General features: G+C 33.1%; 1 pseudogene; it reads left to right on the top strand.

The window, feature by feature from the left end:
- The first annotated feature begins 13,430 nt into the window (after nt 1-13,430).
- Nucleotides 13,431-67,225, top strand: LOC107844370 (annotated as a pseudogene).
- The last annotated feature ends 4,864 nt before the right edge of the window (nt 67,226-72,089 follow it).

Raw genomic sequence — 72,089 nt, 5'->3', positions numbered from 1 at the left:
AAATTACCTTTATGCTTTACTTCTAATAATTTATGATTTTATAGTTTTGATTGCTCATGCCAAGGTGAGTCGCCTACACTTAGCATATATTTTTTGACAGTTTGTATGAATAGTGCATTATTGTTTTACTTATGCATTCACCCCTATATGCTCAGTATATTCCAAAAGTACTGATTCACAAATATGTCTATGTGCTACATTGTTTAATAATGTAGGTACCAGTTGTAGCATGCACATTATAATCAGACAATTAAAGATTCTAGCTAGTAGATGATGAGTCCTCCTACTTCGGAGACTTCAGTTAGATGTTATTCATGTACTTTACTTTCTTACATATATGTATTGATTAGTGGTAGTTGAATTTATGGCCCATCTATCTATAGTCAGTATAGTAGAGGCTTCACAGATCAGTCAGAGCCAGTCATGTAATTTCAATCCCGCTCTTCAATTTTATTGGAATAAAAAAATATATCAGTATTGTATTTTTCCCAGATTTTATCATGATTATATTTTCATATAGTAAACTCAGTTATTTATACATATTTAAATTAGTTTCTTAATAGTATGCCAGTTCATGGGTTATCTTGGAATCACTTATAGTCCTAAGCACCATGTGATGTCCAGGGAGGTAGTCTCGGGACATTACACTTTCCTAGTTTCCACCCTAGTGGGTAAGTCAGTTGTTTCTAAATGAGTTTATAAGAAGTGTCCTATCATTGTCCTGTATAAGAGCATACTAGAAGACCTAATATAGATGGAAATAATAGATTTTGATGTTATTTTAGGCATGGATTGGATCCATTCATGCTATGCATTAATAGATTATATCACCCATGTGGTGAAGTTTTAGTTTCCTGATAAGGCAGTTTTTGAGTGGGAAGGTAGTTCTGAGTCTCCCAAGAGTTATTTTATATCTTATCTTAAGGCCAAAAAGTTGATATCCAAGGGGTGCATTTATCATTTAGTCTGAGTCAAAGACACTATGTCTGAAGCTCCAACAGTTCAGTCAGTCCGTGTAGTCAATGAGTTTCTCGAGGTTTTTCCTAAAGATCTACCAGGGGTACCTCTTGTTCGAGAAATAGAATTTAATATTGATCTTCTTCCTGATACTCATCCCATCTCTATCCCTCCATATTGTATGGCTCCATCTAAGCTTAAAGACTTAAAAGAGCATCTTAAAGACCTCTTAAATAAAGGTTTTATAAGGCCCAATGTTTCTCCATAGGGTGCTCCAATCTTGTTCATGCATAAGAAAGATGGCTCTCTCCGAATGTGCGTCGACTACCACCAGTTGAACAAAGTCTCAATCAAGAACAAATATCCTCTTCCTAGGATTGATGATTTATTCGAACAGCTTTAAGGTGCAATTTATTTCTCTAAGATAGACCTCAGATCTGGCTAACATCAACTTAGAGTAAGGGAGTGTGATATTCCAAAAATAGCTTTCAAAACCTACTATGGTCACTTTGAATTCCTAGTCATGTACTTCGAGCAAATGAATGCCCCAGCAGCCTTCATGGACTTGATGAACAGAGTGTTCAAATAATACTTGGACATATTTGTCATATTCTTCATCGATGATATTTTTTTCTATTCTCGTAGTAAGAATGACCATGTCGACCATCTTTAAATTGTGTTGAAAACTCTTAGAGATCATTAGTTGTTTGCCAAATTTAGTAAGTGTCAATTTTGGCCAAGGTCAGTAGCTTTTCTTGGCCATATTATTTCTGGTGACAGCATTAGAGTTGATTCTCAAAAGACAGAAGCAATGAGAAACATGCCTAGACCCATCTCTCCATCAAACATTAGGAGTTTCTTAGGTCTAGCTGGCTATTACCGATGATTTATTGAAAGGTTTTCATCTATTGTATCTCCTATGTATAGATTGACTAAAATGAAAGTTAAGTTTCAATGCTCAGATTCCTGTGTGAAGAGTTTTCAAGAGTTGAAGAATAGACTACTTCAGCCCCACCATTGGCGCTACCTGATGGTACAGGTGGATTTGTTATTTATTGTGATACTTCTAGAGTTGGTCTGGGTTGTGTTTTGATGCAGAAAGGTATGGTTATAGCCTATGACTCTATACATCTTAAACCTCATGAAAATAATTATCCAACCCATGATCTTGGGTTATCTGCTGTCGTGTTTTCCTTAAAAATTTAGAGGCACTATCTTAATGGGGTGCAGTTGACGTATGCACAGAACATAAAAGTTTGCAGTAGGTGTTTTCGCAGAGAGAGTTAAATCTCTATCAGAGAAGGTGGTCAAAATTATTAAAGGACTATGATATGAGTATTTTGTATCACCCGGGTAAGGCCAATATAATGGCGGATGCCCTTAGTTGACTTTCTATGGGTAGTGTTGCTCATGTTGAGAATGACAAAAAGAAGTTTGTTCAGGAGGTTCATCAATCGGCTAGATTTGGTGTTCGGTTAGTTAAATCAGCTGAAGGTAGTGTATGAGTTTGGAATAGTCCAGAATATTCTTTGGTTGCCAAAGTGAAGGAGAAATAAGATAAAGGTTCCAGTTTGGTTAGGTTGAAGAAGTCAGTTAGAGATCAAAAGTTAGAAATTTTCTCCCAAGAGGGATATGGTGTGTTGCGATACTAGGGTAGACTGTGTGTACCATGTGTTGAAGGTTTGAAGCAGCGGATTTTGCCAAAAGCGCATGGTGCACATTACTCTATTCACCTAGGAGCCATTAAGATGTACCGTGATTTGTGGGAAATCTATTGATGGAGTAGCATGAAGAGGGATATTGCTGAGTTTGTAGACAAGTGTGCTAATTGTCAACAGGTTAAGGTTTAGCACCAAAATCCTAGTGGCACCTTGAAGGAGTTTACATCCCCACTTGGAAGTGGGAAGAGGTGAACAAGGATTTTCTGATAGAGTTGCCTTATTCATGTCGTTAGCATGATTTGATTTGGGTTATTATGGACAAAATGACCAAGTCAGCTTATTTCCTGCCAGTTCATACTTCCTATTTAGCTGAGGATTATGCTAAGCTATATATTAGAGAGTTAGTCAGATTACATGGAGTTTCTTTATCTATTATTTCAGACAGGGGTACTCAGTTTACCTCTCACTTTTAGAAAGCCTTTCAGAAGGGTCTTGGTACCCAAGTTCATCTCAATTTATGTTTTCACCCTCAAACAGATGGTCAGGTAGAGTGGATAATTTAGACCCTAAAGAATATATTGAGGGATTATGTTCTTGACTTTAAAGAAATTTGGGATGACCACTTGTCTTTGATCGAGTTTCCCTAAAATAACAATTACCATTCCAGCATTTAGATGGCCCTATTTGAGGATCTTTATGGGAAGAGATGTAGATTACCTATCAGTTGGTTTGAGTGGGTGAGTCCACTTTGATAGGGCCAGATGTGGTGTTTGAAGCCATGGAGAAAATTTAGCTAATTCCAGAAAGGTTGAAAATAGCCCAGAGTTGACATAAATCACATGCAGATATGAGAAGGAGAGACCTTGAGTTTGAGGTTGGTGATTTAGTTTATTTGAAGATTTTGCCCATGAAGGGGGTGAAGAGATTTGGAAAAAAGGGGAAGCTTAGTCCCCGATATGTTGGCCCTTACAGAATATTGAGTCGTGTTAGAAAAGTAGCGTGTGAGCTTGAGTTGCCTGCAGACTTTTCATCTGTTCACCCAGTGTTTCATGTCTCCTTGCTAAAGAAGTGTATCAGTGATTCAAATGTTATAGTCCGACTAGAAAACATGGATATTCAGGATAGACTTTTATACGAAGAAGTCCCAATTGAGATTCTTGATCACCGGATTCATAGATTAAGGAACAAAGAAGTTACCTTGGTTAAAGTTCTTTGGCAAAATCAGTTCGTTGATCGAGCCACATGGGAAGTAGAAGATAATATGCGAACAAAGTACCCTTATCTTTTCTCCGCAAGTTCAGACTCAGCTTAAGGTAACATTTTTTCTTAATTATCTCTTGTCATTCTCTGTTCCAACATTATGTAATGATTCTCATATTATTTCATGCATTCACAAATCAATTTAGTTATGTAATCATGTTTCTAGACATGCATGGTCAGTATATGATCTCATCTTTCCCCAGTATTCTCAACCTAACCAATCTCATTCGAGGATAAATAATTCCCAGGGGGAGATAATGTAACACCCTGCATCTTCAGGCTAAACATTGAACCATCGATCTTACGTATATAAACTATAATCCCATGATTTACTTTTGAATTCATGTGTCATGATCTTAATTTTAGTATGTGAAGTGCTTTCGAGGTGAAAAATGTTCATAGGAATCACTTAGAACAAAGTTGAACTAAGAGCCTTTGATTCGTCCAAAGTTTGGTATTCGATTCTACAACGGTCTACTTCGAACATATATAACTCTTTATTTATGTAGAATTTTTCATCTCAAGACAAACCAAATGGTAGATGATTTATTTAGATTTCCAACAATACCAATTTCGTCTTAATCTGATACCCGAGTGAAAAGTTATGGCATTTTTGGGGAAAGACAGTAAGGGGTCGCGATAGCCCCATGACGCGATGGCTATTCAACCTGACTAGGGGTCGCATCGTGAGGGATGCCTAACCCAACTAGGGGTCGCGCCAAAATGGTGATTTCCATGGGAAAAAAAGGCCAAGGGGAAGTTTAGTCCTTTCACTCAACCCCAGCTGTCCAAACATGAATTATAACACCCAAAAGGGCATTATTTGCCCACTTTTCATCATAAAAAACTCATGTAAACCCTCCCTTTTCCCCAGGAACAAGATTCAAGTCCTTCAAGAAAGTCAATGATCTAAGTCTCTAAGTCCAAGAACTTCAAGAAGAAGCCTTCAAGAACACCTTTAAGAGTTCAAAGTAAAGTTTTTGCATCAATTAGGCCTAATAAGGTATGTGGGGTTATGAACAAGGATACTCTTTTCATCCTTTTTCCCTAAACTAGTTTTAAAATTTAAATTTACATGATTTGCAATCTAGGGTTCATACCCAAATATCATTGTTTGAAGTTTATGATGTCACCAAGTGATTTAAGTGTTGAATTGCATAACTATTTTCACCTATTTATGCGTGTAATTTAATTTCTTATGTTGAGAAATAAATTTCATTATCTTGACTAGAATTGTTAAAGTATTTCAAGATTATTATTACTGAGCATAAAGTTTGTTATGAATTGACATGAGTTTAAAGCATGGGTCTTTGATCCCTAAGTTTAAGTCTTGTGATTTCAAGAAGACTATGTTTCAAGAAATCTTTAATAAGCATGTATTCAAACTTTTAAGCAAGAATTGATCTTTTGATCCTTAGCTAAGGCATGGAATCCACACATTTTAGTTTTGATTGTAGTTTAAAATAAATAGATGCATAACTAGTTTTCATTATAAACTCTTATACTATTTTTAAGGTGAATTTCCTACAAAATAAGCATATAAGTAAGGGAATAGTATTTAGCAACGAGTTGGGTATGTGTCCCAGTTCTCATGCCCCAGAACTATGAGCCAACGTAGGTTCAGATTATTCCCATTTATATGGATACAGATACAAATTATGATCACTTAGCTCAGGTCCTACTTCAAGGCAAGAGTATGACAGCTCTCCCGAACATGGGGAACCAAATATTGGACATCATGATAGATCACATGGTGTATGTCGGTTAGAAGAACCTCTCTAAGACAGAATAAAAAAAAATTTTAGAACTAAGTGTTGTGGTTCACAAAGTTTATTATTATGTTTTACTAATGTTTATGATTTCACAACTTTGTTTATTCAAGCTCAAGGTGAGCTATTTACATTTAGCATGTAGTATTTGAAAAATCTATAAGTACATTAAGTTATTGCTTCACTTATGCATTCACCCCAAATGCTCAGTACATTCCAAAAGTGTTGATCCACATAAACATCTATGAGCTATATTGTCTTATAATGTAGGTTCTGGTTCTCATTCCAGCAGTGTGATTGACTGCGAGCATCTTCACCTACATCCCGACAGTTGGTGAGTTCTTATAGTTCGAGGACCTCCTTATTTAGATTTCCAGCTTTATGAAGTACTTTAATTAGTTGTTTTTAGTTTAGTTCGATTCAGCTGGGGGTCTGTCCTAGTGGCTCTCTAGTTAGTAGTAGTAGAGGCTTTTTTGACTATTTATCTAGTTATAGATTTAAAGTGTTGATTGACCAGATTTTCTAGGTTAAATACTTTCAGTTCAGACAGTAATTCAGCATTTTGGTATTTCATATGTATAGTTCATCTTTATTATGATTTTCAAAATTTATAGAAGGTTTAAAGGGTTAGCTTGGGACTACTCGTAGTCTCGAACACCGTGTGACACTTGGGGTACCTTTCCGGGGCGTTACAAGTGTAGTCACTAAAAATGTGAATTAGTGACTTGAAAATGTTTAAATATAGTGTTTTCTAATTTGAATTAGTTACTTGAAAATGATTAAGAATAGTGTTTTGAGATGTTAATTAGTTACTTCAAAATTGTTATGTGTAGTCACTTGAGATGTAAATTAGAGACTTTAAAATAGTTAAGTGTAGTTACTTGAAAGGTGAACTTGTGTTTTGAAAATAGTTAAGTGTAGTCACTTGAAATGTGAATTAGTGACTTGAAATGGTTTAGTGTTTAACTTAAAATGTGAATTCATGACTTGAAAATGGTTAGTGTATTGGCTTGAATTATGAATTAGAGAGTTGAAAATGGTTAATGTAGTCACTTGAAATATCAAAATAGTGACTTGAAAATCGTTAAGTGTAGTCACTAGAAATGTGAATTAGTGACTTCAAAATGGTTAAATAATGTTTTCAAATTTTAATTAGTTACTTGGAAATGATTAAAAATAGTGTTTTGAAATGTAAACGATTTACATCAAAATGGTTATGTGTAGTTTACTTGAAAAGTGAATTAGAGACTTGAAAATGTATAAGAGTAGTTACTTGAAAGATGAACTTGTATTTTGAAAATAGTTAAGTGTAGTCACTTGAAATGTGAATTAGTAACTTGAAATGGTTTAGTGTTGTCACTTAAAATGTGAATTCATGACTTGAAAATGGTTAAGTGTATTGACTTAAATTATGAATTAGTAACTTGAAAATGGTTTTGTGTAGTCACTTGAATGTGAATCAGAGAATTGAAAATGGTTAAGTGTAATCACTTGAAATATGAATTTGTGACTTGAAAATGGTTAAGTGGAGTCACTTGAAAACTGAATTAGAGACTTGAAAATGGTAAAGTATGATGTTTTCAAATGTGAATTAGTGACTTGGAAATGGTTTAGTGTAGTCACTTGAAATGAATATTTGTGACTTGAAAATGGTTTAGTGTAGTTACTTGAAATGTCAATTAGTTATTGAAAATGATTAAGTATAGTCACTTGAAATGTGTACTAGTGAATTGAATGAGATCAAGTTTAGTCATTTGAAATGTGAATTAGTGACTTGAAAATAATTTAGTGTTGTCACTTAAAATGTAAATTCATAACTTAAAAATGGTTAAGTGTATTAACTTGAATTAGGAATTTGTGACTTAAAAATGGTTAAGTGTAGTCACTTGAAAAGTTAATTAGAGACTTGAAAATGGTTAAGTATGATGTTTGGTTAAATGTAGTCACGTGAAAAGTTAATTAGAGACTTGAAAATGGTTAAGTATGATGTTTTCAAATGTGAATTAGTAACTTGAAAATGGTTTAGTGTAGTCACTTGAATTGAGTACTAGTAACTTGTAAATGGTTTAGTGTATTTACTTGAAATGAGTATTAGTGACTTGAAAATGGTTAAGTGTAGTTACTTGAAATGTGAATAAGTTACCTGAAAATGGTTCAATGTAGTCACTTGAATTGTGTACTAGTGACTTGAAAACGATCAAGTATAGTCACTTGAAATATGAATTAGTGACTTCAAAATGGTTTAGTGTTGTCACTTAAAATATGAATTCATGACTTGAAAATGGTTAAGTATGGTGTTTTCAAATGTGGATTAGTGACTTGAAAATGGTTAAGTGCAGTCACTTGAAATGTGTGCTAGTGACTTGAAAATGATCAATTGTAGTCACTTGAAATGTGGATTAATGACTTGAAAATGGTTTAGTGTAGTAACCTGACAATGTGAACTTGTGTTTTGGAAACAGTTAAGTGTAGTCACTTGAAATGTGAATTAGTGACTTGAAAATAGTTAAGGGTAGTTACTTGAAATGTGTACTGATGACTTTAAATTAGATGTGTGTGTTTTTTACGACAAATCTTCCTTTTATATAATATTCTAAAATGGTTATTTTCTTATATTCATTTTGTAACGACTATCAATAGTTCTATTCATTCTCCAAGAATTCTTCGTCTATGTCATGGTGATGCACCTTGGGCCACGAAAGATCTAAGCCCACTTGGTGATTATCACACTGTAGTGTATTCAGATTCTATGGATGAGGATGGGCATGAGGATGACGAGTTGTAGCTTCATACTCTTTTTTATGTTTTGATAATTTGTAGTTTATTTTTGGAACATTGATAAATTTTGTGTGTTAATAATTTGATTTTAATGTTTGTATTTTGATTATGGTTGATTAGATGTTAAATTTGGTTTTGATGTTAAATTTGATTGGTAGGTTGTATCGTATAGCAGATTTGATATAGAATGTAGCATGTATGCTGTAATTTTTTTACAAAAATACTAGAAAAATCAACCGCATGTGGTTTATTTTAAGAGAAATAACCAGAAAAATCAATCATTGTGGTCGATTTTAGGAAAAATAACTAGAAAAACCAATTAAAAGTGGTCATTTTTTAAAAATTACCAGAAAATCGACCACATGTGGTCGGTCGTCTAGAAATTTCTATAAAAGCGACCACATGTGGTTGCTTTTTTATAATTAGTTAATTATTTTTGAAAAATCATTTTGGTAAGAAAATAAATAATTAAATATACAAAAGCGGCCACATGTGGTCGCCTTTTACAAAATGTAATTATTTATTAAATAAAAGCGACCACATGTGATCACTTTAGATAGAGTTAATTAATTTCTTATAAAAGCAACCATATGTGGTTTTTAATTAATTAATTATTTTTTTAAAATGATTTTATTAAAAAAATAATTAAATATAAAAAATGACCACATGAGGTCGGTTTAGATAAAGTTAATTAATTAATATATAAAAAAGCGACCACATTTTCTTAAAATTAATTAATCAAATGTATATATATCCAAAAGCGACCAAGAGTGGTCGCTTTTATAAATTTAATTAATTAAATAAATAAATCTTTTACTAAAATTAATTGTGTAATATATATAAATAAGCGACCATATGTGGTCGTTTTTGTATATTTATTTAATTAATTAATTTTAACAAAAGCGACTACATATGGTCGCTTATTATAAATTTAATTAATTAATATTCATACAAAAGTGATCATCTGTGGTCGTTTTTGTTAAAATTAATTAATTAGTATATATTTAAAAGCAATCACAAGTGGTCTCTTTTATTAAAATTAATTAATTAAATAAATTTAAGAAAGAAATCACATGTGGTCGATTTTGCAAAAATATTAATTAATGATATATATATATATATATATATATATATATATATATATATATATATATATATATATATATAAGTGACCACTTATGGTCACTTTTATTTTTAAAAATTAGAAAAAATTAATAAGTTTTTTTAAAAAAATTAAAATTGAATTATAAATTTTATTTTATTTTATTTTTGAAAAAGCGATCACATGTGGTCACTTTTGAAAAAGCAACCACTGTTTTTGAGACCACAACTTTTGATCGCTTTTTTGATTGCAAAAATAGGAAAAGCAACCACATGTGGTCACTTTATGTGGTCGCTTTTCCTTTTTTTCTTGTAGTGAAAGTACATGTCATGATAAACTTAAAGTTTACTAGTATAAAATTTCATAAATTGACATGAATGATTGCGATATTTCGAGATGTACATATTGAGTATTGGACATGTACTAAAGAACTAGAAGATTCTTCAAGAATTCTTGTTTCTTGTTCTTATAATAAGTTAGTTGGTCCAACTAATGTTGGGATTTGTGTTGATAGCCAATTTGACCCCCCAAAACTACTTTTAGGCTGCTATTTTAGCAAAATATAAATTTTTAAATGTTAGTATTTCTTACACATTTTTTCTTGCTTCAAACAAATTTTGGACATGTCACAGTCATAATTTAGAAAAAATGCACAAATTATCTTATTACTTTTTAGTATCACTCTACAATTTATTAATTCAATACGACATTTTACATAATTTTATATTTATTAAATTATTTTCTTTCGTAAATATGCGCACTCACATTTTGCAAATATATCGTCTATTAATACTATTATTATTATCGACGGTTTTTTATAAAAAATTTACATAACATTAATTTGTTTTAATAGGAACATCTTATTTTATTTATTTCATTAATTAAAATAGCAGCTAATTTAAACTGATTTTCCTAATTTATTCAAATTCTAGCTATTTGTGTTTAATCAATGTTAATTTTAGCCAAATTGATAACATTTTTAATCTCAAATTAAATTCTTGAAGTCTTTTTAGATGGTTTTAATCTCAGCCGTTGATCTTAATTGATCCAATAACTGAGATCAATTTTTCTCTCCTTTCCTTTTAATGGAAAATCCAAACCCTAGCCCTAATTGGCAAAATAAAAATATGTGCCTCATTTCTCTCTCTATCTCCCCTTCTCTCTACACTCTCTCTGCCCACATCCATGGCTGCCGCTGGCCAACTCAGCGCCGGTGAGCCCCATTCCCTTGCTCTTCTCCTCTCTCTACTTCCTCTCTAAAATATTATGCCATTTGCACCTTTAAGCCACCAGTGCCGCTCACAGCCCAAACCCTTTTTTCTTTGTTGCTCGCCGGACCCCCTCTCTTTTTTTGTCCCTTTCTCCATTGAAAAACAACAATGCCAACAACGACAACCTTCACCGTCAAAGAAGACCATCGACCAGCCCAAGTCGTGCCACCTTCATCACCATCAATAGTGATGCTCCAAACCGCCGCTAAGCCCCCTCCATTCTCTATCTTTGTCATTCGTTATCGCCGGCCGCTCTAACCGAAACAACAGCCGGACAGCACTACCGCCATCGAAGTCTCTCCACGCCGATCCCCTCCTCTTCAGCCTCTTCTTCCCTCTGCACCTTCTTCCATTAGTCTCCACCAACGATGATAAAATAGCCCGACCAGTGCCTTTTTTTCCCATCAGCAACTCAACACCATCACTATCACTGACCCTGTCATCATTGCAAATTGATGGGTTCTCTAAAATCCATTCAGGTCTGTTGTCGTGTTCATTCTTATGTTTGACTTCTACTGCTTGTTTCTTCTTCCTTTTAACATGTTTTGCCATTCAAAATTAATCAAATTTGATTTAAAACTTCTGATTTGATTTCTTCTTATCTAGACTTTGTTAACATCTTAGATTATTACGTGTGATAAACCCTAATTTCTAATAATTCTGGCGCATATACTCAAGTCTTGTTATTTATTCATAATTCCTACATATTTAGATGGATTGTTGACATATTGATGTGAATTGTATTGTTGTTGAAGAGATAATTACATGACTGATTGATTATTTACACTACCTTACATCGATACTTTATTACATTTTTCTCTCATATTTTGTTGATGAGATTTCATGTCGTAAATGGGGTTTGTTATGAGTGGTTACCATAATTTGTGAAAAAAGCTTCCATTAATCGAAGATGCTCTTATTTGGTAGGATGTTAATTGATTCAGTTTCCTTGTTATTGAGAAAACTTTTTATTTTCTTTTCGAGTCATTTTTTAGTAAGTGTTACTTGAATATCTATGACTTGTATGTGATTGAGAATATGTTTATTGATTAATTTACTGTATTTAATAGCCTCATGGTTGCATAATTATGGCAGAAATTTTTCGTGACAGAATGGTGACTCTGCTGGGGATCTTAGGTTCTAACCATTATGAGTTTGTGTTTTATGTGGGATTCTTTCATTTTGGTTGTTTATTTTTTGTAATTAATTTATCTCTTTCCTTTTTATTGTTTATATCATGATTCATTTATTCATGTTAGTCCCATCTCCTTCTCTATTTTTATGTGTTATTCATCTTTCTTCATGCTTACTTTTCTTTCATTAGTTAATATATTTTTTTTTCTAAAGCATGCTATTGTGTATTGTTGTATGCTATGTGTTACTACTTTTATATAATTGGAATTCCGCTCATACTTTCCTCCACTTGGAAAGCTCTTTTGTTTTCTTTTTACGAACAGTTGCGTGGTTGCACGGATGTTCTTTCCTAAAAACACCTTTTGGGAAATGCCTTGTGGATCGGTCGATCAGCAGTGCATTGACAGCCACAAGCTTTCCCACTCTCGAGTTATCCACTCGAGGGAACCATGTCATAAACCCACTCGTGCCTTTTAGGTCCTGGCAACATATTTCTTTTATTAAGGAATATGCATCCCATTCAACGTAGGATGCCATGGCATTCTTGACACGTTGAATGTTAGTCTCATTCAAAGTCCAAAGAGGTTCACAACCTAAAAAGGACTCATAATTATTTGTTATGTGTTGCGTTCCTATATATGTATTGACATCTTGCTTATCTTGTTGTTTCCGTTCTTGCCTTAGTCACTCCTTACTTTTAGTGTTCCACACCTTATAACTCGTTAACCTTAAAATTTGTATCATGTTAGGACCCTACAATACACCCTTAGGGCCTATTCAATACTTTCTCTTTATCTATTCTCCTGACTCATCCGTTAGTCTGTTAATTCCCCTAGGTTCAACTTTTGCTTTGATAAAAGGTTTTAGTCTTATTCGCAATCTCTTAGTGCAACTTATCATTTCAGGATATATTCTTCCTAATGCTTATAACATTTACATACTAGTGTCTTACCACGATTCTCGGACATTAAAATATCATTATATTCATGTCGTACTTTAGCTTACACAATGTCTAAGTTACATAGAGCTCTCATAACGTCTATTCACTCTGAATGATTATAACTTACTATTTTCAAATGAAGTAGAACATTCATTCTAAAGTCCCGTGCTTACTCTTTATTTCTAATCATAAATACTTTCTTCTAAGGTTGACTTAAGTCGAACATCAGAAATGGCCAGTCAAGCAATGTTTATCAATCTTGTCAATAGCAATGATGAGCATGAGAATTTAAGACTGCGTTAAAACAAAGTTATGTTGAACATTAGAAGGATGGAAGGAAGAATTGAGAGGATTAGGGGAATAATAATTGATCTCCGAGGTTCAGCTGAGATGTCACTAGATTTTCCAAAGCCACTATCCGAAGCTAACTTCATTGCTCCCACCTACACTATGTCATCTTCTATATCAATGACCTCAACCATACCTGATTGTGGGGTATAAGTATCTTTAAGTTAGTATTCAGTTGCACTTCTGAAAGCACTTAATGGGTTGACAACCATGGGCAAAGAGAAGGAAACAAAAGGACAAATTACTAAGCATAAGGCGGGGTCATCTCAACAACCTGAGATAAATAAATCGTCCAAAGCTAAAGAAGAAGACAAGGATAGAATTGAGTACTTGAACTTTCCATTATATGATAGGTCAGGAAAGCCTCATTCTCATTTGGAGGCATACCTTGACGAACTGGCAGTTATAGGACAAAGCGATGGTCTCAAAAAGAAGATCTTCGCCAGTTCACTTACTAGTCCTGTATTGATGTGCTACGCCGAAAAAGATACAAGCAAGTGGATCTCTTGGGATAATTTGGAAATTGACTTTATTAGGCAATTCGACAATAATCTTAAGAGGAAGCTCACGATCGAGACTGATTTGGTTGAGTCACAGTTCATATACAAGGGGAAGACGATCCTCGACGAGACATCCAAACCTCCAAAGCTTGAAGTAAGCATACCCCAACCTCAACTAATATGGTACCAAGATCTAAAAATTATGCTATCATCCAATTACGTCCAAGCCTATTATCCTCAATCCTTCATAAAATGTCCTCCACAAATAATTTGGTACCCACCTTCATTTATTACTCCAACATTAAACTACCTTCCTATGTCTTACCAAAAACCACCAACAAATCAATAATCCACCAAACATCAACATGAGCTCCAAAAAAATCCACCAAAATAATACACTCTTCTGGGCAAACTCATAGAACATTTGTATGAACGACTCAAAGAGGTAGGCTACATCACGCCCATTGCTGTCATACCTTGTGATCCTAAGTGTCAATGTTATCGTCCTGACCAAATTTGCACCTATCACTCTGGGATGAGAGGACATCCTACTAAGTTATGCTTTTCTTTGAAGAACATGATCCAAAAATTGATCGACACCAAAATGATAAACGTGATGGGGACAACTTCTGAAGATTGATTTCTCAAGATTGACTGGCACTCTTTGACATTGGTGAAGAAGATCATATTGATTCTCCGCTCCAGACTTCCATACATTTGAAATTCCTTCAAGTTTTATAATTTGCAATTTCCTTTTATGTTTTCCTTGCTTATGTAATTTAAACTACGATCGACATAATTCCCCTATGGATACGTAGGCCCTCATTTAATGAGTTTGGTCTTACCATAATAAGACTTTCTTTTCCCCTGCTTTATCATTTTTCTGTACGGAGTTGGATGAATCAACAATATGATGGAATCAATAAATCTAATATAAAACAAAAGTTGACCTTATTCATCTCCCTAGCTTACTATCTTCTTTACAATTGCAATTACAAATTCGACATTATGTTCTATCACTATCCTATTTCGTGTGTTAGGATCCTAAATCTTTACGCATAGAACGCTTATTATGGCTAAATCTTCATCCTAGAATGCCTTTGTTTTATATTTATTATATGTTAAACTTATATGTGTTGTGTGATAACTTTCGTTTGGGATTTTTTATTTTGTTTAAAGGTTGTCTATCATTTGAACATTGATCTCAATTAAATCTGCAATATGAAAAATATGGTCAATATCCAAAAAGACTTCAGACCCTTTTCTTCTCACCCAAAACAAAGCATTGTGCCTCTTTACTCTTGCCTTACGCACACACCCTCTCAATAATTTCCTTCTGCCTATGAGAGAGTTGATTCTGATGCACGTCATCAAAGGCTTCATGACCTAGAGAAAATGTTGGACGAGAAACTGCATTCTAAATTCATTTACAACTTAAGGTATGAGAAGCTATGTCTACTTCCAACATTTGATTTACCTCCAAGATACATAGTTCCAAAGTTTAACATATTTGATGGGCGTGGAGATCCAATCATACATCTAACGGACTACAGTGGAAAACTAGTTGGCATAGGACATAATGAAGCTCTTCTGATGTGATTATTTGTTCAAAGCCTAACAGGAATGGGGACTCTTCACACCCTACCTTCAAAACAACCCCAAAAAGAGTTTGTTACGTCGAATCCCGCTTTCTGTGAGGAAAATGGGGTGCAACAATTAGATCTCCTAAATTTTGGAAAGTATAAAAAAGCGAATATGAGCCTGTTCACCTATCATGTGATATTCTAAAAAGATGCATCAATAAGATGATCACATGTACATTTATTGCCAACCTATAGTTTGACATTTATGAAGTTGCTTGCTCAATAAAATTGAGTTAAGAACATAATTTTTAGATTATGTAATTATGATAATTCATCTTGATAATGCTAGTTTGACATTTAATGCCTGATATAGCATTTTCGGTCAATTTGTTAGCAAGGTATAGTTCTATTCCTACTAGGATACATTGGAATGAGATCAAACACATACTACGGTACCTAAAATAGCGTATTGATATGTACTTATTTTATTCTAAAGATTGCAATTCCAATATCGTTGGTTATACTCATGAGGATATTTATCTGACCCACATAAAGCTTGATCTCAAATAGGCTATGTGTTCATATGTGGGATCACTGTCATATCTTGGAGATCTACAAAGCATTCCATCGTAGTAACTTCATCAAATAATGCTGAGATAATAGTTATTCATGAAGCTAGCCGAGAGTATGCGTGGTTGAGGTCCATGATACATCTCATTAGAGAAAAATATGGTTTGAAATATGACAAAGTACCCATAATTTTATATAAAGATAATACAGCATGCATAGCACAACTTAAGGGATTATTCATAAAAGGAGATAAAAAAATGCACATTTCACCAAATTTTTTTTATATATATGAGCTCCAAAAGAATGGTGATATTAGCGTGCAATAGATTCGTTCAAGTGAGAATGTGGTTGATTTATTCACTAAGTCTCTTCTAACTGCAACTTTTAAGAAGATGGTGCACAAGATCGAGATGCAAAGGTTCAAGGATGTTCTCATTAGGGGAGTTAATACGTATTGTACTTTTTTTTTCTTACAAAATTTTATCCCACTGAATTTTCCTTGTAAGTTTTTTAATGAGGCAACCTATATACGTATTATTAGAAATGTGTACTCTTTTTCATTCACTAAGTTTTTTATCATTGAATTTTTTCTAGTAAGATTTTAATGATACACATTATCTATCAATTAGACATTCAAGGGGGAGTTATAAATGTATCACTATATAGAAAAGTTAGAAACTCTAATTTTGGGGACAAAGTTAGCTTTACCTTATAAATAAAGAGATTTTCATTCATTATTATTGTAACACCCCAAATCTGGTGCTTGGAATTCTACACGATGCACATAACCCTGAAGGACCACAAGCTAACCCATGACTGATATCTGTAACTGAGCACTGAATATTATATTATATAAATGCAAAAATAAAGACTGAAAGGCAATAAAGTTCAAAATTGAGACATAATATTTGATAAAGTATAACATCTGGGTGGGGTATGAAATACCCAAAACAACTAAAATAACTGTCTAATCATGATAGTCTGATAAACCTCTAACTATTTGAATAAAAAGTTGATGGGATATATCCCCAACTAACTCCAACTACTGAAATAAACTAAGTACTGAAATAATAAAATAATGCTCATGTCCACGAAGTATGAGGACTCATTACTGACTCTGACTGCTGAGTACTAGAATGCTACTGATGCTCTAGAGCTCATGCTTCGGAACCTATGGTGTAAAGTAAAACACCATAGCACAGATGTGCCAGTATGATTGAATGTACTAGTATGATTGTGAGGTAGGCTGAATGCAAAGGGTACATATACATGAACTATACTAACTGACTGTATAACATGAATGTGAGAATACATGCATGAATAAGAGACTATAACTAAATTCGTGATAACATGATTACTGAATCTGAGTACTGATAACATGAGATACTAATAACTTTATAGCTAAAATATCTGATACTGAGCGACTGTATCTGACAGTCTAGGTTCTGATGGAACTAGCTGAGTTCCATACTGTTCTGAGTTGACTGTATCTAATAGGCCTAAAATCTGAAGAACTATCTGAGTTCTATTACTGAGACTGAGACTAAAACTGTAACTGTGGGAAGTAGTCATCTAACCGACATGCCCCTAATACGCCATTATGACTGAGTTGGGGTCCAATCTCAAACCCTAATTAGAAGGGTGTCAATACCGCGCCACTGGTAAGGACAAACTGTAAGTAACCCTCATATAACAGGTTACTTTAATAAGAATGGTTGGACCCTCATATAACAGGTTAAGCCACCTCATCAACCCTCATATAATAGGTTATGTTGTCTCAACCTATGCTGGCTACGTAGTTTTGGAGCGCAAAGATTGCTTCTAAGAGTCACACCCTCTAATAACAGGTAAGTTCCCATCCTTGGGCTCACTCGATGCTAACTCTTACTCCCATCTAAATAGACACTGAACATGATTAACTGAACTGAACTGGACTGAGTTCATGGAGTTCCGTTGACTGACGGAATACTACTAAGATTACTAAATTACCGAGCTTTCTAAGATTTACTAGGATTACTGAGTTTACTGAATTTTCATAAGTCACATAATTGACTGAATTCTACTGAACATGGCTTGACTGAGGATATTATGAAAACATGACATTGGATCTAGGTATACAGCTAAATTGTCGGGTACAAGTACCCCCAGGACTTGATAGAAGGAAACTGACAAGACGTGGCATTCTTGAATACATGACCAATATCAATAATCCATAATACAATAAGTTGGGGATTTCATGAAGTACATAGTTATCACAAACTTATACATGAATAGGATTTCATGTAAACATAGTATAATTTCATAAGGCTAATTCATGAGCAATCCAACAATCATTTACAAGGCACATTTATAGAATGGGAGTTCTTTGAACATAAGGGTAAAACATGAATCCATCACTTAAGTCACAATTGAACTATATTACATGATTTCTAGTCTTCAAGGTATTTTATCAAACACCTTACATGCACCACTTAGGGCATAGGTATAATCATCAATTAACACATTATAAACTACTTAATTCATGGATTTAAACTCATATGCTAACGTAATTTCATAAAAACACATGAAGATTCCAACTTAGGAATCATAAAACAACAACAACCATATGAATATAATCAACACATAGCATGTATATCATAATTCATAGTTTAAAACTTAATTCTTGGGCTTCATGGACAAAAGGAATCCATGAATGAACACTATGCATACCTGAGAAAGGAAACTTTGAAGGTTCTTGGAGTTCTTGGAGGGATTTCTTGAGATTGACCTTGATTCTCAAGGGCTAGGGTTTTGTTTTCTTGAGAGAGAATGTTCTTGATATTGGGGAAAAAGTGAATAATAAGTAGCTAAGGATGTTTTTAGGGATTAAATCCCACATCTAGGTGGAATAAAATCATGGGAAAAACCCCATTTAACCCTAAACGCGTCTTTTAATTTTTGTCACTGGAAATTGCTAACTGGGAAATAGGCTGACGGCGCGATGCGATAGAATCGTGTTTCTACATTGTTTGTGAACTGGAAGTGCACCGCGATGTGGTAAAATTGCGTTGGTACACTAAAAATTAACAACTCTGAAATTGAGCCTTAGTGTGATGCACCATAATCACGGAGGCTCATTAAATTTTAATGATTTCCATTTTGGCATGCTCTGTGACGCGTTGATGGCTTAGGTGATACACTGTCTCACTAAAAAGGCTCTAACTCTTAGCCCGGGTGTAGGATTTGGGTGAATTTGGTGTCGATGGAAATCTTATTGAATTTCTCACACAACAAAGAGTGAGAAAATCCTGAAAATTCCACATGTATAATAGTGGATTCATCATTAAAGCATGTCTTTGACATTTTCAGGACGAATTTAAGCTAGGTAGAAGTACGGGTTATTACAATATCTCCCCCTTGGGAAAATTCATCCTCGAATGAAACTGACTGAGATGGGAGAAATGAAGGACTGAAGTACATGATGAACATGAACAATTAAACATAATTTCATGACTGATATAACTTATAAGCTGAATGTATTATGATGAATATGCAAATCTGATGCATAAATAACGGATTTATGACTGCATGACTGAATTACTAAGAAGATAAGTTTCTCATCAAACTGAACATGCATATCTGATGCATGAATAAATAACTGAACTGATACATGAATGCATGAATGACTATACAATGGTAATTGATACCAAGTTTATAATGGAATTCTGAACATGAACTGGACACCAAGTTGTAACTAAAATTCGAACATGAAACTGAAAGGTTTAAGGAAACTGTTACCTTGGGCCGAGTCTGAATTAGCGTAGAAGAGGTGAGGATACTTAGTACGTATGTCAACATTTGATTCCCAAGTATCTCCCTCAACAGACTGATTCTTCCAAAGGAATTTAAGTAAAGGAACTCTTTTGTTCCTCAGTCTATGAGTCTGATAGTCAAGAATTTTGACCAGAATATCTTTGAAAGAGAGGTTGTTCTAAATATCTATGCTCTAAATAGGGACTAAAACTGTTGGGTCACTTATGGACTTCTTGATCAAAGAGACATGGAAAACTAGATGAACTGAGGCTAGATTTGAAGGCAATTCGAGCTCATAAGCTACTTTGCCGAAGAGACTGAGAATTTTGAAGGGACCGACATATCGAGGACTAAACTTTCCCTTCTTGCTGAATCTCTTTACTCCCTTCATGGGAGAGATATTTAGATAAACATAGTCACTAATCTCGAACTCAAGATATTTTCTGCACATATCTGCATAAGACTTCTGTCAGCTCTGAGCAGCCTGATGTCTTTCTCTGATCAACTTGACTTTTTATAAGGCATCGAATGCTAAGTCAGGCCCTATAACTGAGGCCTCACTAATTTTGAACCAACCGATTGGAGATCTGCACCTCCTACCATAGAGAGCTTTAAATGGAGCCATCTTAATATTGGAATGATAGCTATTGTTGTATGCAAACTCAATCAAAGGCAAGTGGTCATCCCAACTTGGGAGAAAAGAAAAAACGAGAGAAAACCAAAGAAGAAAACTTGGGAGAAAACAAATGGAAAAAGAGAAAAAGAAGAAAGAAAAGAGAGGGGAAGAAGGGAAAAACAACATTCTGTAAAAAAAAACGCACAAAGAGAAAAAGAAAGAAAATACAAAAATAAAGGAAGTTGAGTTCGGGTTGCTGATCGAGTTTTCAGTGACAACGTTAGAGCTTTTCTTTTGATTTAGTTCGTCATACAGATTTTTATCCGATCCTAAATTAATTGTCCAAGTTTTATTGTGAATCAAAATATGAATATAGATGTTTAGATGATTTCATGATTATTTGGTATGTAAAGCCTCTCTTATCATGAAATTTGCTTATGACTCTCTTTATATGGTGCCAATGATATAGTCTCACATTTTGTTGAATATACATTGTCAATATGAAATTTAATGTTTAATTTTTTTATTCGAGTTAAAGAGGTTGAGGAGCATATATTGAATCTTTCATAAGTTTCAGGTTTCTGAGTTATACTAGTGAATAAATCTAAGTTTCGTGTGGTAAAACATTTTTTATTAACTTATAAAAATAAAAATCACATGGTTCAGTGTTTGTTTAATCCTTTATCATATATAGAACTTATCAAATATAGAAAATTGTTGGCACCCATTTTATTTCATTATATAAATAATTAAATAATAAAGTAGGTCAAATAAATTAAAACGGGGGAAGTGAGTGTTACAGTGCAAAAAGGATGGCACTTTACAAGAGAATGCATCAACAGTGGCAAGCGTTCCCATTTTCAATCTTTTTCTTTCTCTATCATTTACATGTTGGAGTGTTAAGAGGGATTAACCATTCAATGTTTTTTGAATTGATTACTTTAATATGATCACCTTTTCTATTCGACAAAATATGATTAAAATATGGTTCCATTCTTTATTATTGCTGCATATTAGGACTAGTAGTAGTCATGATAACTAATATTTCAGGTTTGAATATACATCAAGGTTCAGAATATATTACATTAAAAAAGATTTAAGTATATATGTGAAGAGATATATGTAGGGGATGAAGGTTGACAAGGATTGACTTTATAGATTTAGTACATGAATATATTGCAACGTATATTTACATATTGCTTTGCCAAACTCTGTCAATTTTGAACTCAACAAACCTTTGGCCATGGACTTATTTTTGCTTGCATCATGGACGGGACATATTGAAGTCTTATATTTTCTTAATTGAGAAATTACTTTTAAGAAAAATAATCTTGTTTTATATAAAGGTTAGGTGCATGGCGATAGATAGTGGAACCTTGAGGTCGAATCATTAGGAGTATGATTAGATTTACAATAATAATTGACAAATACAGTTGGCTTAAGAAATATAAAACTGTATGTATAGTCGTTTCTTTAGGAAACGAGAGAATAATTATTAAAAGAATAAGTTTAGTTTCTTGATCTTTAGAAAATTAAGAGTTTAATATACAAGAGAAAGTTAACCATGAACTCGGAAAGCACTGCTATAGATCATTCGTTATAATAAAATAAACATATCATTTGAAGCCAATCAAATCGGGGCGGATAAATTTTTTTTTAACATGTTAGAATCTTTCTTAGACTTGGGGAAAATGGGAGCGATCCATAAATGCCTCAAAGGCATGAGAAGTATATCAAAACTTGAGGTATGACCGAAAAGTACTGCTATTCGCAAGCCATACATTAATATAATAGATAATTTAAATTAAATAAATAAAAGTGAGATAGAAGTTACTTTAGGCTAACAAATATCATATATTCAGGAGATTAATTTAAGGCAGACACAAGTCATTAAAGTGACCGTGTTAGAACCACGAGACTCGAGAGGTGCCTAACACCTTCCTCTCAGTCAACAAAATTCCTTATTCGGATTCTAGTTCGCAGACCAAAAATTAAGAGTCATTTCCTTTTGAATAGGGATTCAATAAGGTGACTTGGAACACCCAAACTCAATTCCAAGTGACGACTCTGTAAAATAAATAAGCCCTTTCCAAAACGTCACTTTAATTGAAAAATCCCATTTTCTCTAAAATCAACTCCCTAGCGGGGTCGGATGCGGTAAAAAATAATGGTATGACAAATTGTATTAGTAGTTCTTACACTATTGACACCTGATTTTTGGCATGATTTGTATTTTGGATAAGTTCTTTCCGCATTGTTATGATTACTTATATAGTTCGGCTTTGTTCTAGAAGCTTTACTGTGGAATATTTTTATCTTTTTCTCTTTTCATATCAGTTGGGTGATAGGCTTACTTATCAAGGTACGCCGCGACAAGTGCTATCATGACCCTCTTTTTTGGATCGTGACATGTCCTCTCCAATTTTTCAATTAGAAATTTTCAATTGAAAGATAAACACAAGAAATTGTTGAAAGGGAATAAACCATTGTCAATTGCTGATTGCGTATAATTAAAAAACAACCTTTAAATTTATCACTAATGATAATGAATGATAGAATACGACTTCAATCATAATCAAGATAAGAAGAAAAGTATAGCAGAAGAAGTGGCGACTTTTCTATATTAAAGTTTGACCAAAATATTATTTAAATAAAATTATTAAAATTTTTTCTATATATATAAGGTAAAATTCTAATTGATTTAGAAATTCAAAACCTTTTTCTTAAAGAAAGGAAATTATCTAAATATGATAGAATTTTATCTTTATTTCATACATTATTTATCAATATTAAAATAATATGAATTTCAAACATTAACCCACAGTTTAATATGTTTTTACATTTTTTCAAGACGTGTATGTTTGTTTTTTTTATTTAACTTTGTATGTTTTCTTTTATTTAAATAAAGTAGCCTTCTTGGTTTTTTTCTAAAAAAAATAACTCATATATATGATTCCTAAAAATTAGGAAAATTAGAAAAAATTAATATATAAAAAGTAGTGAAAGTTATCAATTTTTTAATTACTGAAAGAATAAAAAATAATTAAAATTAACTATATTTAAAAGGTATAATTATGAGTAGCCTTGTTTACATGTATTTATTATTTATATTGTAAAAGGTATTATTTATCAAAAATATATATTTACTTTCTGTAAATAATGAATATAAAGAATTTAGTATATCTAAGCCCTAAATATTAGTGTCATAATTAAATATTTATTTTTAAATGCCAGGAATGTGTTCTACACGTACGTTCGAATCAATCATAAATATATATATATATATATATATATATATATATATATATATATATATATATATATATATATAAAATAAATTATTACAAAGTGTTAATTAACTTTAAAATAAATGAATCTAATTTGGCTTATATAAAAAGAAAAAAAATGAAAAAGTAGATAGCTGACAGGAGGTATGTCCTAATTTTGAACTACTATTTTAAATGAAAAACATGCTTACAAGTTGCAAAACATCATCTATTAGAGAAAGATATTTAAATTGATAATAGCAATTAAAATTACCTCTGAAAAAATTGTTTCAACATATTTTGTATGTATGATAATCATTAGAGCATGTAACAAAAGAAAATAAAAAAGACAATCATTATTAATAAACATAATGATATGCTAATTCTCATGATTTATTCACAACCAAAATAATTGCACATAAGCAAAAATCTAAAAGAGAATTCATATAACAAAGAAGGTTAGAAAACCCTAAAAATTCAAGGAAAAAATTTTGATTAATCATCAATCAAAATCAAAACAAAAGTAAGAAGAATAAGAAGAAAACATAGAAGTAGAAGAATTACACATATTTTTTAATAAAAATTGATCAAATAACTACTTAAATAGAATTATAGACATTCTTTTTTTATATAAGGTAAAATTCTAAATAATTTAGAAATTTTAAATATTATTATTTTTATCTAAATAAAGTATAATTTTTTTCTGTCAATGCATATGATTTTTTTAAAAAATATATTTTGGTTCCTAAAAACCTTTCCTTAAAAACTTCCATTGCAATTAATGTTTCTTTCCCATGCGTTTTTTCTTAACCATAAATTTTGGTTCTTAATTTTTTTTTCTTCCTTTCCATAAATAGTTTTTACCCTAAAAAGTTGCATATGACTCCTAGAAAAAAATTTATACATTATATTTAATTTCTTTTATGTATGATTTTTTTTTTGTATATTAAATATTTGAGTAATAATTTAATGTTAATTATTGGAAAGAAAAAGGTGAAAAGACGATTTTATTTATTGTGGGATGTTTTAATGAAAGGCAAACAGTTCAAATCACTTTTATAAGGGTCTTCACACTTTTAATATATTATAGATTATAGATAGATTATAGATTATAGATTATAGATACAGATTATAAATAGGTATAGATAATGATTTTAGTTGTTAATCTAGGTTAAATAAAAAAATCTATATAGTAACATGCCATTAATTGGGGGAATCTCTACTAATTAAAGAGGTGATGATAGACTTAATCCTACTCGTTTTCTTGAATAAAATTGATTCAACTTGGTAAATTAACTTAATTAGAGACAAATTGTTAATTAGATGGGGAGAAATATGGGGAAAGAGAGGCCTATAAATTCATGGCCCTTCACGAAGCAAAAAATATCATTGCAATAATACCACGTAGTAATTCTTCGAGAAAAGACATCATTTCCCCTTGAACTTGTCCGCTCAATTTACTTTAACACTTAAACTTAACTTCTGTTTATTTTCCCTCCTTAACATTTTTAAAGTATATTAATTTCACCCCTAACGATATAATACCAATCTCACAATGGAGAGTGTATTACACTCACCTACATATCAGTGTCACATCACTGCCACGTCGTTGCCATGTCACAAATTATTTATAAAGTATTTTTTATATATATATATATATATATATATATATATATATATATATACACACATACATACATATATACATACATATACATATAACACTTTTTAAATTAAAAAATAGCCATGGAGCTTAGATTTTACGGCAAATTTCTGCCGGAAAACTCCATCTTTATCTATCAAATTTATATACTTATAAATTGTTCAGCGAATTTTCACGAAAAAACTCCATCTTTACCAATCAAATCTTCAATTTCTTCATCCCAAACTCATCCCTCACTACCCACAAGAATTTTCATGAAATATACAAGACGTATATTGCCTTAGAACAAAGTACATACAAAGCATAGCCGGGGACTTCTTAGACAGTGTTGTGCTGACTAACAATTTTGAAGCATTGAACATCAAAAGCACAAAAACGATTACCCCACCGACACGATAGTTCATCTAGTTAACGCTTTTTTCAACGTAATGCCAAGGCAAGGGAATGAATCGATCTCTAGCAAATTTCTATCTAACGCCCTCAAGAAAGCCTTCTAATTCTCTTCGTCTCAAAGTCCTCCCAATCGAGGAAGCATCATTGTACCTTGTAGCCAAGTAAAACGTCAACCAAGCCACCATGAAATTGATCCTCAATTTCTCCAAAAATCCAAATACCCAACAATTGAGCTAACGCATCCCTTACTGTCCACCTCTTCAATTTCAATTTTATTTTAAATTTTCAAATCCATAAAGATAACTTTTAATTTTGAAAATTCAATTCCATTCATTTTTAATGATCTTAAGTCAAGGGGTTGAAGGAGGAGAAATTGAAGGTGGGGTGAAAGATTGGTAATTGAAGAAGAAGAAATAGGGGTTTTGGAGGAGAGGGGGGACTGGTGGTGGCGGGTTTGATGAGGAAAAGTTATGGTGGGGGTGGGATGGGGGTGGAGGTAGAAGAAAAAGATGATTATATATATATATATATATATAATAATATTCACACTTTTTTTTTTTAAATTTCACGTCAGCTTGTGGGGTGAAATTAATACACTTTAAAAATGTTAAGGAGGTAAATAAATAGAGATTAAATTTAAATGTTAAAGTAAGTTGAGCATATAAGTTCGGGAGGAAATAATGTCTTTTATATAATTCTTTCATATATAACACATAACACATTGTACCGTTGTCTTGGCTAATTATGCTCACTGTTGTGGTTTTGGTGATATCTAGTAAATGATCTTTTTCTGTACTATACTCTCTTTTTGTCAGATATATCCTTTGTTTCAGTTTTATGTATTTTACCTTTTCTTATAGTCTACAGCAACAACAATTAGATATGAGTGTAATCTCAAAAATAGAATCTATATCTTCTTTTATAGTATATTTAGACCTTTTTTAGTTTATTTAAAGAAAATCTTACTTTTTAATAGTTTTTAAATTTCAATATCCTGCATCATATGTTTAAAATCATAAGATTTAAGAAAAAGTTTAATACGTACAATATACATATTTTTAATTTAAAATCACAAGATTCAAAGATCTCCTTAATTTTTTAAACTATATGTCAGTCAAATTATAAGACACATAAAATGAAATAGAGAAAGCATATCTCTATGTAGGTTTATATTATATAGGCGGATATATATATTTGATATCTTTTACAACGTTCGAACAATATAACATATTGATTCTGACACTATTTTTTATTTTTATGAATTATAGGTTATTTGTCTCATTCTCCAAACGTGAAAGTACCTGCTATGAGAGACTTGGCAGAACTCAAATCAAAACTAATTAGCAAAAGCTTGAAGAATGGTTGTGGTGGATATTGTCGACAGAACAATGACTGCTATGATATATACTGTAAATATTATTACTATGATGTCATTTGTCATACCTACGTCCACGGCTAAAGATAAATATATATACTAGATAAGTATGCTAGTGCTTTGCACGGGCCCAACATTGAAATCAGTGTATAATTCTTATATTTGTTTCAAACAATAAAATTAAAGAACATGAATCTAACGATAATAATATGATAGATTAATGGTTATATTGGACGACGGTAATTTGAATAAAATACGCATTTATTTGTGAACTGACTAAATGAAATGCTATGCTTTTAAAACAAAGAAGACAAATAATTTCATAAAGTCGTGTATTTCATCCAGAGAGAATTGTTTACTACCTCAGTGTCTCAAATATACTTGGCACGTTTGATAAAATAACTTATCTCAAAATACTTGGTATGTTTAAGAATAATCGATAACTAACCACTTTTATTCCAACCATATCATATTAATTGAAGAAGATTCATCTAATTAAAAATTAAATAAGATCATATTATTCAGTTTATACCTCTTATTAATTTTTCGTAAGAGTTGTGCATGTCATACAAATGCAGTTTCACGTAATTACTCATCACATAAAGAGATTATATTGGGTTTACACAAATCTTATGTCTAATCACCTCTCCCAGTAAGTATTTTTTTGGCACCAAGTGTCACAAAATGCTTGCAAGTACATTCAATTTAGTTTTCCTGGTTAATCTACAGGTTGAACCCCATTAATATCACAAAATATGTGCTAGAGATGTTGGTTTCTGGGATTGCCTATCAGCTATGATATAATACAAAATATTATATTAAATAGATTGCACCTGAAAAACATCCTACACAAATACAAAATCATAAATTAGACAGGGGAAAATCCAAATTATTGACCAGGATCTTTTTGTGATCTACAACCTTCGAAACTCGAGGTAATGGCCCCCACCCCTCTACCTTAATCTACAATCTTTGAAACTCAAGGTAATAGGCCCACCCCTCTACCTTTATCTACTTAAATATCAGGCTTAGTTCACCTGATGCGAGTCTTGATTATCCCTCAACCTTTTCCACTTGAGCTAAGCCCTGAGCAGGACTTGTTAGCTTTCTGATGCATCACTGCTTACCTAGGCAGAGGCTCCACAAAAAGCCTTAGGGTACCAGATATAAAAGAAGTGAATTGCTCTCGATTGTTCAATCATTTGATAACGATTGTTGCACAAAAAGAAAAGACTAACACAAAATTTAAGGTTTCAAAATGTAGACGCTAGTTGTGTAAGCTATTTAAGCATGAAACACTTCTAACATGTCAACATACTCAACACGACACAGATGGAATTGTTTGACATCAACCCTGCGATACTAACATATCCATAAATTTTCACTTGATCAGCAAAAGATGTTGTGTTTAACGTGTCCCTAAAAGGAATGCGCGCAGTGAATCATAACATTAACTCTAATTTTTGGATGTATGATTTGACTGAGGAAAATAACGGATAATATAGGAAGAGATATATGCAATACACGAATGATTACATTAGCTTGGAAATCATTTACTGGAACGTATCTTGGTATAAGAGCCATGACTTGACCTTTTTCTTCCACCACTGTACTGACTTCCTCTTAGTCTCCCATGTGACTTCCGAATCCTTCATAGTTCACCTCAAGGTGTTATACCTATTGAACTTATGTATCTGAATTACCCAACTTGGAAGAAATCCCTCCCAGCACTTTCTGTAGCATCACCTTAAGGAAAACAAACTTTGACTCTACCAACACCGCCAGCAAATCATTCCTCCACCTAGTATTTCTTAAATTTGTTATTTAACTACCTAGGATTGTATGAGCAAAGTCTCCTTAAGTGTTTTTCAGTAGGTTATAATTGAAAACGGGGAGGAAGAAGAAGCCTGACGGAGATGTGCTAATTCACCTCCCCATTTTCTCATTTCACCCTGAGAGAGAAACCTCAGCAACCAGCAAAGCTTGGCAAGAAAAAAACAAAAAGCTAGTGCACCAACATTAAAATGAAACAATCCGAGCATTCAATTCAAAACCTTAAGCTAATGAATGGGCCCAAACATTATATAACATTTTGAAAATTCTTACACTCTCAATGAGAGACCCATGCTCTAACACCCTCTTGCATGTGTAATTGAGTTCTTGAGTTTACACATGGATTAAAAATACCATTTTAAGCAGATTGAAGAGTAGACATGATATAAAGAGACAAATATCTGCCCAACTGGCTGAAGAATGGGCCTGGACCTGAGAGTAGGCTCAACTGACTAAGGAGTGGGTTTAGATAAGCTGAATTAAGAGAGAGAAGAAGCTCGGAGTGGCTCAATGGACTAAGCTAAAAAAAAGCCCAGAGCATTACAGTAGGTCAAGAGAAGATGATTATACAAACTGGTTTACCAAAGTTCGAGCTCACGCTACCATTTTAAGAAAATGGACATAGGGATAACTCAACTCTCAAAAGCTACCTCAAGAGGTGACGATTATTCAAGACCATACAAGGAGACTAATTAACTATCTCACTACTGGTATGGGACTTTTAAAACCCCTCCCCCCCTCCTGACATTGCCCAATACGAGACAGTTAAAGTTTGGATAATATAACATGGGGTCTAACATCGGACAAACCAAGAATTGAAATAGGTTAGACTCTAATACTATCTGTACATTGGTTGAGGAAATGGGAGATAAAATCGACCCCAAGGTAACAGTAAAAAATTATACACTATGTACGTTTGTTAATAGCTCTGTGCAAAAAAATTCAGGTAAAGCAACAATTTATCAAGCAATCCTATGACAAGTCACCATAAGGTCTCCTTACCGAGTAGGGCTCAAGCGAGCAATGTCATTCTAGTCCCGAATTCTCAACGTAAGTCCCATACACATCTCAAGCACTGCAAACCTGCACATTTCACAACTTAAAAGAGCATATGTTAGCAGGAAACTACAGAATATGCCATCAAATATTCAATATTTTAGCATAATTAGCAGAGAAAACAACAAACCAGGGAGAATAAAAGAAAAGAATCAGTCAAAAGTAATTATCAACTAAAAATTTATAATTAGTGATTCAATATTATGTCCCATCGACTAAACTATGGCTAGTATCCCAAAGGCATGCCGAAGGCCCAAGGGAACTCTTTCCTAAAAACTGTCATCACTCTTAGGCTGGTTGACTTGGTTATCAGACTGACCAAAAGGAGACTCATCATTTGGCCACTTATCGATAATAGAACTTCCAGTTGCCTGTAAGGGAGAAATATCCCACAAATCTAACAAACCAGAGCTAACACCAAAGTTCGGGACATGGCTGCTAAGACCACCCCCTAACTCAGTGTCGGTACTTGACATGCCAACACTGGCTTCAAATAACTTATTGAACAGAATCTTTAATAATAAGCAATATCTAAGAAGAATACAAACCTACAAAATGATCAAGTCTGAACAGGGTGAGACGCTTCAGACTCAACTTCAACTTTGTTTACATATCTACAAGAGTCAAAGCACATAGAGTTTAAAATTCTTAGAGTAATGCAATGGAACGGAAGATTAAAACAATTAACAAATAACCACTAAAGATTAAGAAGAGGTTTTACCCCCATAAAATTAATTTATAGATAATAGATGAAAAAGGTAAGCCAATTGAAATTAGAGAACTCACAAAAATAAAAGTACAGTTACCAACGAACATCCTAGAATGATACAGAGAAGATTAGATTGGAAAATTACATAGTGGAAAGAGACCTGTATGGATTAAAAAACATTCAGTTTGAGTCATATGATAATTAACAGGAGTTTATCAAGAAAAAGTGCACAGGAAGTTTGAATCGAAAAGGGAGAAAAAAATTTAGAGCAAAATTGAGGACAAACGAAAAATCATATCAATTTATTTTCAATTCCCTAAATATATGAAATAATCACTATCAGCATGATCATTCATTCATCACCTGTTTTACTTCAGTAAACTCTACAACTGTATAATGAAAGAGTTGAGGCAACGGGTTAAACCGTGTAACCATTTATACAATCACTTTTTGAGTTTGGAGGATCATTCATTATTCACTCTCTTACTATAACTCACAGGGAGCTGATCATTTATTCATCACCTATTTTAATTCAGTAAATTCTGCAACTGTATAATGCAAGAGTAGAGGCTGCAGGTTAAACAGTATGAATATTTATACTCGATTTATATAAAGTTAAAGGAATGAAACATGTTAGAAATTATATTAAATTCTCATGAGCATATCTGGTAGATTTTAAAAATTATATAGTGTGAATAATTACAAGTTTAGTTAGCGTCATACCTGTAGGCCCACCTACCACAATCTCCTAAAACATTTTTCTTCAAATCGAATACACCCTTAACAAAAGAGGATGCAAGCGAATGTAGAATACTAGATGGGAGCTCTGATTTCTCTGTAGCTATACACAATAAAAGTCAGTAGATTTTACAGGTTCTTCATCATTTTTGTTCATCATAGATCATCCATGTGCAACCTGTACAAAAATTTTACAACAGTATCAGCCTGCATAAAAATAGGATAAACATCTATTGATTCTCATCAATTGTAATACGCAGTATAGTACGCTCAAAGTTCTACATCAACCATTAAACTTCGGTTATAGCCGATTAATATATACAAATGATCTATATAAACGTTGAATGTTACATGTTCCTCAATATATACTCAAATTGATGATATATTAACTATTAATCAGTTTAGTTTATTAAACATTATCTATAGGCTCATAAACTTACTATCGGTAACTATATAGTAAGTTAGCAACTTCCACCTTCACCCACAATTCAAGCTTTATATAAACTCTATAAGCAAATAATGACGTTGGGTTAGCTTTCAATTTTGAGAGGTAAGCAGATATTTTTTGCTACATAACTAGTAGAAAATTCAACAATCAGATCAAAATAGTGAATGAGTTCTTGACACAATATAAAAATTTTATCGGGACACGAAAGAAGGCCTGATGTAATGCAGCAGTATTAAGTGAAAGTCACTCTATATTTCTCACTATGAACGTAGGAACTTGATATTTTGACTTATAACTTAGTCATTTTATATAGAAAAAAATGATTTGAAATGAAATATGATAGATATATGATGCACATACTCAGATAAAAAAGTGCTTAAAGGCCTTTATTTTTCAAATTAGCAGCACTCCTTTAGCTTGTCGAAAGACTTAACCCAATAATTTGAGAAAGTACTAAACTCTTATACTTGACCAGAGGTGGTGGTTGTGGATTTATGTATACTTGCACCCAACTCTTCATAAGAGATCTAAAAACTGAAGAAAAATTTGAAGGCGAAAAAGAAATCGGAAGAAAAAATGTGGATCCTTACAAAACATTGAACCTATGGCAAAGAAAAACTCAAGAGAAATTCTTCAACTTCAACAGTGAGGAAGAAGCAAGAGAAGTTGTCTTTTGCTAGTATGATGATCAATCTCAGCACTGTCATCATAAAAATCCAGATAAACATGTAATATGTTTCCTGAGAAGTTTTTCAGCATTTTGTTAACCTTATTTAAAGTTGAACATAGATGTACAAAGTTAAAGAAAAACTTTAGATATGTTTTCATCACATAATATATTGTATGTAGATTGGTCCTTATCATTGTAAGCAGTATGTGATCAGCATTTATTGATTCAAGATTTTTGGCGCGACACTGTGATAGAAGCAGCTTTGTTTTGTCAAGCGACAATTATATATATTGTTCATGTCGCTTAAGTCTGATTTTAAAAGCTCTCTCTGCTGAGTACGTGACATTTCTTTTATGGGAGTAGAAAGTGTGCATCGTAGAACAAACTTTAATAACAGTTATTAGAAATTCATGACCTTGATAACAAATATTATGCTTCAGTGAATGCAAGAATATGCACAGGCTTATTGATAAGGAAAAAAAGAGAGTGATCACGCAAAATAAAAACTCAAATTAAACTCAATTTTGCCTTAGAAGAAGAGATGAGAACTCAATGTGCTATGTACTATCAAAAATACAAATAAATGGACAGAATGAGGATTAGACCTGAATAGTTTCACGAAAGATGGTACAGATCCTCATCTCAGAAATTTGAATAGATGAAGCTCACGGTTGCAATATGTGATTTGAGAATCTAAAATAAAACATAAGAGAGTTACATTTAACTCTAAACTTTAGTGAACAGAATGGTTTATTATCATTGAAATTTTAAAGATGGGTGAAAGATTGCCAGACAGAAGAAAAGAACACATACAATAGAAACGAATAACTTATTTACTCCTTATTTAAACGGAATTACTGTCTCTTTTTTACTCAAATCAGTTGAGTTAAATAAGTAGTAAATAAGCTCTTAAATTACTCCTTAGAATTCCTTTTTCATAAATGACTCTTAAATGAGGATTCCTTCCATAAATGACTCTTATTAAATATATTTGTCGTTATTTTTCAACAACTCAAATCATATTTTAAATGTGATTTTACTGTATAAATTTCAACAATGGAACGCCCCGAGAGTACACCCTGAGCGTCACATGGTGCTTACAGGTCCGAGGGACCACAAGCTAACCCATGAGCTGGTACCTGCTGTGAGCACTGAATAATATAATCATAAATGTGAAAGAATAACTGATATGCAATAAGTTTTTTAATAACTGAAATAAATACTGAATTATGAATCTGAAGAAATAATTATCTGAGTCTGAATAAATACTGAAATCTAAGATAAATTGAATAACTAACTGTCATATCAACTGAAGTCTGAAGACTGAATAACTGACTGTAGTGTCTGAAAGCCTCTAAATTGAATAACTGTGAGTTGATAGGATAGGCCCCAGCTAACTACTAGACTGCAAGCATGAAATAAAATAATCTGTCCTCGAAATATGACTCACTACTGCTACTGCTGAGAATTTGAGAAGTTTGAGCACGACTTGGGAACTGGGCGTCAGAACCTATGATATAATATATCATAGAACAAGAAAAGATATGCGATCAATACTTTGAATGTACTGGTATGCTAAATGCGGTAGGCTGATATGCACGATTTCATGAACAGAAATAATCAATTATCTGAATATATATGTAAAGCATGGAGTACAGAATGGAGCGCATAAAATCTGTAGATACTAGAAATATATGAAATCTGTAATACTGTGTATGCATGGAAGCCAGTAAATACTGAAGGTACATGAAATCTGTAAATACTGTGGATGCATGACCAAGCATATAACATGAACTGAATAGAAGTCTGTAACTGAAATACTGAAATAACTGACATCTGTATGCCTTGGTCAAACAACACTGAGACTGAACCACTGATCTGATTATTGGACTGAGCCTGTGGGAGGTATCATCTAACCGACATGCCCCAATTTGAGTTAATTGGGGTCCAACCTATAACCCCAACTGAAAGGGTGTTAATACCGTGCCATGGGTACTAACACTGGCTGAGTGGATCCACTATACTGATGTACTGTCCTGAAGGACTAAGGGTGTCAAGTCTTAACTGATGGGTGACCCCTACGAGATAGTTAGGCCTATACTAACGGAGTGACTTCTCATATCCTACGTTGGCTACGTAGTTCTGGAGTTTAGGGACTGCTACTAGCGACTCTACCTATCTGACGGGGAAGCCGCCATCCCTACACTCACCTGGTGTTAAGTCCTACTCCCAACTGAATGACACTGAGTTACTGACTATTTGAGTTTAACTGAATGATCTAGCAATGATCATAATATGTATTCTGAAGTTATTCTAAAGATACTGAGATGAGACTAAATAAGTAGCTATAGTTTTCGGGTATTCAATACCCCCAGGACTCAAAAGCAATAATAGTAACATGATACTTAAGCTTAGAGGACATAGCATGAAGGCTTTTATCAAACATGTATTCTTGTAGTCATTTTATCAAACACTTGGAGTTCATGGTTTGATCAAATCATAGGAATGTCATGGAACTTGTAGTAAAAGCATGAATTCAACATGAATAATACTAAATCATAATTTAATTCAAGGAATGATAACATTAAAACATAGAGAATTGAATAACAATAATAATTTCATTAAAACATGGTATAAAATCATAGTTCATGGAGATTCACAGGTGAAATCACAATTTAAAATCAAATAACTTGAAAAGATCACAATTTTATAATTTAAATAGGATACTTGGACTCCATGGGTGAAAGAAACCCATGGATGGATATCTAACATACTTGAGTTAATGAATTTGGAAGGATTGATGGTGAGTTCTTGAGATTTGACCTTGAATTTGAGAGCTAGGATTTCTTGTTCTTGAAAAGGGGATCTTTAATTTGAGAGAAATTGAATAATGATGAGTATTTAGGTCAATTAGGAGTTAAATTTTGTGTTTAGGATGAGTTTGGGGCTTAGAAAAAATACCCAAATACCCCTAAACGAATTTAAAAACACAAGCTGGAAACTGAAGATCCCGATTTTTGGCCTTGGCGCGATACACCATTATAGCGCCAAGCCACTAGAAAAGGGACAATTGGGAAACTAGACGATGGCGCGATGCGGTAAGATCGTGGTCTTTCACTGAAATACGTCCACGATGCGCCATAATCACGGAGGCTTATTGGAAATTGTCAAACGTGAACTGGGCCTTAGCGCGACGTGCCAACATCACGGTACCACATTGGAAACTAACAATTGTTATTTAGACTGGCTCTGCGATGCGCTAATTGTCAAAATAATGGTATTTAATTACTGAAACTTAAAATCTCCCTAACTTCTTACCCGGTTATCGAATTTGGGCAAATTTTATATCATTGGAAAGCTAATTGAATTTCCTACTCAATGGCAAGCTGTAAACTCAAAATTAATGAGTATTTTAAAAATTTTATATATGAATACTCATGTATTGGGACTTAGTTTATGCTAGGGAAATACGGGGTATTACAATATCTACCTCTTGGGATCATTCGTCCTCGAATGAGACTGGTTAAGTGAGGAAAACTGATGGACTGAGCTTACACATTGAATATACATATCTGATACATGGAATAAATGACTGAACTGATTTGTAAATGTATGACTGACATGAACATAATGTGCAACTGAAACTGAGCATGATAGAGAGAAATCTTATGAAGAATAATACCTTAAATCGAATCTGAATTCACGGAGAAAAGATGAGGGTACTTGGTCCGCATATCTGCTTCTGCTTCCCAGGTGGCTCCCTCTATGGACTGATTCAACCAAAGAACTTTAACTAGTGAAACTTCTTTGTTCCTTAGTCTACAAACTTGATGATCAAGAATTTTGACTGAAACTTCCTCATAGGAAAGACTGTTCTGAACATCTACACTTTCTAAGGGAACAACTACAGCTGGATCACCAATACACTTCTTTAACAATGAGACATAGAACACTGGGTGTACGGATGCTAGGTCTAAAGGCAACTCAAGATCGTATGCTACCTTTTCTAAATGATTGAGAATTCTGAAAGGTCCGACATAGTAGGGACTGAGTTTCCCTTTTTTGCCGAACCTCTTTACCCCATTCATAGGAGATATTTTCAAGTACACAAAATCACCGACCTAAAACTCAAGATCCTTTCTCCTCCCATCTGCATACGATTCTGTAGGCTCTGGGCAGATCTAAGCCTTTCTATAATAACTGAACCTTCTCTAAGGCATCAAACACTAAGTCAGGCCCTACTACTGTGGCTTGACCCACTTCAAACCCACCAATCAGAGATCTACATTTCCTACCATAAAAAACCTCAAATGGAGCCATCTGGATACTGGAATTATAGTTGTTATTACATGTGAATTCAATCAAAGGCAAGTGGTCATCCCAATTACCCTTGAAATTAACTACGCATGCTCTTAGCATATCTTCAAGAGTCTGAATAGTTATTTTTGCTTGACCATTTGTCTGAGGGTGAAAGGCTATACTGAGATGGACTTGGGTACCAAGACTCTTTTGGAATGCTTTCTAGAATTGGGAGGTAAATTGGGTACCTCTATCCAAGATGATAGATAAGGGAACACCATGCAACCTAACTAACTCTCTAAGAGAGAGTTTGGCGCAGTCCTCGGCTAAGTAAGAGGTATGGAATGGCAAGAAATGAGTTGATCTGGTCATTCTATATACGATAACCCAATTAAAATCATGCTGATGATGAGTACGAGGCAAACCTATCACAAAGTCCATGTTCACTTCTTCCCATTTACATGTGGGAATACTAAACTCCTATATGGACCCACTAGGCTTCTGGTGCTCAATCTTAACTTGCTAACATGTAAAGTATTTAGCTACAAACTTTGCAATATCCCTCTTCATCTCACTCTACCAATAGATCTCCCACAAATTATGGTACATCTTAATGGCCCCTGGATGAATAGAGTAACTCGCACCATACACTTCTGCAAGAATTCGTTGCCTTAAATCTTCTACATCAGGCACACACAATCTACCCTGACAATGCAAAACACCATCTTCTCTTGAGAGAAAACCTCCACTTTCTGATCTCTGACTGATTCTTTCAACTTATATAGAGTGGGATCTCTATCCTGCTTTTCCTTCACCTCAAAAACTAGAGATGATTCGGTGCTACTCTGCACCCATACACTACCCTCTGCTGAGTCGACTAAGAGGATACCTAGTCGAGCAATCTGATGAACTTCCTGAGCTAACTTCTTCTTACCATCCTCAAAATGAGCAACACTACCCATAAACATTCTACTGAAAGCATCAACTACTACATTGGCTTTTCCCGTATGATACAGAACACTCATGTCATAATCTTTCAACAACTCTAACCACCTTCTCTGACATAAATTTAAATCTTTTTGAGAGAATACATACTGCAGAATATTATGGTCAGTGAACACATCTACATGCACCCCATATAACTAATGCCTCCAAATCTTTAAGGTGAACTCTACAGCTACTAATTCGAGGTCATGAATATGGTAATTCTTCTCATGGGATTTAAGTTATCTAGAGGCATAGGCTATGGCCTTTTCTCTCTGCATAAGGACAAAGCCCAAACCTACTCTGGATGTATCATAGTATACAAAAAATCCATCTGAACCATCTGGAAAGAAAAGAATCGGGAGGGAGGTGATTCGAGTCCTCAACTCCTGAAAACTCTTCTCGTAAGAATCTAACCATTGAAACTTGACTTTCTTCTGAGTCAATCTGGACATGGGGGATGGAATAGAAGAAAACCCTTCAACAAAATGACGGTAATAGCCAGCTAAACCCAAGAAATTCCTAATGTTTGATGGAGAAATAGGTTTGGGCCAGTTTTTCACCGCTTCGATCTTTTGAGGATCAACTGTAATGCCATCACCGAAAATAATATGGCCAAGGAAAGCTACTAATATTAGCCAGAATTCACACTTACTAAATTTAGCGAACAACTGATGGGCTCTAAGAGTCTGTAATACTATTTTGAGATGGTTTGTATGATCACTTTTGCTATGGAAGTAAACAAGGATGTCATCAATGAAAACTATGATGAACATGTCCAAGTAATGCTTTAACACTCGGTTTATCAAATCCATGAAGGCTACTGGGACATTCGTAAGACCAAAGGACATGACTAGAAATTCAAAGTGACCATACCAAGTTCGAAAAGCTATTTTCGGAATGTCACAATCTTTGACTTTGAGCTGATGATATCCTGATCTGAGTTCTATCTTTGAAAAGTAGCTGGCACCCTAAAGTTGGTCAAATAAGTGATCGATTCTAGGAAATGGATATTTATTCTTGGCTGTGACTTTGTTTAACTGATGGTAATCTATACACATTCTGAGAGAACTATCTTTTTTACGCACGAATAGAACTGGTGCGCCCCACGGGGAGACATTGGGTTTAATAAATCCCTTATCTAGGAGATCCTTCAAATGTTATTTCAATTCTTTGAGTTTAGTTGGAACCAATCTGTATGGCAAAATAGATATAGGCTGAGTGTTTGGGAGAAGGTCTATTCCGAAGTCGATTTCCCTTTCAGGAGAAACTCCATGAAGATCGTCAGGGAACACATCTGGAAATTCCCTGACTACTGAAACTGACTCAAGAGTTGGAGTTTCTAAATTTAAGTCTTTGAATCAATCAAGATGGGAAATACACCTCTTCGACATCATCTTTCTCGTTCTAAGGTATGAAATCAACTGACCTCTAAGAGCTGCAGTACTACCCTTCTATTCAAGGACTGATTTATTTGGGAACCGAAAATAAAATATTCTATTTCTATAATCAACTGAGGTATACCATGAGTGGAGCCAATCCATGCCGAGAATGATATCAAAATCCCTCATCTCTAACTCCACGAGATCAACTGAGGTAACTTTATGAGGTATTATAACTAGGCAGTTACTGTATACCTGCTTGGCTACAATGGAAACACCCATAGGGTAGACACTGAAAAGGGCTCTGCTAGGGTTTCGGGACTGACTCCAAAATTAACGACTATATATGGAGTTACAAAAGAAAAAGAAGCTCTAGGGTCTAGTAAAGCATAAATATGTAAGTGAAATACCTATAACGTACTAGTAACTACGTCAGGAGAATTTTTCTAATCTTGGAAGGACTGAAGAGTATAAATCTATTCGGATGCTGACCACTGGTAGCACTGAAGCGACACCCTACTGAGTTGGGCGACCGGATGGAACTGATGACTGATTGGACTGGTCTTGTGGGCGCAAATCCCTACCTTTCTGAGAAACTACCCCATATTCTAAAATTTGATGGCCTAGCTTGCCACACTCGATGAACACATCACTATTCGCTCTATGCTCACCCTGATGTTGCCTGTCACACTTCTGACATAGAGGGTTCGTACGGACACTGCTAACACTGCCTTGGGACTTAGAGCCTGATTCTCTATCCCTGTTATCATTTTTTAATTTGGGTAAATCAGCACTGGCTGATGAGGGTGCTGGGGCTGAAGACCTCTGATGAAATTGGGGACGGTTACCTCCTTCTAACCTTGGCTGATTGAAATTAAAATTACCCGTTCTAGCCCTCTTGTTCCCCCTTTCTCTCTCCTTAATGTTCTACTCCTCTATCTATTGAGCATGGACCATCCCCCTTTCGCTGGATGTCACCCCTATAGCATCTGTTACCTTTTCAACTATATCTAAGAATTCCTATGGATCCTCTTCAGACTTGGACCTCGTGAAAGAAGGAGGATTCATTCGGGTGAAGTCTCAAATGGTTGCACCAGTATTGGCCACTGAGTTGGCTGAAACAGCAGTAGACCATTTATTCTGTGGTACTACCGAATTTTCTAGAGTGGTAAATGCAACTCTAAATTTTGCGTGAGAGATATGCTCGTCCATAGAATATGCCTGGATGGGCTGAGGTGTTGGCTGGTTTCCTGCTCCTCGCACGACAAGATTAAACTGAGGGTTAACATAAGTTCATTCTCACTCGCACGACATGAATACTGAAAGAAGGGAAACTTGTCCTAAACACCTTGTAGCCTCCTTCCCATAAGTATGGCGCGCTACACACCCATGCACAAGACTCTACTTGACCCGACTTTCAGACTTTCTAGGACAATTTAAAACCGTAGGATCTGATACTAAGTTTGTAATACCCCAAGAGTACACCCTGAGAGTTATACGATGCTTACAGTCCCAAGGAACCACAGGCTAACCCATGAGCTAGTACCTACTGTGAGCACCAAATAACATAATTATAAATCTAGAAAAATAACTGATATACCATAAGGTTTTAATAACTCAAACAAATACTAAATTATGAATCTGAAGAAATAACTATCTGAGTCTAAATAAATACTAAAATATGAGATAAACTACATAACTAATTGTCATGTCAACTAAAGTCTGAAGACTAAATAACTGATTGTACTGTCTGAAAGCCTCTAAACTGAATAACTGCGAGTTGATGGGATAAGCCCCAACTAACTCCAACTAACTACTAGACTACAAGCATGAAATCAAATAATCCATCCTCTAAATCTGAGGACTCACCACTGCTACTACTGATAGTCTGAGAAGTCAAAGCACGATCTGAAAACTAGGCGTCAGAACCTATGATATAATACATCATAGCGTAAGAAAAGGTATGTGATTAGTACTTTGAATGTACTGGTATTTGAAATGAGGTAGGATGATATGCATGGTTTTATGAATAGAAATAATAAATTATCTGAATATACATGTAAAGCATGAAGTACTGAATAGAGCGCTTGAAATCTTTAAATACTGGAAATATGTGAAATCTATAAATACTGTGTATGAATGGAAACCTATAAATACTAAAGGTACATGAAATCTGTAAATACTGGGGATGCATGAACAAGCATATAACATGAACTGAATAGAAGTCTGTAACTAACATACTGAAATAACTGATATCTATAGGCCTTGGTCAAAAACACTGAGACTGAACTATTGGTCCGATTATTAGATTGAGACTATAGGAGGTACTATCTAACCAATATGCCCCAATCTAAGCTAATCGGGATCCAACCTGTAACCCCAGCTGGAAGGATATTAATACCGTGCCACGGGTACTAACGTTGGTTGTATGGATCCACTATACTGATGTACTATCCCAAAGGACTAAGGGTGTCAAGCCTGAACTGACGGGTGACCTTTGTGAGATAGTCAAGCCTACACTGATATATGAATTCTCATATCCTACATTGGCTATGTAGTTCTGGAGTTTAGGGATTGCTACTAGCGACTCTACCTATCTGACGGGGAAGCCGTCATCCTAACACTCGCTCGATGCCAAGTCCTACTCCCAACTGAATAACACTGACTTACTGACTATTTTGAGTTTAACCGACTGATCTAGTAATGCTCCTGATAATATGTATTCTGAAGTTATTCTGAAGATACTGAGACAAGACTAAATAAGCAGCTATGATTTTCGGGTATTCAGTACCCCCAGGACTCAAAAGCAATAATAGTAATATGATACTTAAGCTTAGAGGACATAGCATGAAGGCTTTTATCAAACATGTATTCTTGTAGGCATTTTATCAAACGCTTGAAGTTCATGGTTTGATCAAATCATAGGAATGTCATAAAACTTGTAGTAAAAGTATGAATTCAACATGAATAATACTAAATCATGATTTAATTCAAGGAATGTTAATGTTAAATATGGAGAATTAAATAACAATAATCATTTCATTGAAACATGGTATAAAATCATAGTTCATGGAGATTCATGGGTGAATCACAATTTAAAATCAACTAACTTAAAAAGATCACAATTTTATAATTTAAATAGGATACTTGGACTCCATGGGTGAAAGGAGCCCGTGGATGAACATCTAACATACCTGAGTTAATGAATTTTGAAGGATTGATGGTGAGTTCTTGAGATTTGGCTTTGAATTTGAGAGCTAGGGTTTCTTGTTCTTGAAAAGGGGATCTTTAATTTGAGAGAAATTGAATAATGATGAGTATTTAGGTCAATTAGAGGTTAAATTTTGTGTTTTGGACGAGTTTAGGGTTTAGGAAAAAGACCCAAATACCCTTAAACAAATTTAAAAATGCAAGTTGAAAATTGAAGATCTCGATTTTTGGCCTTGGCACGACGGACCATAATAGCGCCAAGCCACTAGAAAAGGCAAAATTGGGAAACTGGATGATGGCGCTATGCGGTAAGATCGCGGTCCTTCACTAAAATGCCAGTTTGGCCACCTCTGCGACGCGCCATAATCGCGAAGGCTCACTGGAAATTGCCAAATGTGAACTGAGTCCTTGGCGCAACGCGCCAACATCATGGTACCACACTAAAAACTGATAATTGTTATTTAAACTGGCTCCACAATATGCTAAGGGTAAAAAAAATGGTATTTAACGACTGAAACTTAAAATCGTCATTATTTCTTACCCGATTATCGGATTGGGACGAATTTTATATCGTTGGAAATCTAATTGAATTTTTACGCAATGGAAGGATCTAAACTAAAAATTAATGAGTATTTTAAAAAATTTATATATGAATACTCATGTATTGGGACTTAGTTTATGCTAGAAAAATACGGGGTATTACAAACAACTCAAATCAAACTCAAATCAATTGAGGATTCTTTTCTTGATTAGCTTCTAAATTTCAAAAAATATTATTATGGCTTTTACTGTTATTGAATTACAAAATTGAGTTTGTGTATGAATTTCAACAAATTAATTGTTACGTAGTTTTTTTTCATCTCAAAATGTATTTTGAATATTTGATCAAACTCCATTATGTAATTTCTTATGTTTAATTTCGTATATATATTCTATCAACTATGTGTTCAAATTTTGAAAATAAAGCATATTTATTCATTTTTTAGGGTATTCGAATATGCTTTTTTAAAGTGATTTAAAAGTCAAAAGTCAAAAGTAGTTACCTACTTTTGACTTTTGACTTATATTTGTACTTTGTAAACATAAAGTAAAGTGCTTAAAAATACTTTTTGTCTTTACCAAACACGTTCAAAAAAAATACTTAAAAGCTAAAAATGCCTAAAAATAAGTCAATTCAAACACCCTCTTTGTTCGAAATTGATTTAGCTAAATTTAAAACTTTTCGATTCAAAGTGTTTTTTGAATATTTGATCGGACTCGATTTTGATCGAATCAATGGAGTTATCATTTGATCGAACTTTATTTTTTCTACCTATTAAATTAACATTATTGATTTTGTTATTTAGCATGTTATTGTATTATTTAGTGTATTTGTATATTTGACATATCATCATTGAAATTTCTTAAGTTTAAATATATTTGTATTTTTCAGATCGTAATTGTATTTTGTTACGTGTATATGTACGTGAGTTTAATTTATATATCGTTAGTGCTGAATTTATGAGTGTAATTCCATAATTGAATATGTTTATACATTTCAGATCATAAGTATATTTTGTTATGTGTATATGTATATTTAGGGTTTATTTATATATTTTAATTTTATTTGTACATTTCGATTTCTGTTTATATATGTTGACAGTAATTGTATATTCTGTATTTATTTGTATAATGTGAGTTTATTTGTATATTACGAGTGCATTTGTGAAATTATGAGTGAACTTGTATAATTTTGTGTGCATTTGTATCTTTCAAAATTTTTATGCATTTATGATTCTTTTTATATGTACATTTATTGAATTTCTGTAGTTGTTAATGTGTATTTTGATGTGTTTGAGATTGGCGATGGGAAGCATCCATGTTCGTGTGAAGCACTCTGGGAAATGGATATATGAACAAAATTACGAAGAATACATCAATGATGCTACATTGTTGAGAACAAACACATCATACAACCAACTAATCGCTCTTCTAGGATCTGACAGTGATATGTTAGAATAAAGAGTTACTTGAAAAATCAGGCAGTGATATGTTTGAAACAAAAATCATCAATTCATGTAGTGCATGTGGCTTTAAGGGACACAATAGACGTTTTGTGTAGGAAATATCATAAATGATACATTTGTTGTAATGTTAAGATCGTAAATGTAACATTTGTTGTGATATTATATTCATTAAAGATATTTTTTTTGAATGTCATAATGTTGAACTGATTTTCTACTTGTATATACTGCATATATGTAGCTATATTTGAATACATATAGGTAAACTACTTGAATATGTAATGTGAAATATTCATATATTCAGAAAGATATAAATATATATATATGCATATATTAAAAAAAAATACAAATATAGTTTACTTAATATGTATTTGCAACTGTGTTTGAAAAATACATATACAAGTATCTTATATGTATTTGATACTGTGTTTGAAAATATATAAACAAATATGTGTATATATTTACAACAGTGTTTGAAAAATACATATACAGGTACCTATATGTATTTGCAATTGTATTTGAAAAATACTTGTAGAGTTACCTATAAACTTGTACATTCCCATTAAAATATATTTGTATTTTATAAAACACAACTACATATCGAATACAAATATAAAATTGATAAGTTTAAGATTATATTTGTAGTTACGCATTTATTTACAGATGTATTTGTAAAAAAAACATTTATATATACAGTTATATAAATGCCTACATTCAAATTTAAATACATATTTAGGTACATGTACAAATGTAAAAACATATGACTAAAAATATAAAGTTGTGCAACTAATTACGAAATATGTAAGATATGAACAAAGACATGTATAATCACTTATGTAAAACAAGACAAATATTTAACATAAAAACACAACAAAAATACTTTCATTCAATTCCATAAAGTAATAACTCAAATACAAATACCATTCTTCAAAACACAAATAAAACCTAAAAGTAATAACTGAAACTTAACAACTACCAAATTACGTCACTGTCAGCATAGCGTTTAATGTTTTCAAACACAAAATACAACTACAAGACTATCAGACATCAAGAACTTCTGTGTTATTTGTTATCTTGATTTTTGTAACGAGCCTCATTGTCCTGCTTCGTCACTTTGAGCATCAACTTCTTATTTTCTTAAACTATAGTTCCACATAAATGAAGCATATCTTGTATGAAGTAAGTCGATCTTGAACTCAACCAAAAAAAATGTCTTCCCCATAACTAAAGCACTTGACATATGTAACCAATTACAATCCACGATTTCTACAAATACATTAAGTAATAAATTAGAATATAATTTGTATATATGTACAGTCATATACTTGGCATATTTATATTTAAAAACTTACAAACCATCACTTGGTTGTTGAGGCAAATCCTCCACATAAGATACATCAAAGAGGTATATCTTTATTTTTGTATTTTGGATGATTAGCAACATCAGTATTGTATCGACCTACAAATTTGATGGAATGTGTAAAATTTGTGATTTTGTGTGATTTGATTATTTTACCCCTTCTCGTAGTTGAATTATAATATTTTGGGGGTGTGGGAGTGATTGACATGATTTTTGATGCATTTTGGTATCATTTATGCAATATTATGATTTTTTTATGGCTTCGAGAGCCCTATTTTGGACTTATGTGAATATCTTTTGATCCATGCAATGGATGACCGAACGGACTACACCAGCAGCTCTAGAATATCAATTTTAGTCTAGGTAGACCTTCGATTCAGGTCCTGATGCATCCGAGCTCATTTTGACCTACTGTTCGGAAAGTTGGAAAATTAGAAATATGAGTGTGGGACCCACATTTGATCGAAATGACCTCTGATGGAAAATCCGACTTTTCCAGTAGATTCAGAATATCAATTTTAGGGTGTAATCATATTTGGTATGATTTTAAGGCTTTTAAATCTCATGTCAACCCTCAATTTAAAAAATTATGATTTCGGGTTTTGAAGGTCAACTTTGTGAAAACGATATTTTTTTGAAAATCTGATATTGTCATCGCATCCAAAACGTCGTATTTAGTATGATTGCATGGTTCATTTACATGTATCGGACTCCGAAAGAATTTTGAGCACCCCATAGAAGTTCGATCAACCAATAAAAAAATTATTGTTGTAGAAAATCTGCAATAAATAGCAGATTTTCATCCTTTTTGGCCCATTTTGCTCATTTTCGTCTTGGGTCTTGGAGTTAAACACTATAATAGTGTGAGAGCTTAAAATTAAAGTTTGTGAGAGCTTGAAAAGCTATATCAACACCTTTTTCTTTGTTTTATTACGGAGTAAAGGTAAGAATTCACTATTTTCTTAGTAATTTCTTGATTAATTTCTCAAAACCCCAAAAATCTTAGGACTTGATTTTAAACCTCAATTTCACTTATTTTCACTTGAATAATATTTTTATATTTTAATTACTAGTTTTTCATCAATATAATCCTTAAAACAACTTTGATTCTTGATTTTAGTCCGGATTTCAAAGATTTTACCTGGTAAAGCTCAAAAATAGTTTTTCTTTGATTTGAACCCCATTTTTTACTCGATTTAACTTGAGTTTTCATATGTAGATTTCTAAAAATATGGGTAAAATATTTTTGAAGTAAAGTTTTAATTTTTACCCTTTTTTTCGAAAATCTATTTTAGGAGTCTGTTTTGACCCCGAACCAAAAGTAGTCAATATGGGTGTTGCTGATTTTATCTTGACATATAGATTTTATATTTGATATTTTTAGTGCAGTTCGGGATTGTTCGTGAAAAGTAAGGTCGCAGGTTCAAGTGTAGCGGACCAGTTTTGGCTTTCAAGGTAGGTTATGGCTTAACTCTTTCAGACTGTGTTAGGTAGTAAATGATGATACACAATGCATGTTAAGGGTGGAAACTAATCATTAAAAATGGCTATTTATGTATTGTGCCCTTGTGGGGGCGTATATGTGATATAATTATTAAAATTGAGTTATTATGTGATATGTGTGACCGTGTGGGGTCCTATGTGATATTGATAGCCTTGAATGCATGAAAATAATTATATTGTGTTGTTAAAATGCTTAATGTGGTACCATTGGTATATTGTGGTTATATTCATACTTTATTGGCAAATAAGATATGTGAAAATTCATGGATGAAAAGAAAATAATGAGTGGATATTGGCTCATGTAGTTGTGAAAATATATTATTGTGGTTGGCTGTTAAAATATATCATGTGGTTGGTTGTGAAAATACTCATTTTGATTGGTTGTGAGCATTACATCTTCATATCATATTTATTCATGAAACATTGGTACCACGGTGGCAACATCTGAGAAACACTAACAACACCTTTTTAAAATATATTGTAACACCTTATAAAACACTTTCTAAAGGATGTGTCGGAAAGGAGATATGAAATATGTGGATTGTATACGGGTTGACGAACCCCCCATGGGTCCTACTTCGGAAAGCTTTAGCTCTGTAGGTGTATACAGGGATTGTGCGATGATCCCGAAGGTCGTGCAACGATTTCGTGCATCGTCATCATCATCATATACATTGCACTACTTTATTGTGTTTATGTTGTGTTGTATTGCCTTATTGACTTGTCATTTATGTATTTGTCTGACCTTTCTTTACTTGTATTTGATGATCTTGTATCTACATTTTCTCTTTTGTTCTATTTATATGTGACATAACGTATACTTGTGTTCTATATCTTGGTGTGTTGTTATAATATTTGTGAGACATATTAGAACGGTTAGTGCAAGTGGTGTGGGCTACCGTTATGGGACATTTTCTGATTGCAAGTGACGTGCCCTTAGTGTATATTTTGTATGCTTTATTTACTACTTTGCTTGGTCGGCCTATGATACCTACTGAGTACAAGTGGACCGTACTCATGCCTACTGCACCCTTTTGGTGCAGGTCCCAACTCAAGTGCGCCTCAATTTGATTGACTCAAGCGATTGTTGGAGCTTCCAAGGTAGCGGTTGGACATTCATGTGTCTAAAGTTCACCTCTATCTTTCTATGGTAGATATGTATTTATTAGTATTCGAAGACAGTTATTATTCCTTTGTGATTATTTTTCCGATGTATTTGACTCTTGAATTGTATTAGTAGTTCTTACACTATTGACACTTGGTTTTGGGCATGATTGATATTTTGAATAAGTTCTTTCCGCATTGTTATGATTACTTATATGGTTCGGCTTCGTTCTAGAAGCCTCACCTTAGGATATTTCTGTTTTTTTCTCTTTTTGTATTAGTTTGGGTGATAGGCTTACTTGTCAAGGTACGCCGCGACAAGTGCCATTATGATCCTTATTTTTGGGTCGTGACAAGTATCCTTCCTTTCATAAAAATTACAAGCTTGGAGACATATAGGTATAATCTCAGTTACTTTTTCAATTTCATCAAGGACAACAGTATCATGACCAACAACAGATAATGAATCATATATGAATATGCATCTTTTTGTGAACGATAAAACAACAAGAACCCAATGATCTCTCTCATTTACATTGATAGAAATGAAAATATGGTACACTCTAAAATACACATAGATCAACACACACACACACACACACATATATATATACACACAAAATACATATTTGGCCCATATGTATATTATATATATAGGATATAAAATCTCTATTACAAAAAAGGAACACTCTATACATATACATATAAGTATTCAAAATATATAAAATAAATATTGTACACTGTAAAAATACAATAAATAAATATGACAAAGTGTAACGGACACTAAACAATTCAAATACAAATACACATTGTACAAAATATACATCTAGATCTATATATGTATAAATAAAATACAAATACATGCATATGACCCAACATGAATACATATACAACACAGATCATACACACATATACAAATATGAGTACCTATTAGTTAAATACATTTGTAAAATACACCCTCGTGATAAATACATATACAAATATTTCTTCTTCTTTGTCTTTATTTGAATCATCATCAGATGAATTTTCAACATCAGAATTTGAAAATTTGCTTGTTTCACCATTTTTTTCTTTTTTATTCTCTGATTCTTTTATTTTTGGGATTTTGTAGATGAAAATTTTTTCAATCATTTTTTTTCATAATTTCGACCATCTTTTCTAGATTGTTGCGATGCTTCTACCTCACCTCTTCAATGCTGATTAATTCTTCGACTGTTTAGACGTAGAACCCACTTAACAATTTCATCTTAAGATAGTTCAATACTAAAGGATGGAGAATTATCAGAAACTAAATTGATAGGTGGTATACCTCTATTTGATCTTCAACTAGTTTAGCCGCACGTGTCTCGCACGTGTAACGTTTGATTATTTAAAATTAAATAATTTTATTTATTATGGAATTTTTTAATAATGTGCAAAAAAGTTAAATCACTTTTCAAAGATCCTTCACACTTTAATATAATAATGTACATATAAACGTATATTGTAGTGTAAGAACATATATATTTTACCACCAGAAGTTTAAGTGGTTGATGAATCATCACTTTTCATTTTTCATACACTACTCGTGCTCTATCATCACTTTTGCATTTGTCATACACTACCCCTTTCCCTTACTGCTAGATACTAAGACGCATCAATTTGAATCATATATGTAGTATGATTATTTTCTCTTTTTTTTTTCTATATTTAAAACCTTCCTTATTTTTAAAGTTAAACCTTTACAAAATCATTGATTGCATTGTTATTATGTACTTGAAACTTTTAAAAAGTTGATACTTCTTAAATTTTTCTAATTATTCTAATCTTGTATAGTTATTTCTAGATTTTTTGAATTCTTAAAATCAAATTTAGTTGATTTAGAATTTATAAACTAATGAAAAAGTATTTATTTATCATTAATTCTGATGATTTTTAATAAGGAAAGATTTTATCATAAATATATTTAATTAATTTTTAGCTCTTAAATATTAGAAAAATAGTGAAAAGATGATTTTATCTAAAATAAAGACTTTTAATGAAAGACAAAGTTCGAACAACATTTCTGAGATCCTTCGTACTTTTAATATAATATAGAAGTATAGAATAGATATAGACTATAATTAGAAATAGTTTAGGGTACGTGCCTCGCTAAATATATAGAAAAATTTTCAAATAATATTTACTTAATAAATTTGAATGTCCTATATAGAAAAAAGAGTCAGAAATATACCTTCCCAATTTATAGAAGCCCAAAACCTATGTCAAATAATATTTACTTAATAAATTTTAAAGTCCTGTTTAGCGAAAAGAGTCAGAAATGTATCTAAACTTTGATAAAATTTATTATAACACGCCTTAACTTTATAGGGATTCTATAACTCTCCTCGGCTATTTATTAATTACCATATTTCCGCAACATATAAGACCGACGAAGAAAATAAAAGAAGTGAAACAGAGAACGACTAAAAAAATAAAAGAAGTGAAAAAACAAAGCAAAAATAGAGAAGAAAGTTGTTTGTATTGTCAAAATATGATCTTTTTTCCCAAACACATGATCTTAATAGCTAGTATATTGTAAAGTATTGATAAACAAAGTTCAAACAGGAATTTGACAATACAAAATAAACATATAGAATAACAACCCAAATCAAGAGCTAGAACTCTATTTCTAGTCGAACAAACCCCAATTCGAAGTTGTCATTATACGTTTAAAGTCTTATATTCATACAGAGAAAATGGTCAAAAGCTTCCAAACCTTTACCTCAAATCTCAACTATACACTTATATTTTACGGGGGTCCTATGACCCCTTAAACTATTTAAAATTGAAATTATAACATCCCTAAAGGCTGACATGGCAAAGAGAATGCGTTTCACTCTCTCTTAGAGAGTGAGCACAAAATTAATTATTAAAATTTTATTTTTAATATTTTTATATAAATATATAGTATAATTTTAATTATTTTTTTTCTTATTCATTTTCTTTTGTCTTCTTCTTCTCTTTTTCAAAACAAGAAAGTTCAAGAATTCATTAATGAAGTTTCTCATCTTCCTTATCTCCAATTCCATTTTTTCATCTTTCTTGAACTTATTAATGGCGATGACTAATTAATGATGTTTTTTTTTTTTTGATAATTTGAAATTTAATTTCATGAGATGAAATGGGCATGCTAGCTAATTCACATTCTCAAAAGCAGTATAACATAAAAAAATGAATAGAAATTCAAATCAAACAAACAGGATAGACAAAATAGAAAATCATAACCATGTAACTTAGGATTACAAGCTGCTATATACATAAAATAAATTCAGTTATGGAAACACATAAAAGATATACAGATCCAGATGCTCAGGCGTCTTTCTCTGTAATCCTTAACACATTCTAGTCATCTTTCTTTGTGAAGGATATTTGATTCGAAAATTAGACCAGAATGCCGCAATGCTCTTTATCCTGTTGCTCCAAAAATTTTACCTCAAACAAATCCTCTTAGTTTCAACAAAAAAAATCATTGGAACCCTGATAGGATTATTCCTTCCAATAATTTATATATTCGAAGGAATTTATGAGGGCGATAAGGAAGATATCAAAGGAGCAGCACCAGCACCTCCTCGGTGTCAGAATAATGAAAGACTGGAAATTTACAGAAGGGGAAAAAGAAAAGAGAAAAGGGAATGAAAAAGGAAAGAGAAAAAGGAAATATTAAAGAAAAAATAATTATTTTATGATAAAAATAAAAAATTACGTGATAATATTACGTGGCACACGCGCATGGTGCTCACTCTCCAATACACATGTGGGTGTGAGTTTTTAAGTGGGTAATAATTTCAGTTTTAAATAGTTTAGGGGATCCATAGGACCCCACAAAGTATGAGTGTAATTGGTATTTGAGATAAAGGTTGGACGAACTTTTGACCATTTTCTCATTTATATAAGGTAAACTTTTTAAATCATATATTTTAGGAGCTCCTTTTTATACATTCAAGTAAAAAAGAAAACCTATCAATATTAATTATTCATGAATTTAATTAAATAATAATTGTATTACGTATTTAAAATTTTTAAAAATTTGGTATTTCTTAAATTTTTCTTATTATAATGTTTTCATATTTATTTCTAGATTTTTCAGATCTTCTTAAAATCAAATTTATTTGATTTAGAATTCTTAAACTAATGAAGGAAGTATTAATTGTCATTAATTTTGATGATTTCTAATAAGAAAAAGTTTTACCATAAATATATTTAATTAATTTTTAACTCTTAAATATTATTAAAAAGTAGTGGAAAGACGATTTTATCTAAATCAAAGACATTTAATAAAGGGCAAAAAGTTCAAACAACATTTCTAAGGCCCTCACACTTTTAATATATTATAGATTATAAATTATAAATTATAGATTATAGATATAAATATAGATTATAAATTATAAATATATATATTGATATAGATATGTGGTGTGTGTTCTACCATTAGAGCAGACATCCATAATCATACAACAAAAAAATCTCAAAAACATAAAAAACCATAATAACAATGGTGGACCAAAAAAAAAAGTACAAAAATACATAGAATTTTAAAAAGAAATAACATGCAATAACTTTAAATTAACAGTTACATTATTTTGTGGAGCACAATATTTATCTATAAGGTGAGAAAAATGTAAGAAAACAGTAAGAAATTGAAATGAAAATCTAAAAAATAGGAGTTATTTGAAAAAATAAAATAACAGGTAAAGTAAAAAAGAAAAGAAATAAAGTGCCAGAGTAAAAATAAATATTTTTTGAAAAAAAGTCCCACCAAAATAATAATATTTATGATATAAAATATAATTTTATAAAAACATTACTATTTATCATAATTATATATAATTTTAAATTTGCCAATTTTTTTTTTCCTGTTGAAGCGACAAGTTTAAAATCTTAAATTACCTGACAGGACATCGGGAGTACAATTTCTGTCATGTCCCATGTTTTCATGTAAAGAGACTAATCTAGCCTAAGGTTTGGGGTGATGGAGATTTTGCTTCTCTCTATTTTCTCAAGTATAATTGGATGAGTAATGCTTGTCTTATTTATTAAGAATTTAGATTAGATTAATTTAATAATATCTTAATCATAGTTAAAGGAATTGATTTTGAAAAAACTTTATAAAGATAAAGATATTTCTCCGCAAGTTTTAATAACCACAAACGTCATTAGTAATTCCATTTTATAATTTTCTCTTTTACCTCCATACTACAACTATTCATGCATCAGATCCCGAAATATCAAAAATATTATCGAACATCAGCATTTGTAGTTCTTTACCACCCCACCTTTGATTGTAAAATTGAAGTTCAGACTTTTATTTCTATTTTTAAATGTTAAAATCTGATAAATACTGACTTAGTAATATAAAATATTGTGTGCAAAGATAAATAAGTTTATAAAGATAAAAAAAATGTATCTCGATGAGCACTTTTTGTAAATTGAAACTTAAGTGTTTATACAAAATACTAACCAAATACGTCTTTACTTGATGGTTTTGATTTAGATTTTCCTTTTTAAAAAATTTAAACTAAACTAAATATTTATTATTTAAAAATTTAATTTCAAATCAAATCAAATTAAATTGAAAATCGATTTATTTTGTCAGTTTGACTCAATTTATTGGTTCAGTTTGATTTTGGAATTGCATTTGAGCTTTTCTAGGCATATTGTCCATTTAAACGGTAACATTTCCTACTAGATTTCTTCTAATTACCTAAAATTCCAAGAAGAAAACATCCAATTAAAGGTGAAAGAAATTAAATCCAATCAAACATAACTTGTCCTCTATGACTAGAATAGTACTATTCCCTACGAAATTGTCACATTTTTATCTCCATATCCTTGGGAGTTTAGCACTTAGCTTTTGCTGGCTGACATCGACACCGTACTCGTGGCCACATGCAAATATGTCACGTGAAATATTAAGATAGTTAAACAGTATGGGTTGGCAACTAACATTGATTAGAGTGAAAAAGTTCTAAGTATGGACTTAGTTGTATACAAAAAATGTGATACGAGAGGATGTTAGAATCGTTCCACATTTTTTTCCTAATAACCGAATACATGCGCTCAAAGGTGGTAGGAAATAATATGAAAAACTAGAAGTACATTAAAATCATATACGGCATTATGAATCTTTTTGATATGAATCGCACCAATTTAGGACCCGTTTGGACATAGATTCCCGAAGAAAAATTTGAAAAAAAAATTGACAAATAATATTTGATCATATAATTTGTCATTATATAATATTTTTTTTGGACAAATAATTCAAATTCCCAAATATTAGAAAAAAATAGTATTTGGGCCAAATTTTATCTTTTGAAAATTTTTAAAAGTATAAATTTTACAACAAACTTTATCTTTTATAAAAACACCCACAATTTATTGACCCCAACTAACCTGTTCATGTACATGATAATACAACTTAAATCTTGCTATGTATATATAGGTGGATATTGTATTAGTATCGTGACTGCTCTATACAGATATAATATATAAATATATTTTCGTAACAGACGTGTGCATGAATATGACAATACAACTTATACAAATCAAATTTTAGTATTCACTATTTTCTTCTATTTCTCAACTTCTACGAAAATATTAGGCATATTTCTTATTTTTGATAATATAAACTTATGGTTAGTTTTAATAATTTCTAAAGTTTATGGGTATAAATTATATTTCATAAAAGAATAAAATATATTTTTCAAATACTATGATCAAACACGTGGTGAAATTTCATCTAAATCTTCTTCAAAATATTACTTATCAAAAATATTCGGAAATCTACCAACACGCTAGCTTAATGTCTAATTTAGCCTTCATAATTGATATGTACTTAAAACTCTCTGCCGGATTCCCCACGTGCTTTATCTTCCCTGTTCAGCCATACATGACATTGAGACTTTTCCTTGCGCGTAAACATGTAGTGTAGGACTCATAATAGAGATTGGAAAATACCTAACTGAATTCTGAGGCCAATATATCACTTGCTTTTCCTTTCTGATTTAACTTTTCATAGTTAGGGTACAAAGGGTACAATCACTAATTGATGAATATTCGGAATGAACCCATGTTTTTGTTATACCACATAAATTTGAGATGCAGGGATGTGTGGTTTATATTTGTAGTGGAAAACTCCAACCGTGGGAGCTTGTTTACATTTCTGGTCCAGTGCTCGGATGCAAAGAATGCGGCGGATATGATACTAAAAAGAAGTGTTGCATCTTGGGAGATAGAAACAACCTGCGAGGATATTGGAAGTGAAACAACCTGCGAGGATATCTGAAAGTTGATGGATTTCTTTGAAGATGTAGATGTAGTGCATATCCCTAGATCTTGGAATAAAATAACACATAATTTAGCTAAACTCTCTAAATCATTATTACAAAACACCGTTTGGTTTGCTAATTTTCCTAGTTGAATTATAAATAATGCTATAGCATCCTTTAATGCTCTGAAACTTACTATGACTTAATATAAATAATATAAATAGTATGTTGGTTGTAAAAAAAAATAAAAATTGAGGGTGCCTTTTAATTCTAATTGAAGGATTTCAACTTCAGTCTTTTATTGCTTCTTTGTATTACTCCCACAGTTCCACTTTAGTTATTACATTTCTCTTTTACATACCCTTTACCAAATCATAAATAAAAAGTGTTTTTTACTAATTTATTCTCAACTCTATATAATCTAATCAATATTGTGTACTTTCAAAAACAATTAATTTTAAAAGCAAAACTATAAAAAAAGTTAATTAATTTTATCTTAATTTTATAAATTGACAAATATACAGCGCTGCCACAACATTATTAGTAATGTTAACAGCTAATACGAGAGGGAGGGATACTTATTATATTATGGTTTTCTTTATAAATTGTTACGCACTGTAGATCGAAAGACAAATTAAGGAAGAAACTTCAACCTAATGGATATCCTTAAATTTTCTTTTTTTCTCTCGTGATCATTATCATGTTTTTCACTTATTCTACATGGTACATTACACAAGAAAATGGCGGAAAAGCTGAGTGCCAACAAACTGGCCTCTCTTTGGATCGTTACCGGGCCTTATTCGAAAAGCTCACCGTGTCCATGAATTTGTAACGGCTCTTCTTCGAGAATCAAAGGGCAATTTTGAGTTCCATGGTCCTGTTCTTGCCAACTTAAACATGTTAATTACTAGTGATCCTGTAAATATCCACCATATCCTTAGTAGAAGCTTCTCAAACTATCCAAAGGGTGTTGAGTTTCGTGAAATTTTCGATTTATTGGGGAATGGAATTTTCAATGTTGATTCTGAATTGTGGGAGATTCATAGGAAAACGACCGTGTCCTTAATGAGTCATGCCATGTTCCAAATTTTGTTGGAGAGAAGCACGTGGGGCACTATCGAAAATGGGCTCCAACCATTTCTTGATGCTTTTGTAGAACACGGCAGCCCCCTTAATTTGCAAGATATTTTTCAGAGATTCACTTTTGATGCTATTAGCAAAATTGGTTTACCTTATGTTCCTTGTGAAAAGGCGTTCAACGTCTTTGTGGATCCTGTTAAGAATACGAGCCCTACTAATTGCTTATCTGTGGAACAAGTCAGTAAACGTGGTTCACAGAAGTAAATACTGAACACAGTGTTTTTACGTGGAAAACACTCGGCTCAAGAAAGGTGTCAAAAACCACGACCTGTACCTCTACAGGATTTAACCCAACTTTACTATAATACTTAAGCCTCAACAATCAACAAAATTACAAGACTTCTTGTAAACTAAGAATTAAAACTTCTAACTCCTACTGCTACAAAAACACAAATCTTCCCAAGATAAGTGTTCCCAAGTCTTCAAGTTCCCAAACTTGAAGACATAATTCCTAAGCTAGTTTATAGATCACTGAGACTAAAACAATGACTTATTACAACTCAAAGAACCTACTCACTACACAAATTCTACAACTTGCCAAGTAAGAGATCAGGTTCTTTCTTCAAGTATGAGAACTGATATGCTGATTGTTGATATGTTTTTTTAGTGCTTGACCCTGCTTTTGAATTCGTTTCTTATATTTAAGCACCCACCTCATGGAGTCCTTCAATTGATATCAACTTTTGTATTCAATAGGACTCCAGATAGTTTCCTGCTTTACCCCTCTCTTCTTCTTTCAATAGGATTCCTCTTTTCTCTTTCTTCAAGACTACTTGTTCAACTCAACTTCTGCACTTTTTGTTTTTCACTCAACTTATGTAAGTCTTATTTTTCAACTCAACTTCTAATGTGATAAATGTTATCCACTTCTATTTGTAAGCCAAGTCATCATATCAATAGCTTATCTGTAGGTGACCTTGGTTCAGTTGGATGGAACAGCTTTTACCACATATTTCATTCTTATGTCTATCATCAAAACTCCACATGCTCTAACAATTTCCCCCTTTTTGATGATGACAAACATAACAGTATCATCCCACAAACCTAACATACTCACCAAGAAGTTAAGTAAAGAAAACAGAATGAAACACAAATCAGTCAATTGAGTTATAAGCACTGTATAATCTGTTCTTCCCTCTTTTGACATCATAAAAAAACTGGACCAATTAGTGAAACTAGTCTTATAATTCATGGCCACTAGGTCTATCACTAAAACATGAAGACATTAGAGCAAAAAAAAACAAGCAATGTATCAACAAAACAGAAGTGAGCCACATAAAATAAAAAGAGACCATTTTATTGATAGAACAGAATACAATGATCATCATCCCATGATAAATAATAAGAGAGAACCAGCTTAACCAAAAAGTAGGAATGAAAGATTCCTAAGGACACTAAGAGGGCTTAAGTGGATGAGGAAGAAGGAATAAGGGAGGTCAGCTTCTTAATGGTATTTGCATTTTCAACTCTTTCCTTTTCCAAAAGGGCTGCGAGGGAGGTAATTTGAGCTTGAAGGACCTGTTTGTCCTTCTCATGAGTAGTCTGAGCAACTTTCAATGCAGCTTGTGCCACATCCACCTCACTTTACTTGGCAACAAGGGCATTCCTCAGCCTTTGCATAGGATTATCAGCACTCCTCATAGCAGCAGGCAACATAGCATGGTTCACAGACCCAATAACATCCTTTGTGGTCTACAATGACCATACTTTGATAGGAATATAAAAGTCCTCAACAACAGGGGCAATCCAGAACTCATATGGCAAAGCATGGCCATTTGCATCTTGAATTTAAACCCTCTGCATGTGCTTAATGATTAGTGTAGGAAGATCAATTGGAGTCTGAGAGTCTAGTAATTCCATCAGGGTAAGATCAAGAAAATTTGCTACTGTTCTCCTTTCCTGTCTAGGAAGGATCATTTTATGAACCACATCAAAATAGAACTGGTGAAGAGGAGACATCTCATTCTTGAGAACCCTTCTATGAATTAAAAGGGAAAGATTTCTAGAGAATTTTCTAGAAATATCAATAGCTGAAGAAAGGTTATCAAGAGTAGGCCAAACACCATTCACATAATAACCCCATCCCCCTGTAGGAACATGTAAAATTCTACTCAGATCAGTAGGGTAGAGATTTATGGTTTTACCATGAACAGTGGTGGAGAACATCTCCCCAATAGCAACTCCATTAGTGTAAAATTCATACACTTCAGCTTTCCCAAACTTTCTTTGATAATCACCTTGAAGAAATAGGTGTGACCACCCTTGAGCATTCAATTTAGTAAGTAACACATCCATATCAGGACCCCTAAAACCAGTGACAACTCTACTCCTAGCCAACTTACGTTTTTAAAAGTGAAAAACTTGAGCTGACAGAAAGGCCTTGTCAGCAGGAGTATCAAAAACAACATCATAGTTAAGATCTGGATCAGGTTGAGTAGAGGAAGTATGAGGGATATCAGGAAGAAAATTAGAATCTAAGTCTGAGGAATTACAAGAAACAGGTTGGGATACTTGTTTCTTCAGACGAGAAGAGGATTTTGAAGAGCCTCTGGTGGAAGGGAATTCTTTAACAGTGAAGGCTTTCTCAGGAGAAGCTTTCTCCGTAGAGTTTAAGGACGACGAAGTTTTGGAAGTGGTTTGGGATGGAGATACATGTGTGAAAGAGGATTTTGAGTTTTTGACAATGATATGCTTTCGTTTTCTTTTAGAATGAAGGAGAATATTAGGAGAGGGATTACTGAGAGGTGGAGAACCATAAGGAGCAACCCATTTCTTTTTATTTGTATGAAGTTCTTTTTCTAATGAAGCATCTTGTTGTTGTTTCTTTTCTCGAGTAAGAGGAATCCGAGGAGAAACAACTACAGGAGAAGGCTTAACTGAAGTAGATTCATCTATATCAATGACAACAGAAGAGGGTTTTTATTTTAGAATAGATCTGGACCTTTGATGGATGAAATTTGCAATGGGTTCATTATCTTGATCAATAATTTGAAGTGGGATTAGTGGAGAAAGTGACGGGTTAAAGTGGAATGAGGTATATGGAGAAAATTATGTAAAAGGATTTGGGAAGTTTCTGAACCCAACAAAATAAGAGAATTTTTAGGTGATTTAAGGAGGAATTAATGGAGGTAAGGTGATTTTGGGTGGATGACAATAGAGGTGAAAGTGTTTGTGGCAGAGTCAGGTAAAGAGGATGAAGAAGATGACAAAAAATCCATGGCTACTAAGTCAGAAGGTTTTTGTGTTATTGTAAGGAAGTGTAGAAGGAATAAGAAAAGAGAAAAAAAAGAAATGCATTTAAGAGTGATTTAGAGGAAGTTGAATCATGTGAGGAAAGGATTTGGATAAAAACGTAATGATGAAGGGGTCTGAACTGATGGGAAAAGGCTGGCAGCTTTTTGTGGCAGATGACTTTTGAAGTTTTGGCAGTTTAAGTATAATGGAAGGGACCAAGAAAAGAAACATGTTTCTCTCTTATGCAATCATGAATAAGTGAAAATCATACCTGAACTGTGTAAACAATAGTCAAAATTTGCTTTGATGGTTCTTCCTATCTGCAAAATCAACGCATAGCTGAGTTAATTTACTCTAAAATCTTGGAATTAGGATACACAACTAAATGTGTAAGACTGAATTAATCAACTATCACTTAAGTACAGTCTTTTCTAATCAATCATTGAGGGAGATTTATACAATTTTAATCATCCCCAAGGCTAACCTGTTTCTTTCAAAATATTCTCTACTCAAGGCCTTAGTAAATATGTCAGCAATTTATTCCTTAGTTGAATAAAAAATAATTGATATATGACCTTTTTCAACATTATCTCTAAGAAAGTGATGTCTAATATCAATATGCTTGGTTCTTTTATGTTGAACAGGATTTTTAGCTATGTTAATGGCACTTGTATTATCACAAAAAATGAGAACACAACCAACATCTATACCAAAATCCATAAGTTGTTGCTTAATTCACAATAACTGAGCACAGCAAGACCCAACAACTATATATTCAGCCTCAGCAGTGGACAAAGTAGCTGAATTTTGCTTTTTTATGGACCAGGTAATTAAAAATGATCCCAATAAGTGTGCCATACCTATAGTGTTTTTCTTGTCCACCAGATATCCTGCATAATCAGCATCAGGGTATCCTACCAAATCAAAGTTACTACCTTTGGGATACCATAATCCAAGATCACTTATTCCTTTTAAGTATCTAAAGATTCTTTTTACTGATTTTAGATGTGATTCCTTAGGATTATCTTGAAACCTGACACATAGCCCTACACTAAATACAATATCAGGCCTACTTGTAGTGAGGTATAGGAGTGATCCTATCATACCTCTATACATCTTTTGCTCTACATCTGAACCTGTTTCATCCATGTCCAACTTCGTGGCAGTGGCAATAGGAGTACTGATCTCCTTTGCTTCTTCCATGGAAAATCTTTTGAGAAGCTCTTTGACATACTTCTGTTGGTGGATCATTGTCCCTGATGCTGATTGTCTTATTTGTAAACCCAAAAAGTAATTTAGTTCTCCTATCATGCTCATCTCAAATTCATTGCTCATGAGTTTTGCACATTCATGATTCATATTCATATTAGTTGATCCAAATATAATGTCATCCACATATACCTGCACAACTAACAAATCCTTTCCATTATCTTTTAAGAATAGCGTATTATTAATTTTACCTCTGAAATGACTATTCTCCAATAGAAACTTCGACAACCTCTCATACCAAGCTCTAGGTGATTGTTTTAGCCCATATAAAGCTTTATCTAGTTTATACACATGATCAGGAAATTCTTTGCTTTCGAGTCCTGGAGGTTGCTTGACATAAACCTCCTCTTTGAGAAACCCATTCAGAAATGCACTCTTCATATCCATCTGATAAAGTATAAACTCTTTGTAGGCAGCAAATGCAACAAGTAATCTTATAGCTTCCAATCTTGATATACGAGCAAAAGTCTCATCAAAGTTGATTTCTTTCTCTTGGTTATATCCTTGGACCACCAGCCTTGCCTTATTTCTTGTGACTGTTCCATGCTCATCAACTTTGTTCTTGTACACCCACTTAGTTCCAATTACTGATCTATCTTTTGGAAGTGGAACCAAGGGCCATACTTTGCTTCTTTTAAACTGCTTCAGTTCTTCTTGCATAGCTATGATTCAAGCAACATCAAGAAATGCTTCAGTTACCTTCTTTGGCTCTATTTCTGACAGGAATTCCTTGAAAGGACATATACATCTTAGTCCAGATCTTGTAGTAATCCCATAGGTGAGTTCAGTGAGAACATTTTCTATGGGATGTGATCTTTGATATTTGTACCCTTTTGGAATCAAGACTAGTGAGCCACTAGGATCACTGATGATATTTTGATCTGGGGTAGTTGGTGGCTCAGTTCCCCCTTTTATTGTGCCTTTAGCTTCAATTCCCCCTGTTACTGTGCCTTCAGCTTCAATTCCCCCTGTTGAAGTTCCTTTAAGTTTGATAGCTTCAGTCAATGAACCAGTTTGTGCAATCTGTTCCTCAGCATTATTTTTTTCCTACAGGTTAGTCTTGACACAGGATTCATCAAAAATCACATGCATATTTTCTTCAACACAGTTTGTTCTGTTGTTTAAAATCCTATATGCTTTACTATTAAGTGAATATCCTAAAAAGATTTCCTCATCACTTTTAGCATCAAATTTTCCCAAATTATCTTTTCCATTATTATGAATAAAATATTTACATCCAAATATTCTAAAGTGAGAGATGTTAGGCTTTCTTCCTTTTAGTAATTCATAGGAAGTCTTCTCTAACAAAGGTCTGATCATGCATCTATTTATGATATATGCTGCAATATTTACTGCCTCAGCCCAAAGGTTTTTAGCAACATTTTCTACAATCATCATTGTTCTAGCCATATCTTCCAAAGTTCTATTTTTTCTCTCCACCACTTTATTTTGTTGTGGTGTTCTAGGAGCTGAGAAGTTGTGATCTATACCATTTGTTGAACAGTATTTTAAGAATTTTACATTCTTAAATTCTGAACCATGGTCAGACCTTATAGAAACTAAAGAAGTACCTAATTTATTTTCAATCTTTTTAATGAAGATGTCAAATACATCAAAGGCATCTTCTTTAGAGGCTAGAAATAAAGTCCAAGTAAACCTGGAATAGTCATCAAAAATTACAAACACATACCTTTTTCCACCTCTGCTTTGAAGTCTCATGGGTCCACTTAAGTCTACATGAACCAGGTCAAGGCACTTGGTTGTGCTAACATGGTTCTTGGACTTAAAAGCGGAACTTACCTAATTCCCCCTTACACATGCACTGCATAGCTTTTCTTCCTTGAAATTGGTCTTGGGTAACCCCAATACCATGTCTTTGGATGAAAGTATATTTAGTTGTTTTAGACTTGCATGACCAATTCTTCTGTGCCAAAGGAGGGGATTAGTTTCTATAGCACTCAGATAAGTCAGTTCAGGTCCTGGTAGTGCCATGATATCAGCTTTGTATACATTTTTATATCTCCTTACAATGAACACAACCTCTTTAGTATCCATCCTTTTTACCTTGACTCCTGCAGCTGTAAAAACAACTTTATTACTTTTATCACATAGCTGTGAGATGCTCAACAGATTATGCTTCAATCCTTCTACAAGATAGACATCCTCCAATGCTTTTGACTCTGATGAGCCAATCTTTCCAATTCCAGTTATGATTCCCTTTTTTCCATCACCAAAGAAAACTCCTCCTCTATTTATTTTGGAGAGTAAAAGGAACTTTTTCTTATCCCCAGTGATGTGCCTTGAGGAAGCACTGTCTAAATACCAGTGCCTTTTGCTTCCTTTCATTTTCTCCTACAAAAAGAATTCAAAGGTTAACCTTAGGAACCCAGACAAGCTTGGGTCCTTTTTTATAAGTAAAAGGATGAATTAAAATTCTCTTAGTCCATGCAGGCAATACGTAGTGCAACTTGTTTCTCTGACCAGAACTAGTTTTGTTCCTTTTGGTCTGAGAAGATTTGTTAGCCAGATTTTGACTGTTTAATCTACTTTTTGAAGCTATTGGACATTCATTGGTGGGATATCCAAGGTTTCCACCAATGTAACATAAATCTTTTGATTCATCAAAACTTTTGTGGAATCCCAAACCTGCCTTTTCATTAAAATTTTTCTCACTTAATTTGTGAACAATTCTAGAGAAGTTTGTCCACCTGTTTGCCATATCAAGATCCAATTTTAGTTTAGTAATTTCCTGACTCAACTTATTCATTTTTCAGTTAAATCATGACATTGTTATTTGTATTTTACAAGCTCAAGTTCAGCATCTTCTTGTTCTTTACTCATGGCGTTCTTCCTATTTTCAGTGAGAGTTGATTTGAGAACTTCAGACCTAAGATTGTTATTTGAAATATCAAGTTCTGCAACCTGTTTCTTGAGACTGCAATTTTCCTTGTCAACTGTGTTTGAGCAAGCCTTTAAATTGATGAGATCAAATTTAAGACTTGCTAGACTGTTGAACAATTCATACCTATCACAGGTTAACTCTTGGAAATCAACAATCAATGCACTCATCAAGGAAACAAGTTTTGGCTTTGAGAACAATTTTAGCTTTTCTTTGAGTTTAAGTATACTTACCTCAGAATCCTCATCTTTTTCATCCAGATATGAATATCCAAGGGAGATGAATGCAGTTTTATCAACTTCATATTCATCTGAATCTGATCCCCAGGCTGCTATCATTGCATGCTCCTCCTTCCTTTTTGCCTTCAGCTTTTTTTCAGCCCTTTTCTTCTTCCACTCTATTTCCCAGACTGGACAGTCCCTAATCTGATGATCAATTTTTCCATATTTGTAGCACCCATTTGGATTATCATTGGAACATTTCTTAGTACATGTTCCCTTTTTCTTTTTGAAGAATTTGCTAAAGTTCTTAGTTTTGAAGGCAACTTACTCTTTAACAAGTTCAAATTCCTCATCACTATCAGAAGCTTTCAATGCAAAGATTTTGTCAGGATATGATCGTTATTTGACTCCATAAACTTCCATTTCATAAGTCCTTAGGTTCCCTACTAGTTCATCCAGAGTTATACCTTCAAGATCCTTATTAGCCTCCCTGATTACAGTCACCTTTACATTTTATTTTGATTTGGGTAATACCCCCAGAACCTTTTCAACTTGTTCTTCCTTAGAGATGACTTTTCCTAAGGAAGTCAGCTCATTTGTTAAAGTGGTAAGCCTTGTCATCATTTTATGAAGGGTTTCATTTTCTTTCATTTTGAATGCCTCATACTCAGTAAAAAGAAGAGAGATCCTAAATTTTCTTACTTGAGACGTGCCTTCATGAGCATTTACCAGTGTGTCCCAAATTTTCTTAGCAGCAGAGTGGGTGGATACTCTATTGTATTCAGTAGGTCCTAGTCCATAGACCAAGATGTTCTTAGCCTTTGGATTTTTCTTCAAGGTCAACAAGTCATCAAGAGTAAATTTACTCCTTACCTTTTTGACTTGTTCACCATCAGCCATCTTTATTGGAATAGTGGGACCATCAATAATCCTGTCCCATAGTTCATAATCTTCCCCTTGAATAAACATCTCCATCCTTGTTTTCCACCAGATAAAATGAGAGCCATCAAAGAGTGGAGGTCTAGTAGTTGACTGACCTTCACTGTGACCAGTAGGAGGTACGGAATTCATCATAGTGATCTTTTCTTAGGTACTAGCCTTATTTAAGACAACCTGGCTCTGATACCACTTGTTAAGAGTACGATCCCTACTAATTGCCTATCTGTGGAACAAGTCAGTAAACGTGGTTCAAAGAAGTAAATACTTAACAAAGTGTTTTTACGTGGAAAATATCCGGCTCAAGAAAGGTGTCAAAAACCACGACCTGTACCTCTACAGGATTTAACCCAACTTTACTATAATACTTGAGCCTCAACAATCAACAAAATTACAAGACTTCTTGTAAACTAGGAATTAAAACTTCTACTCCTACTACTACAAAAACACAAATCTTCCCAAGATAAGTGTTCTTAAGTCTTCAAGTTTCCAAACTTGAAGACATAATTCCTAACTCAGTTTATAGATCACTGAGACTAAAATAATGATTTATTACAACTCAAAGAACCTACTCACTACACAAATTCTACAACTTGCTAAGTAAGAGATCAAGTTCTTTCTTCAATTATGAGAACTGATATGCTGATTGTTGATATGCTTTTTTAGGGCTTGACCCTACTTTTGAATTTGTTTCTTGTATTTAAGAACCTACCTCATGGAGTCCTTCAATTGATATCAACTTCTGTATTCAATAGGACTCCAGATAGTTTTCTGCTACTCTTTGCCACCCCTCTCTTCTTCTTTTAATAGGATTCCTCTTTTCTCTTTCTTCAAGACTCCTTGTTCAACTCAACTTCTGCACTTCTTAGTTTTCACTCAACTTATGCAAGTCTTTTTTTTCAACTCAACTTCTAATATGATAAATGTTATGTACTTTTATTTGTAAGCCAGGTCATCATATCAATAACTTATCTGCAGGTGACCTTGGTTCAGTTGGATGGAACAGCTTTTACCACATGTTTCATTCTTATGTCTATCATCAAAACTCCACATGCTCTAACAGATATACTTTTGTATAGACATATATTGCCACAACGTTGTTGGAAATTACTTAAATAGCTTTAAATTAGTAAAGAAAAAAAGCTCATTCAAGCATTGGAAGTTTTTGATAAGTTGTTATATCCTTGCTTTTTATGCAAACAAGAAGAGTTGATGTACAAAAAAATTAAAGATGAGGACTTCGACTTAATTGCTGCCTATATTAAAGTATACAATTAGTGGACGAATGGAGATGATTTAGACAATGCACAACAGTTTTTGAGGTATACTTCCTTGAATTTGATTCTTACTGGGAGAGACACTATAAGTGCAGCTCTCACTTGGCTTTGCTGGTTCTTAGCTAAAAATCCTACAGTAGAGACAAAGATATGGAAGAGATTCAACAACAGTTGTTTCTAAAAGAAGATGAAATTCTCAAGCTTTTCAACATAGAGAGGACAAGAAAACTTGTCTATCTACATGGTGATCTTTGTGAAACTCTAAGGTTCTTTTCATTAGTTTCATTGGAGCATAAACTTTCACTTAAATTTGACTTTCTTCCAAGTGGTCACCACGTTAGTCCAAATGAGAGACTTGTGCTATCATTCTATACAATAGGGAGAATAGAGACTATATGGGGAAAATTCTTTAGAATTTAAACCAGAGCGATGGATTTTAGGACAAGAAAGGGTCAAACATGAGCCATCTTTCAAATTTCCCGCCTTTAATGCTGGTCCAAGGACTTGTTTAGGAAAAGACATAGGATTCATTCAGATAAAAATGGTGGAAGCTACAATCATATATAATTACCATATCCAACTAGTGAAAGATCAAAATAATTTCTCCTTGTGCTTCTATTATCGTTCAAATAAAAAATGGTCTGACGGTTATGATCACTAAAAGGGTTCTTCTTCGGTCTAGCTAAGTGTTAAGGCTAGTGCCTCAAAAGCTGGAGATTAGCTGTACTTGCTGCTGTAATTCAAAAGAGAGCTTTAAAGCAGGATTTAAGTTTAGCTAAATAAGGCTACAATCTTGCAAAATCTGATTTATTACATTTGCTAATCTTTAGGCCATAATTATTAGAGATAATGATAGCTTATTTTACTCTTTTTAATGACCTTTTTTAGTTATGATATCATGTATAAATGTGGTAGTGATCATTTCAATAGCCAATGAAAATTTAACCTAGACTTCTACTCTTTCTTTTCTTAGTTAAAGATCTATTTTTCTCTCCAACAGATTAGTATCAAGAGCATTGTCATCTTGAGGGACCTGTGAGAAAAGAGTGAATAAAAAACACAAGTTCTTTCTATATAACTATTCTTTAAACTGTTATCTTAAATAGTTTATAGAAAATGAATTCTAAAATAAGCTTTCTAACTCTACCTGTCTTCAATGGCGAGAATTATCAAGCTTGGGCAATTAGAATGACGGTTCATCTTGAAGCACTGTATCTCTGGGAAACAATAGAAGAGGACTATGAAGAAACACCTTTTGAGCTAATCCAATAGCGAATTCGATGAAACATCACAAGGAGAGAAAGAAAAAAAAAGCCAAAGCCAAAGCATGCCTTTTCTCTGTAGTATCTCCTTCAATTCTTACCAGAATTATGCAAATGAAGTCTGCTGTAGAAATTTAGGAGTATTTCAAAAAGAAATACCAAGGAAATAAAAGAGTGCATAATATGCAAGTGATTGATCTGATTCAGGAATTTGAAATGAAAAGAAAGAAAGAATCAGAAACTATAAGAGATTATGCAGATCAACTACTTGAATTAGCCAACAAGCTGAGATTGTTTAGTAAGGATTTTACTGATGAAAGAATTTCTCAAAAAATTCTTGTCACTCTTCCTAAGAAATATAAAGCCAAAATATCTTCTTTAGAAAATTCTAAAGATCTGTCAAGCAATACCTTAGCAGAACTTGTTAAAGCTTTGTAGGCATTGGAATAAAGGAGAATAATAAGGAAAAAAGATTCTGTTGAAGGTGCTTTTCAAGATAAATCACAGAACGAGTCATACAAGGGAAAGAAAAATAATCAAAAGCAAAAGCAAGGCAATAATTACAACAATTAGGGAGGAAGTAATGCACCCTGCCCTCACTAAAAAAAGACAAAACACTCTCGATATAAATATTGGTGGAGACCAGTGATAGCGCTCACCTATACTATTTAAAGTGGTAGAGGACGGTCGTTGTCAATATCCCAACTTGAGTTGAGATCGAATCCACAAGGAGTGAAAGATAAAGTTCTAATCTTCTGGGAAATTAAGTCCTACTAAGATAATACCCAAAGTGTTAGTAAAGTAAATGACATAATTAAAAATTGTGGGGGGGATCTTGGTTAAGGGAGAATGTATATCACTAGTAACTTGAGTTCACAAACTAAGCAACAAACTTTAATGTAACTTTGATATTTCAAGAATTTTGAGATTATGATACCTAAGGCAACTTAGGTATGGGTGTGTGAAATTTGATGCACATGCTCGTAAGTTACTAGTGTGGTAGTCTAGGTCTAGGACCCTTGAGGCTAATTTCTCAATAAAACCTCAAACATTTCACTTGTTGACCCTTTTGGGTACCTAACAAGTGTTACAATCATGCTCAGCCACTACCTCAATTTGTGCATCCTTATTTCTAGAATGATACCCAAGGTAAAGTTAACTACAAAGTCGCTCTTATGTCTAAGATAGTGAAAATGAGTTAACTAAACCAACAATTCTATACTATTGCCTTGGTTTCCGCATCCCTTTCTTAAAGATGATAAAGATACCTAAAGTTCACCCAAACCCCTCCTTCAAGGATGGTTTAGGCTTTCAAGAGCATAGGGTTTTCACTCACAAACCCATGTGGGTATTTGGGGTTTTCACCCACAAATCCCAACTAATATAATTAAGCAATAATATAACCCATTATTATCTAAATAGTATGTACACAAATACATCACAACCCACCACTAATTTACACCTTAGTTTAACATAATCCCAAGACTAAAAGAATTAGCTACTCATGAAGAAAAGAGAGAAACATATACCAAATGGGTTGTTCAAGGCATCCATTCTTCACAAATACAAAAATCAAAATTTCCAAATCAAATTTATAATTCATGCCCAATTTAGGATTTCAATTTTGTTAGTCTCTAGAATGCCTAAAATGGGAAAGGGTTTTAAGCTTTCAAAGTATTTGGGGTCGACGGCTGAAAATTGTGAAACTTCCCCTAAGATAAATCCCTCGTGACAATGATTGCACTAGATTCGCTACAATTGTGGATACCACAACCGCATGTAGATCAATTAGATCATGGTTGTTGATCTTCTTAACTGGCCATGATCGCAACCCTCTGGCCGCAATCGCAGTAACTGAGGCCTGTTTTTTCCTAGGTCTTCAGACTCCACTTCTTTACTTCTTTTAATGTTTTCCATATCGCATCCACATATTTTAATCGCAATATCTATGTTCCTACAAAATATGCAACATAGGGCATTGAATCACAAAGTTATCGCATTTAGACATACAAATCATTGTAGTGTGCATGGAAGTAGAGTGCAAATGAGTGGTAAATTCACCACTCATTGAACAGATGTAAAGTGCAACAAATATGGTAAACTAGGTCATGTGGAGAAGGTATGCAAGTCACAAATTCAACAAGAATAAGCAAGGATATAGTAAATTAATATCAAAAAGAGAAATTATTTGTAGCAACTTGTTTTGCTAGCAAAAGCACTTCTGAAAATTAGTTATTGATAATGGATGCACAAATCATATGATCAGTGATCAAGCGCTCTTTTAAGATCTAGATAAATCTATTATTTCCTAAGACTAAATTGGAAATGGAGAATAGCTTAATGCAATAGGCAAAGGAACAATTTCAATTCAAAGCCCTACAGGTTTAAAACTTATAACAGATGTTTTCATTGTTCGTGATCCTGATCAAAACCTCTTAAGTGTTGGGCAACTACTTGAAAAATAGTTTCAAAGTATTGGTTGAAGAAAAAACATGTGTCATCAAGGATTCTGATAATAGGGAGATGTTCAAGGTCAATATGAGAGGAAGAAGTTTTGCCTTGAATCTATTGGAAGAGGATCTTGCAATAATTGTTAGTTGGAAAATAATTCATAGTTATGGCACAAAAAAACTCGGGCATTATCATCATGATGCCATACTCTTCATGAATGAAAACTAGTAGAAGGTCTCCCGAGCTTTGAGAAAAATATGCCTTCTTGTGAAGCTTGTTGGTATGGGAAGGAAACAAGGCTTCCTTTTCAGAATTCACTGTAGAGGGCAAAGGATAAGTTGTAAATTATTCACACGATGTAGGCGAACCTCAGAAAACACCATATTTAAAGGGTAGTAAGTACTATATTGCCTTTATTGATGACTATTTCAAATATTATTGGATTTATATTTTGAATTTTAAATCTGAGGTCGCTGATGTATTCTGGAAATTTAAGGCTTTTGTGGAAAATCAGAGTGGTTGAAAGATTCACGTTATAAGAACAGATAATAGAATCGAGTATACTTTAGAAAAGTTCAACAACTTTTGTAATAAAGTAGGAATCAAGCATCATCTAACGACACCCTATACTCCTCAACAAAATGGAGTAGTGGAAAGAAAAAATAGGGCACTAATTAGGGTTGCATATCTTTCGGTTCAATTTGGTTATGAAAGTTATTAGTTTTACTTATTCATTATCAGTTTGTATACATGCTAAAATGTTAAAGAACCATTAAGATAATGGTTTATCGATTTTCAATCATTATCGGTTTGGTTATCGGGTTAACCGTTAACATTAAACGTATATAGTTTCAAGTTGAGGCAACTAGCAAAAACAAAACATCTCAAGTAATCACACTTCAAAGTTCAAAGTTCAAAAACAACAACTCAACTCAAGCTACTGCTTCAAGTTCTAAAATTAGAAATAGAGAAACAGTAGAATGGAAATGGATGCTCAAAGCTGTTGCTTATTACTTTATGTCTTTCTCTGCAAAAAATACATTTCAGTTTTCTTTCACGTATTTTCCCAACTTTCAAAATGAAAATTTTGGTTCATAAATCAGCTGAAACGTTACTAAAAATCTTTAGAAACCATACAATTTGTTGTTATGGAAACTATGCACGGTTACTTTAATCAATAAGTTTTAGTATTAGTTTATGTTGACTATGTAAGCTTGTACAGATTACACACGAAGTTCAAGATATGAACCTATACGTATTGTATATGCACATAAAATTAGAGACAAAAACAACCCAAAATCCATTTATCAAATTTCCACCGTACCTAATACTTGTGTTAGTGCGATGTAATAAGTCATACCCCATAATTTTAATAGAAGTGTTTATGTACAAATTTATTCGGACACCACCATTTAAAAAAGGAAACAAAGAAAAAAGCACAACAATAAGACCGATAGGGCCATCAATATGATCAATGTTGCAAAATAATTTTATTATCCGATAGTAGCAGAGGTGAAGAAGTCCACTGAGGGTCGGGTCTCCATTTAAAGCAAAGTGAAAGTAATAAAAAAATTCAAGGAAGTTAATCAAAGTAATCAAGAATAAAATGGAAAATAAAAATCAATACTCGATAAGTGCCATTACTCTTGTCCAAAGAACTAGGTAATAGAAAATCTAGAAAATTAATTGTATTAGTAGTCAGTCATAAACTAACTGACTATTGATAGAAATTGAAGATGGATCAGAATTAACTACTGAGAATAATTTATTTTGAGAATAGTATTTACTTGTTAACTCTTGTCTTGAGCACAATAGTTATGACCTTTGAGTCTTGAGA

This window comes from Capsicum annuum, chromosome 10, assembly GCF_002878395.1.
Source record: "Capsicum annuum cultivar UCD-10X-F1 chromosome 10, UCD10Xv1.1, whole genome shotgun sequence".
In the NCBI taxonomy this organism is placed as follows: Eukaryota; Viridiplantae; Streptophyta; class Magnoliopsida; order Solanales; family Solanaceae; genus Capsicum; species Capsicum annuum.
The sequence above is the reverse complement of the archived record's forward strand: the minus strand, read 5'-3'. Positions and strand labels throughout refer to the sequence as shown.